The sequence below is a fragment of the Gymnoscopelus braueri genome (assembly GCF_963280865.1).
Source record: "Gymnoscopelus braueri genome assembly, chromosome: 5".
NCBI lineage: Eukaryota > Metazoa > Chordata > Actinopteri > Myctophiformes > Myctophidae > Gymnoscopelus > Gymnoscopelus braueri.
The window spans coordinates 50,984,363-51,056,451 of NC_137606.1; the positions used below are offsets into that span (position 1 = coordinate 50,984,363).

The 72,089-nt window shown below is 41.0% G+C and overlaps 3 protein-coding genes across 3 annotated transcripts in view; 1 reads left to right on the forward strand and 2 right to left on the reverse strand.

Moving 5' to 3' along the window:
- The first annotated feature begins 2,248 nt into the window (after nucleotides 1-2,248).
- LOC308085720 (bifunctional polynucleotide phosphatase/kinase-like) lies at nucleotides 2,249-28,033 on the forward strand. Its single transcript, XM_080428994.1, has 19 exons — nucleotides 2,249-2,496; nucleotides 3,956-4,076; nucleotides 4,725-4,771; nucleotides 5,221-5,643; nucleotides 7,005-7,154; nucleotides 8,769-8,924; nucleotides 12,800-12,879; nucleotides 15,144-15,201; nucleotides 15,986-16,093; nucleotides 16,945-17,016; nucleotides 17,518-17,566; nucleotides 19,217-19,287; nucleotides 19,385-19,477; nucleotides 21,346-21,442; nucleotides 23,253-23,314; nucleotides 24,312-24,421; nucleotides 25,144-25,231; nucleotides 25,325-25,392; nucleotides 26,875-28,033. The coding sequence occupies exons 2-19, from the start codon at nucleotides 3,956-3,958 to the stop codon at nucleotides 26,993-26,995; spliced, it is 1,974 nt and encodes a 657-aa protein (XP_080285120.1). The 5' UTR covers nucleotides 2,249-2,496; the 3' UTR covers nucleotides 26,996-28,033.
- Nucleotides 28,034-29,642: 1,609 nt separating this feature from the next.
- Nucleotides 29,643-51,370, reverse strand: LOC308085124 (complement C2). Its single transcript, XM_080428208.1, has 19 exons — nucleotides 51,300-51,370; nucleotides 50,403-50,503; nucleotides 49,154-49,301; nucleotides 46,937-47,122; nucleotides 46,167-46,346; nucleotides 44,892-44,990; nucleotides 44,284-44,417; nucleotides 41,372-41,510; nucleotides 39,562-39,696; nucleotides 38,599-38,703; nucleotides 37,449-37,586; nucleotides 36,775-36,881; nucleotides 36,064-36,187; nucleotides 34,919-35,063; nucleotides 33,407-33,480; nucleotides 32,609-32,715; nucleotides 32,098-32,230; nucleotides 31,602-31,651; nucleotides 29,643-30,809 (listed from the first exon to the last, which is right to left on the reverse strand). The coding sequence occupies exons 1-19, from the start codon at nucleotides 51,349-51,351 to the stop codon at nucleotides 30,645-30,647; spliced, it is 2,322 nt and encodes a 773-aa protein (XP_080284334.1). The 5' UTR covers nucleotides 51,352-51,370; the 3' UTR covers nucleotides 29,643-30,644.
- Nucleotides 51,371-60,891: 9,521 nt separating this feature from the next.
- LOC308085976 (extracellular calcium-sensing receptor-like) overlaps nucleotides 60,892-72,089 on the reverse strand; it is a gene marked incomplete at both ends in the record, with an annotated part of 27,021 nt that continues 15,823 nt past the window's right edge. The window contains 9 exons of the mRNA XM_080429293.1: nucleotides 60,892-61,805; nucleotides 63,136-63,259; nucleotides 63,355-63,582; nucleotides 65,454-65,729; nucleotides 65,799-66,005; nucleotides 66,438-66,707; nucleotides 67,053-67,139; nucleotides 67,901-68,195; nucleotides 68,333-68,355. Coding sequence (XP_080285419.1) covers nucleotides 60,892-61,805; nucleotides 63,136-63,259; nucleotides 63,355-63,582; nucleotides 65,454-65,729; nucleotides 65,799-66,005; nucleotides 66,438-66,707; nucleotides 67,053-67,139; nucleotides 67,901-68,195; nucleotides 68,333-68,355 — 2,424 coding nt within the window. The remainder of the gene's footprint in view (nucleotides 61,806-63,135; nucleotides 63,260-63,354; nucleotides 63,583-65,453; nucleotides 65,730-65,798; nucleotides 66,006-66,437; nucleotides 66,708-67,052; nucleotides 67,140-67,900; nucleotides 68,196-68,332; nucleotides 68,356-72,089) is intronic.

The following is a 72,089-nucleotide window of genomic DNA, read 5'->3' on the forward strand; positions in this document are numbered from 1 at the left end:
AAGCATGCATGCAATTCACAGCCTGCTTGTAATTGGTTTTGATGTTTTACAGTTTGTTTGTGTGTGTGTGTGTGTGTGTGTGTGTGTGTGTGTGTGTGTGTGTGTGTGTGTGTGTGTGTGTGTGTGTGTGTGTGTGTGTGTGTGTGTGTGTGTGTGTGTGTGTTTAGGGGGGGTTGCAAATTATTCTGTGAGTGTGGCCACACTATATTACGACACATTGAGGTTAGACAACACACTCCATGTTTTGGGCATAGCTGCATTAGGAAATGGGAACTTTTTATATGGTTATTATTATGGCTGAGTCATATGAGCATGATTAGGTGGTCCGCCAGCCAATTTAAATATAGGATAAAGTTCCGTTCAGGTGTATTTTATCGTTTTTAATTATCTATCAACAATTATTTGTGTTTATTTTTTAAGTTTGCTTATAAAGTTAAAGTTTCCCATAGAATTTCTGCAAGCAGAAATTCTATATTCTTTTTTTTATTAGTTTTTTTTTTTAATTTAAAATTACTTATTTTCTATCAATTACACACCCCATGAAGCCTTGAATTCATGATGATTATTTTGCTTTTGTTGCATTCCATAATTTGATGATCGGCAGAGTCTCCGATAGAAAACTCAATGGAGACTCCGTCGGTCATCAAATTATTGGCTTTGAAATCTCCCCGAATTCAAGGCTTCATGGGGTGTGTAATTGATAGAAAATAAGTAATTTCTTTGGGTGAAATACTCCTTTAAGGAAGATGTCACCAAGGTTTTTGCTAGTTTCACCAGTATTGCTCCAAGTTGGTCCTATGTTGAACACCGTAGTACTGTGTTATGAAATTACGTCCTATCCAGGTCCATACAAACTCACGCCTGATTGGAAAGAGCCGTGGTTCTCAAACTATCCCAGTGAGCCATAGTCGTCTATTAGACCTCCGTCTAAAACTGGGTTATAATTGGTCTAAAAGTGAAAGTTTTTTCAACGTCTTTTCTTAGCCTAGACGTTGATTAACTGTTTTTTTAAGCGTCTATATTTAGACCGTTTATATTATAGACGTCATTTCAACGGCTATGATGTAGACGGTCTATATATAGACGCTTAAAAAACAGCTAATAGACAAACAACATGGTGTTCACATTTGGCGGTGGTGCGACTAATCCTGCAGCAGCTCTTTCAGCCCCTGGCTTTGGGGCGCCTGCCACCACAACCGCAGCAGCCACAGGGTTTGGGTTCGGCTCCATCACCACTGGTGCTTCTGGGGGCTTTGGGACCACCAAAGCCCATCCTACCACCGTGCGCGCACGCGTGTGTGTGTTTGTGTGTGCGATCATGTTTTTGGTGCCTGTGCTTTTGATACCTCCTTTGATACCTCCTTTTGATACCTTTATACGTGCATAATACTGTAGTTGTTGTCGAGTGGAAACCTCACATGTCCAAAACGGATTACAATGTTAGCTGTCAGGTTACATTGAGCCTAGGTGCCCGGACTGCTACGCCAGCCGTCCGGGCCAAATGCCACCCTGTTGACATTGCCCTATAGCGCCACCAGGAGGCCACTTTTGGCAACACTATTTTTTTTATATTACTCCTAGAGATTTTGCCCAAACATCACACAAATCGGTAGGCTACACTCTATAGTCATGTGATCAAGATGATTCTGTCCGATTCTTCATATTCCATCAACATTGCTGGCCCACAACAATTACCTACCTGACCTGGCGGAGCCCTGTTTTTCTTTTTCTTTTTGTATTACTTTAATTTGATACATTCTCTGCGATGTTGCTTTGGGTCAGAGCTATTTGGGTAAATTAATGATGCAGAGTGAAAAGCCATCCTACTTGACTTCTCAAAAAAGAATGGAATTTTACTTTACATTGCAGATTAAGCATTTTCACTCAGAATTCTTGATTCAGATGCAGTATTAGTATGAGCAAATCAAGTACGAAGTATTGAAGGTTTAAGTGGTTAAATAATTAACTAAAATAATAAACACTGATGATAGTCAATGAAGCAGCTATCTATGAAGTCTATGAAAAAGTTTAATCTGCAACACAATTGTATGCAATGTCGTGGGGGGGTCCCTGCTTCATCTCTCTCTCATCTAAAAACGATGATGACCCCCCTGGCCTAAAAAAATGTACTTGCCACCAAGACTGAAAAATAACATGCGGAACCACTTGGAGAGGAGCACGTTTTCTACACGGCTGCATTTGACCGACGGACACCCACAGTGTGTCACAACAACAGCGGTCCGTAGAGCAGCAGCAGCGGCAGAGCTTTGTGTCGTGTCAACAGAAACACATTAATAATAATACATTCGTTCAATTAAACAGTTTCTAACAACAAACACAGTTTGTTTACCAGAGTAATAAGCAATCCTCCTAGTACGTTAACTATAAACCACAGCTCTGTATGTATGGTTATGTGTGTTTGTTTACAAAGTTATCTCTCTCACAAACGCTCAACAAACTCACATTGCTGAGGTTTTGAAGTACAGAGTGTTGAAGGTACAGTAAAGTCATACTTTTTTATTACATTTTGTATGGGTCATTAATACATAGGCTTATCCCTAGCCTTAGATCAAGACTCTCGTAGATGTATTTGATCGATTTTTATTTATTTATTTTTTAAATCTCTACCAGTCTTAGCTACACCCCCCCCCCAGATTGCCCTGTATTGTCAGCTCCAAAGCCCGTATTTCTCTAAACATGTACAAATGCAAAATATAAGGTGCTTACCTGCTTGCCCTAAATGTTAACTAGGTGTCCGGTGTGTTTGTGTAATGTATTAGTCCATATTTTTCAATTTTAATCCCGTCTGTGGCCGATTCTGTCGGTTAAGTAACCAATGGGTGGTAGTGACGGAGCGCATCTGGTGAAAGCCGGAATTACACTCAATGTAAACTCTGGAAAAATGGTGTTCGGCCACAGACGGTATTAAAACACTTCTTTATTGACAAATATGGACTAATACATTGCACAAGCACACCGGACACCTAGTTAACATTTGGGGCAAGCGGGTAAAGCACCTGATATTTTGCATTTGTACATGTTTGGAGAAATACGGGCTTTACTGGTGAGATTCCAGGGCAAACTGGGGGGGGGGGGGGCGCGGTCGCTAAGTTTGGTAGAGATTAAAACAAATCGATTAAATACATCTACGATAGTCTTGATCTAAGGCTAGCTTGTCCCCTTTTTTAATTATTATTCATAATTTATTTGTGTAAGTTTGGGTCCTGTGGGGTAGATACAGTTGTGGGAAAAAGTACTCACGTGTTTTTCTTAAGTAAAAGTATCAATATACTGCAATGTAGAAATACTCTGTTACAAGTAAAAGTCAGGGAATTCAAGATTTACTTGAGTAACAGTACAAAAGTATTGGTATCAAAATGTACTTATTGTTGGTACCAAAAGTAGAAAGTAAAAATTTAAAATTTTCAAATGTATAAACTGTATAAAAATCTTGAGAAAATAGCAGATCTACAAGCTCACAATGCGGTCGCATCGTGACACATTGTGATTTGTTGAAGTTGTAGATCGGCTATTTTCAAATGGCTGAAATGTATATAGGCCTGAAGTGGTTGATGTATGTTTTTTAATAATAATCAAAAGTAACAAGTAACTCAATTTTTTAAATAATTGTAATGGAGTAAAAGTACAATATATCACAATATAGAGATATTTAGCACATTATTTTAACCCATTGATACCTGGAACGCATCTGTGTCACTTTTAGATTTCTTTAGGCTATTCAAAAATAGCAGATATACAAGCTCATAGCGCGGCACCGAGTGCCGCGCTACGAGCTTGTAGATCTGCTATTTTTGAAAAATCGTGAAAATTATTTTTTTACATTTTTTTCCGAAAAACTGTTAGGATTTAGAAAATGTTTAGAAGCGGCCTCAGGTCTTAATGGGTTAACACAAACATATCACTTAAAGCACCTTTAACGTTGCTCTCTCCTCAGATGTCGTGCACACTGGTGGCAGTGGGCGGAGTCAGCATCTCCTTACCGGACGGTCGTGCGGTCATTCTGGGCCGAGGACCAGAGACAGGGGTCACTGACAAGAAGTGTTCCAGACACCAAGGTACAACAAGTCCAACAAAAGACCTTCTTGGGAAAACATGTTTATATAGTGGTGCAAATTAAAATATGTGTGTGTTTGATGTTTTACTGTCTTGTGAGGTCCCCTGACACGTATAGTTGAATTTGATTCGCAAGGACATAATTTTCCTGTTCCTCACAAGAGAAATGGTAGTTTTATGGTTAAACCTGAATTTTAGAGTTAGGTTGACACACCAGTGTTGATGAGGTGCTGCTGGTAAATAAGTCTTAAAAGTGAAGAAAAGGCCAAACACACTCATAGCCACGATGCAGGTGGTGTTCATTTAATAAATGATCCTGCACCGTGGCTATGAGCGGCCTTTTCTTCACTTTTCAGGTTCACCATAAGGAATCTAGATCTAGTAGATGGTTCAATCCCTGAGGTATTTTGGAGGTAGCAGTCAATACTTAGTTATACTTAGTTTCACGCTGGTGTTTCGCACTGAAAATAGCCGATCTACAAGTGAGCTTGTTGATCGGCTATTTTGGGGCATTAGAGTTAGGATTTAAAATGGCTACAAATCGTAAAAGTGGCATTGATGATAGTAATAAAAACTTGTGTGTGTGAGTGTATGTATGTATGTGTTGGTACTGTATGTATTGAATAACAGCATTACTCATTGTTTCCTAGTGAAGCTTGTGGCTTGTTACAAAGACCAGGATGTACTGGTTACCCAGGTATGATCACATTTAAACCACCTGTCACTAGTTTATTAACCTATCATGTAATAATAACATTGATTTAACCTCCTATGTGGTTACTGGTTACTAGTTTATTGACCTATCATGTAATAATAACATTGATTTAACTTCCTATGTGGTTACTCAAGTATGATCACATCTTAACCACCTGTTACTAGCTTATTAAAGGATGACTTCACCCATTTATAATTGGTCCTCACTAATGCTCATTGTAAGACAGTCACGGTACCATTTCTGTCTACTTGGTCTGTGCCTACCAGTGACATCATTGATGGGGAAGCCAAGAGGCCTTGACATAAAAAAGTTTTGAGTACCACAGATATAGCAACATATGTTTTCAGAAAAATACATTTGTAGAATCGGTCTTAAAGGGTTAAGTGGTTTAATCCAACATCCACATAAAAAACTTTTCGTTTCCCCCACAGCTGGGCCCCAACCCCAGTTTCCTGAGCAGTGAGAAGCTGGGCCGGGGTCAGTCTGGTAAACTGACCCACTTAGGGAGCCTGTACCTGGTCAACCAGCAGCACCCGTTCACCCTGCACTACGCGCTCAGCTCCAACGGAACGGCCTCTACAGAGAACAAGTCCCTGAAAGCCAGAGACAAGACCAAGGAAGGCAGGAACGGCAAGGACAAAGACCCTCCTCCGTCCAGTGTGGGGTCCAGGGACAAAGACCCTCCTCCGTCCAGTGTGGGGTCCAGGGACAAAGACCCTCCTCCGTCCAGTGTGGGGTCCAGGGACAAAGACCCTCCTCCGTCCACTGTGGGGTCCAGGGACAAAGACCCTCCTCCGTCCAGTGTGTGGTCCAAGCGCAACATCAAGGATTTCTTCTCTGCTTCTCCCAGGAAGGTAAGGAGGAGTGAGTGGTTTAAAGGAGTCGTTCACCCAAAAAATTACACATTTTCGATCAATTACACACACACCCCATGAAGCATTGAATTCATGGAGATTTTTTTGTTTTTGTGACATTCCTAAGTCAATAATTTGACCGGAGGAAAGATGCTAATAACTCCGGTAGGAGACTCAAAGAGTCTGCTTTGAGTCTCTTACCGGAGAGACCGCAGGTCATCAAATTATTGGCTTAGGAATGCGACCAAAAATGTCCATGAATTCAAGTCTCCATGGGGTGAGTAATCGGTAGATTCTTATTTTTTTTACACGTTATGGGTTCGATCCAGGGCACTGCCAACTCTCCGTATGATTACTGATGGTAGGATAGGAGAGGCAGTAAATATTTTTAGATCAGGAAAACAGTTTTCCAGGCCTGGAAAAGGTTTGGAATTGATCAAATGTTTTGGAAAATGTTTGGAAATGTTTTTGGCTATTGATTTTGTTCATAAAAACGTGTAGTATTACGTGAAATATGTAACATGGTAAAATGTAGTGCTGCGCTGCACGATCTTTGTGAGTACGGCCTGATGTATACAGGACGTCGCATGACAAAAATAATATGTTGCACCATGGTACGTTGTTGGCTTGAAGATCTGTTCTTTTTGTCACGTAACACCTTCGCTCGAGTCTGTCTTGGCTGATTGATTGATTGATTGATTTTAATATTTTATTCATGTAAACGGCACAATTACATTTATAATACTTTGTCTAAGAGGTCCGTCCAAAAAAGTCCTTGCGGTCTTGTTTCCATTGAGGTCCTTGGTATTCATTTCATAGACATATATAGTAGCAACCAAACAGTTCAAATATCAACAAAAGAATACAGAAAAAAATAACACTATATGTACAAACAAAACAAAAATGCAGGAATAAAAATAACATATGTACAAAAAAATTAGGGGGGGGGGTACTACCTCCTCCTTTGGCCTCCAGAAAGGTGAGTTTTTAAGGCTGTTTTAAATTAGCCCAGCAAACTGCATTTTTTTGAGGGATGGGGTCGTTAGACTATTCCAAATCTGGGTGGCAGTGCTGTAGAAGGAGAATTTGCCCATGTTTGTTTTATGGGTGGATGGTACCAGGTCGTTGTTAACGCTCCCTCTAGTTTTTTGACCAAAGAGGTATTTAGTCTAATTTAGGCTAATATAGCACACTGATGTAAGAGCACAGTATGATTGCTATAGGCCTGGAAATAGGGTTGAATACTTTGGAAAAGTTTTGAAAATTAATTGGTAAAAATATGTGGGAACCCTGTATAATAGGCAAACATGTTCAAGTATACAGCATATGGTTTAAGTGGCTAACACAGAGTTTGTCTTCAGTCGTCTAAGAGGTCACTGAGCCCAGAGGGGAGAGAGGAGGACGTGAAACGCCAGAGGAGACACCAGAAGGAGTCTGACGAGGAGATGAAGGTGGAGGAGGAGGAGGAAGAGGAGGAGAGACTGGCCGAGGAGAAGCTGAGACACTTGCAGGTAGGGTTGGGTGTCGACATTTGGTTCCAAGTAAGAACCGAACCAAGTTGCCGGGTGCTGGGTGCCCATAAGAACGGAAGAATCGGGTCCATGGCCTAGTGCAGGGGTCTTCAACGTTTATAAGGCCAAGGACCCCTTAGCCGAGAGAGAGATGATGAAGCAGGGACCCCCCCACTACATATTGTATAAACCTGCAGATTAAACTTTTTCATAGATTTCATAGATGGCTTCATACACTTGTTTGACAGCAGTATCATCAATGTTTTTTATAATGTTTCCCAGACATTTAACCACTTAAACCCTCAATACTTAATAATAAACTTGACATTTGGATCTGTACTTGGTCTGCTCTTTTTTTACCTCCACACACCAATCCTTTTTGCCGAAAATAGCCGATCTACAAGAGCTTGTAGATCTAACATAAACACATATCCTGTCACCCCCTGTAGTAACTCTGAGGACCCCCTAGGGGTCTCGGACCCCCTGTTGGAGACCCCTGGCCTAGTGGTTAATGCGCACACCATATATAGGCGTGTGATGCAGCCTGACAGGGAGTCCCGGGTTCAATTCCCGAGCGCCGACGGACCATTGCTGCGTGTCACTCCCCGACTCTTTCCTCCTTCCTGTCAAATCTCCACTGTACAGTAGTAGTACTATTAATAAAGGCAGAAAAGACCCAAACATACATACAAATAAATAAACGAAAGAATCCGAATGGATAAAATCCTAAATCATTCAAGGGACGTTTCTTATTAATAAAGCTTACAACAAGCTTTTAACTGCTACTGCTTTCTATTGTGTTGTCATGGATTAAACACATGAGAGGATGCTGTTCATCACAAGTTTACAATGAACTGATGTAACGTTAGTTTACAGGGACCGTTGTGTTTGGTTCATTTAGACACCTGTATTTTCAGGGCAATTGTACTAGTAATAGTAAATACTATTTACTTCAGTTAACGTTGGACCCTGGCAGGTCTGTAACTCTGAGAGTGTACAATGGAACCAAATGGACCCTTACAGGTCTGTAACTCTGAGAGTGTACAATGGAACCAAATGGACTCTTACAGGTCTATAACTCTGAGAGTGTACACATGGAACCAAATGGACCCTTACAGGTCTATAACTCTTGAGAGTGTACACATGGAACCAAATGGACCCTCACGGGTCCATTTGGTTCCATTCGTACACTCTCAGATATAGTGGTCCTTATAATTAACCCATTTTGGGCGGGAACCCCTATTTGTAACTATACCTTTCAGGACGGGAACCCCTTTTGGGGTTCTTGTTGCTATGTACAGTATATAGCAACATACATTTGCTGTACATTTTTAATACATATGTTTTTCAGTTTTTCAGAAAACTTCAGGATTTAAAAGGTGTTTTTAGAATGGGCCTCAGGTCTAAATGGGTTAAATAAAGTTTGAGAACCACTAGTATAGTAATTGTATATCAGAGGTGAAGTCCACATAGCAGCTCTGACAGTGTAGATAAAACCGGTTCCGGAAACGGTTCCAAATGTGATGATGGAACCGATTCCAGATCCTCAATGTTGGATCGGGTTCCTCCCGGTTCCGGATCCCAACCCTGTATAACCCATCCCTACTTTAACAGGAGATGGCAGAGCAGGCCATGGCGGGCAGCAGCAATGGCGGCGCCCAGCAGTCATCTTCATCATCTTCATCTTCATCAGCCTGCACCAAGAGCAGCTGGCAGCAGATAGGAGCCATGATGCTCTACACTGCTGCTGGAGTCAAGGGCAGTGACAAGGTGTGTGTGTGTGTGTGTGTGTGTGTGTGTGTGTGTGTGTGTGTGTGTGTGTGTGTGTGTGTGTGTGTGTGTGTGTGTGTGTGTGTGTGTGTGTGTGTGTGTGTGTGTGTGTGTGTGTGTGTGTGTGTGTGTGTGTGTGTGTGTGTGTGTGTGTGTGGCTGTATTACTATACCTGTGAGAACCAAATGTCCACACAAGTATAGTAGAATTTATGAAGTAGACACTGAGATGCTGTCCTGAGAGCACAAGATCAAAGACATAGTTTTACTTTAACATCCCTACAGGGCGCACACTGAGTCTGGCAAATCCTCCTTTTCTTTTAACCCATTAAGACCTGAGGCGATTCTTAAAAATGTTTTCTAAATCCTAACCTTTTGAAAAATATATAAGGTATTCAAGATTTTTCAAAAATAGCAGATCTACAAGCTCATAGCGTGGCACTCTGTCCCGCGCTATGAGCTTGTATATCTGCTATTTTTTTAATAGCCAAAGAAATCTAAAGTGACACAGATGCATTCCAGGTCTAGTAAGACCTGAGGCCAATTCTAAAATGTTTATAAATCCTAACAGTTTTTTGAAAAATAAAAAATGATTTATTTTGTTTAAAAAAAAACCTCAAACTATGTTGTTCCAGGACCCCCCCAGAAGCAAAAATTTGAGTAACAAATGTTCGTTTTAAATATATATATTCAAAGATTTGCACACATTTTCACGATTTTTCAAAAATAGCAGATATACAAGCTCATAGCCGCGCTATGAGCTTGTATATCTGCTATTTTTTTGAAAATAAATCTTAAAATGACACAGATGCGTTCCCGGTCTGAATGGTTTAATGCCCCCAACTCCTGGAATTAAAGTTGGTTTCTATGCCATCACTTGCACAGTTCAAATCCACGATGATGCTCCATTGTGTATCTGTTTGTAATTGTTTTAAAACAATAAGCTCAGTGCCTTTCGAGCATAAATAAAGGTTTGAAATGAAAATGAAATGTAAGGACCATGTTCCTGGTTCTCACAAGAGAGGTTCAGTTTAGCGTTTAGGATTAGACACTTAGGGCTCTATTCAGAGCCAGATTTGAACAAACCACTAATTTCGGATTTCGGACTAGGCAAGAGGCGTTTCCCCGCAAAATTCGGTATTCTATGGCACCCCTCTCACCCGCCAAACACCTGAGCTACCCGTTACATTATGCATAGGTGTGGTTTGGGCGTTACAATGATAAAACCAATCACCGTGCCAGAAGCCATTGCCTTTAAGAGAAGACTGCGCTAGCCGTCATCCCGATCCAATATATGCTCTAGCCTATCTACCTGTCTGCACTGTTGCCTGGTCTGATTATTGTAAGCCACATTGGGCTTGTTTTCCTTCTTTTTTTTTATTTTATCCAAATACATTTTTATATTAATTTGTAGCCTATTGTGTTCACAATAAGCTTGTCATATTAGTCAGATCCGGAATAGTATATGAAAGCCATTTAAAATATGTATACTATTGGTACACACCAGCTGCTCCCAAATAATTAATTACATCATGTTGCGACAACGCTCCTTCGTGGTACACAGACAAACAGTAGCACATGGGTATACTAAATTGGACAGTTTTAGGAAAGGTCTATAGCCTATGTACTCACGTTGGCTGTATTGTTCTATTTCCACCGTTCTAATGGATTCCAGGGGTGTGTAAACATCTCTGTAGTAGCTCCATAGTTTCCTCTGAAGTGACGCAGTTAAAGTTAACTTACATCCATATTGTCCCCGTTATCTTTCATCATCCACCTTTGTTCAGTAATCCCGAACAGAGCTAAACTTTAAGTTTACATCAATCAAAGCCTCTCAAACCCAGACACATTGCTGCGATGCATATGTGCGTCGCCTACCTACCCAAAATAACAGACATACAAGCTATCAACGGCGCTGCGTCATGTCTGTCGACAGCTTACAGATCTGTTATTTTGGACAGCATGCAATGAGGCGCGCGCGCCACGGAGAAGCCTAACACTAAACCAAAAATATTACATTACGTGGTCAACAACATACTAGACATGTAACTTGCTTGGAGCTTTTAATGCAGTGGTTCTCAACCTGTGGGTCGAGACCACAATGGAGCACCCAACGCCTGGCGAGCTTGTAGATCTGCTATTTTCACAATATTTATCTGTGGAACCGAGTCAAACAAAATGGGGGGGTCCCCAGTTCAAATATGGTTATTTTGGGGGGTCATGAACGTAGCGTTTACGCGGGGAATATAATAATAATATAGGCTAATATATATAATATAGGCTATAATATAATATTCACTGCATCATGGGTTTAATGAGACAGTAGCCAAAATGAAAATCACACTAGATGATCTTATCATCTTATAAAAAATGTAAGTGCTTAAGATTTTAGCCCAAACCCAACGGGACCCGACCCGGCCCGTCGGCACCGGCGGCACCGGGTCTACGTTTTTTTTACATCCAAATAAATTCACATATAAATTAATTTGTAGCGTACGCTATTGTGTTCACAATAAGCAACTTGTCATATTAGTCAGATCCCCAAGAGTATATGAAAGCCATTTAAAATAGTTATATATTCTTGCACAGCTGATGCCAAATAATTAATCAACAGGGCAGCGCAACGCAATATAGGTCAAATCACTCAGCTGTCTTGTCATGACGCAGCAGATCGAGCTCCCTTTAAAGTTTAAACCATAACATGACATCTTCAGACTATTGAGCTTTCTTCATGTCTTTTTCACCTCAAAGTAAATGTTGGATTATTTCTTCAGATGAGACCACAGGCAGCGGGCCGGGCAGTAGCCTAGAAGGTAACATTGGATTGGACATATACCATAATCATTTTTAAAATGGTTATGGGGCAGTGTATATATTTATATAGCCCTATTTGCTCCAAGCTGTTTTTTAAATAAAATATAGACTGTTGGAAGAGTTAACGAATTACCAAGATTTAATGAGAAATAAGGCTTCTTTAGAAAAATTACTGACGGGCTGGGCTGGGTCTAATTTGTCAATTATTAGTCGAGCCGGGCTGAAATATTTAGGGGATATGAAAGCTCTAGTTAGTAGTTTGAAGTGCTCATGTGGCCTTATAGTTGGTTCTTTTTGTTTTCATAGACCTGCGGACTGCGGTTGCTTATTTCTCGCCAAGGCTGGCAACACGGCTCATGGTCCAACGCACAAAGCCATTGTAGTGTCTGTGTGCACTTGACGGGTGATTTTATGAACCAGCGGGTGCTTTTAGAATCCACTATCCCCCCTCCCCAAGCCGTACCCATGTGTGGGTTGAGAATTTCAATGTGGGGGATATAGCAACAACACGCCCACGGGCACACCTCCATGCGCAAATAACGGCGTCGGCATAATGGTGACGGGTAGAGCAGGTGCTAGAATAACCTATTGGGGCGGCGCAGGTCCATTATCCCGATTTAACGGGGAAAAAACTGCCACAGAATGGGGCCCTTAGTGGTTAGGTGCCGTATAGGGGTTGCGGTTAGACTTATACCTGAGTAATACTACTTTATGTACTTACTGTAGTACACTTAGAAAATAGCTGATCTCCAAGTTCACTACGCGTCACACTGAGAGGCGTCGTGAGCTTGCAGATCGGCTATTTTCCAGCACAACACCATAGGCCACAGCACCACAAGATCAGGGTTGAAAATGGCAAACAAAAAACGGTTTAGAAAACAATAAAATAACCCGCTCACTGTCTACACTTGCACGATAAGGACAACTTTTCAGTCAAAGACCTTCAGGCAAACAAAAAAGGTTTTAAAAAATGTCTAAAATGTCCTCATGAGTTTAGGCCTGTCTGTCTGTCTAAAATGCTTAGTTAATGGTGGTGTCATGCTGGTATTATTTCTCCTCCAGATTGCAGGCTTTGACATTGATGGTTGCATCATCGTCACCAAATCTGGAAAAGTGTTTCCCAATGCACCAGATGATTGGAGGTATGTCATCACTTCTTAATTCACTTAAATGTGTTAATGAATGAATCTAATATGTGTCAGCTACAACCATCATTTGCCAACATCGAACGGCTGCTGGATCCATAACATCCATAGTGACATCAAATCAGAGAAATCCACACACAACGTACAGCTACTGTTAGAAAGGACGTTTAAGTTTCAAAGTCGGTAACATTTCGAGCCAGTGGGCATTCACAGAATAGTCGAATATTCGAATATTCGAATATCAAACCGACTATTCGACTATCAAACCACTATTCGACTATTCGGAAAAAAAAAAAGATTTTTTCTTTTTTTTAGTGGCTTTTCTAGAGCAGACACGCAGCTGTGAGATCTGGTGTGACGTCAACTCGCATTCCTTGAGTCGAGTCATCAATGTAATTGAAAAAATAAATAAAAAAAAAATAAATAAAAATATTTTTATAATCAAACCGAATAATCGACTATTCGAATACTTTTGGGTCGAATAATTCGAATACCATAAATCACTATTCGTTAATGCCCTACGAGCCACACCATCCCACAGCCAGACTTCTGAAGTGTGAGGAAGAACCCGTATGGCTCGAAATGTTACCATCTTTTACAAATTAAAAATCCATTTAAATGTTTACAAATTAAAAATCCATTTAAATGTTTACAAATTAAAAATCCATTTAAATGTTTACAAATTAAAAATCCTGCCCTACCTGAACTGGTAGAGCTAATTGGTGTGGGGATTATTCTGTTTTGTCGGACAGAATCTCCTTATACTTAATAAATAAATGAATAAATTGACCCAAAAGTAATTTCATTGCTTACTGTAATTAAAGTATTCCATAAGCGTTGCGCTAGGCGGAAAACAAGGAGGTGTTGATCAAACAGAACCAATATTCGGTTACTGTATTGTCTAATTCTCGCTTCAAATGTTTTCAAAAACATTCTTTAGAGCAACGTTTAGTTGTTAATGACATGGTGTGTGTTTACATGGCTGTCATGTTGGATACGGCACAAAATCAAGCGCTGCAGGTTGACATGAGCAGGTGCTCTGAGTCTCTGATTAGACAGCGGTCTGTTATAGAGCTCATCGGTCATTATCAAGAATTATACAACAGGTAGTTCCGACCAAGCAATCTGATTGGTTGAAATAGCTTTCTAGCCGTGATTCAAACCAGCATCATATCACGGTCAATCACATTAAATAAATCACTCCGCACTGCAGTCCGCACCTGATTAGACCTATATGACACAGCTGTGCTGTGAAGTCACGCTGTGACTGTCCCACGTAGGAAAACAAACAGACAGTACCCACCGCCGCCACCGGGCGGAGAACAAACAGCTACGCAAGATGGACTATGTTGTTAATTTTGACTTATTTGGTGGACTTACTGTTGATCAATGGTTAGAAGAGAGCACACTAAATCGCCTAAAATCCTATAATAAAAGGAATAACTGGAAAAAAGTGTGCTTTATTTCAATGGTAACATCCATACTGTATAAATATCCTCCTGTGTTAAAGTAAAATTACTCCCATTTCGTTAACAGTCCAGTGTATGTTATACTTTATCGTACGAAGGTATCGCACGGCAAAAATAGCCGATCTACAAGTTCACAAGGCATCGCCATCTTGACGCGTTGTGAGCTTGTAGATCAGTTATTTTGGCCACGTAACACGATCGTACGACGGAGCATATAGCCTACTGGAATCAGCTGTGTTGATGAGACGAGAGTCAGAGAGACAGAGTGCTGCGCTGCCACAGGGACTATTTTGTCTCAGTCAAATAAACTCTTCTCTTTACAGGGAAACGGATAAGCGATTTTTTTTAATTATGAATTGCCCCACAATATGAATACATTTGGATGTGTTTTGTTGGTAACTGTTGTATAATCGCAATATTACACTCGAGGGTGTGCTTTACCTTACATTATTGTCACTTCTGTGATGCGGACGCGGAACTCGGCTGCGCCTCGTTCCTGGACCGCATCACAGGCGTGACAATAATGACGGTAAAGCACACCCTCTCGTGTAATATTGCTTAAATAACACACAGCTGAATTATTACACCAAGCCGTGTAATAAGGTACAGTTTATAACGGCCCTCTGATGTTGTTTGGTTTGTAGGACTGCTCACAGGGCTATATCCTTTTTAAAATGTATTATTGTTGATGTTATTGTTGTCAGCATAGTATTTGTTGACCTTGCCACAGTCGCATTTCACTGCTTGTACGTGTGTGACTGGTGACAAATAAACCTTGTTGATTCTCAACAGGATGCTGTTTCCAGAGATTAAGCCCAGGCTGGCCAGCTTGTTGAAGAAAGGATACAAGGTGAGGAGAGAAGGAACACCTTTTGAAATACTGACACCAAAATGAATTACGGCCACATAACATGCATGGCAAATGTTTTTACATACTCTAATAAGAGTTAGAAATCATTTCCCCAACCAACCAGAGTGCAGTGGGCGTCGCTCCAAATGTTGTGACGTCAGGGCTCTCAATGCTACACGTTGGGGAGGAGGAGGGGCATGGGGCGGGGTGGGGGCTGACGGACAGATCGGTGAACCAATGGGATCTCACGGAATTTTTCTCTGGAGATTTTGAACCCGCCCCTCTATGCCAGATATGAGACACGCTAGGGCAGCCTACATCTCGCCTGATACATGACATGGCAGTGTTACTTAAGAGGATGTATATGTAGACCTTGTAATACTTTTTTTTAAAGAAAATATGTGCTTCCCTAACTCTGTGTGTGTTCTCTCCCATGTCAGTTTGTGTTCTAAGTTCTAACGCTTTGACTCTGACTTCTTTGTTGATAATAAAACAAAATACATACATTGTCACACCATTATCAAAAGGATAAAACACAAAACAAGCCAGCTGCTTATTTCCATTGCATCCTTTCATATGTGTACAGTATGTGCAAATTGTGTCGTCAAAAAGTGTCCTTGTGCATGTCAGTCCAAGCACCCATAGGTGCAGGAAAAAAATTATGATACGCTGTGTGTGTGTGTGTGTGTGTGTGTGTGTGTGTGTGTGTGTATGTGTGTGTGTGTGTGTGTGTGTGTGTGTGTGTGTGTGTGTGTGTGTGTGCATGTGTGCGCGCGTGTGTCAGGTTGTGTTTTTCACCAACCAGATGGGGATCGCCAGAGGTAAACTGAGACCTGAAGTATTCAAGTCCAAAGTAGAGGACATCCTCGACACACTACAACTGCCTGTACAGGTAATAATAATAAGTAAACTACAACTACCTGTAGAGGTAATAAGGATAAGTAAACTACAACTGCCTGTACAGGTAATAATAATAAGTAAACTACAACTACCTGTAGAGGTAATAAGGATAAGTAAACTACAACTGCCTGTACAGGTAATAATAATAAGTAAACTACAACTACCTGTAGAGGTAATAAGGATAAGTAAACTACAACTGCCTGTACAGGTAATAATAATAAGTAAACTACAACTACCTGTAGAGGTAATAAGGATAAGTAAACTACAACTGCCTGTACAGGTAATAATAATAAGTAAACTACAACTACCTGTAGAGGTAATAAGGATAAGTAAACTACAACTGCCTGTACAGGTAATAATAATAAGTAAACTACAACTACCTGTAGAGGTAATAAGGATAAGTAAACTACAACTGCCTGTACAGGTTAGTCCTGTCTGGACTAGATCTCTTCATGGGTCCAAAATAATAGACCTGTGAATTTTGTTTTCCGAAACCCGTCTGGTTCAGATATTCAGAGACCTGTGAGGTTCGTTCCCAGATCACGATTAAAAAAAAAATAGCAGATCTACAAGCTCATAGATCTGCGGCACTAGCCGCGCTATGAGTGCCGGTATACTAACGCTATTTTAACTTGTGATGATATATTGTGACACTATATTAACTTATTTAGCCAGGACGGAGAGCTCATACAGGATAAACGTGTGTGTGTGTGTGTGTGTGTGTGTGTGTGTGTGTGTGTGTGTGTGTGTGTGTGTGTGTGTGTGTGTGTGTGTGTGTGTGTGTGTGTGTGTGTGTGTGTGTGTGTGTGTGTGTGTGTGTGTGTGTGTGTGTGTGTATTGTAGGTGTTTGTAGCAGCTGGTCCAGGTATCTGCAGGAAACCAGTGACGGGGATGTGGGATCACCTGTGTGAGAAGGTATGTGTACACACACACACACACACACACACACACACACACACACACAGAGTGGTGGAAGATAACTAAGTAGATCTACTTTTACTTAAGTACTGTACTGAAGCACAATTTTAAGGTACTTTTTTCCTTTACACACACACACACACACACACATCTGAATGGTCAGTCTTATACTGTATATTCTCTCATTAGATTACCTTCAGCTGCTGAAATTATAGTGAAATTGACCACTTTCAATCTCAATGTGTCTAAGTCCTTCACAAGTATAGTATATAGACTCTTGTTGGTCGGCTGGTTTGTTTGAGTGGGAATGATGATCAGTAACGTTTGGGTCAAAACGAAAAAACGATTCAAAGTCAAACATACATAATGGGCCATATCTCAGGAATAGATAGACGTATAACAAGAGGTGTTTGCATGTTGTTTTATAACTGTGTGTGTGTGTGTGTGTGTGTGTGTGTGCGTGCGCGCGTGCGTGCGTGTGTGCGTGTGTCTTTTCAGGCTAACGGTGGAGTGTCTGTTGATAACGGACAGAGTTTCTATGTGGGAGGTAGGAGCGTGTTTATTATAACTAATGTTGTTGTTACAGGTCACTATGTGAGTAATAAAAGCAAACTCCATTATCATTGTAACCCTCAAGATAGCTGGGGTACATACAAAAATAATAATTGAGTAGCCAATCTTTTTTACCCCTTTTTCTCCCCAATTTAGTCGTTATGCCAATTAATTCCTCCCCACACACATTTCTGTGTTTTGTCACTGCTGTCGTATCCTACTGACTCACCTGCCAGTGAGGAAGCCCCCAGCAGGAGGACGTAGAGCCTCCGTCCTTCTCCTCCCGCCCAACACTCCCCGTTGACAGGTGCCGCCCCCCCCCCAGCCCGTAGGAGTACATGTAATGACCATTATCACCCTCCTGCCCGCCCGGCTTCCCTCCCCCGAACACGGGCCAATTGTGTTCGTGTACAGTGACGCTCGACAGAAGCCGGATGCACCACGGTGGATTTGAACCCACAACCTCCGTGGTGGTGGGCAGTGACTTTACCACTGCTCCACCCGAGCGCTTAGCTGGGGTACAACTTGATAGTATGACATCAATGTATGAGACCCTGGTACTTATATTCAGGGGTGTAATGGGGATTTTTTTTATTGGCGGAACTCCATTTGAATAACGTCACACATGGTGCATTTTATTTCACCTTTATGTAGTATACATAGTAGGACAAGTTACAAGCTCAGAGATCATTTCCCCCCACAAGTACAGTATTTAGGGGTGTGCCGATACACTAATTTCACCAAACGATACGATACGATATTTGGCTCACAACTTCGATACGATTTCGATACGATACGATACGCACTTTTTTATTAAGAAAATATATGGGGGAGAACAAATAATTCTGTTTTTGCATTATTCAGACGCAAACTTGTAGCTTTTCATCTACAATAGCCGTTTTTAATCCAAATAGGGCAATAGTGTGACACCTGACCCGAAAAACAACATGTTGTCACCCTTTTCACCTCGGGGCTGTTTGCATGCCTGATTATTATTAATTAAAAAAAAAATCAAAACGATATTTTTTTTTTCCAAAACGATACATATCGTCACGATATATCGGCACACCCCTATATAGTATAGAACTTTTGAAGAAAATATCTCAGTTCTGTGCATGAGTGATATCTCTCCTTAACCATGACTGGTAGTGGTAGCCTACCATTTCCTCTGCAAGGGATGTGTAGTGTAAATTTGTTGTTGTTGTATTGTGTGATTTCTGTGTCCTGACGGCCGCCTGACGCAAAAGGAATTTCTGTATAAGGACTAATAAAGAATATCTATTTTATCTGTGTATCAATGCAAATTGTCTCTGTCGGCTGGGAACCTTGTATGTCCAGAACTGTTGCCTTTCAGGAAAAAAAATATATCCAATGTAGTTATTATTTAGTCACAAGCTCTTGTTAATACTTTTCATTGGTTGAATATTTATGATTATGACACACTATTTTTTGGCATCTCAGTATAGCCGATTCACAAGCTCACAACGCGTTGCATCGCGCCACGTTGTAAGCTTCTAGATCGGCTATTTTGACCTACTTCTGCATGACACCACTCCATACGACGTAGTCTAAACATAGGGCATTTGTTAATAAAAAGTGAAATCTAGTGATGACAGTGAGGATGTGCTGTATGTTGTGTTATCAGACGCAGCGGGCAGACCCGTCAACTGGGCCCCAGGAAAGAAGAAGAAGGACTTCTCCTGCAGTGACCGACTGGTAAGCAGTTCGGACAAGTAACTAAGTACATTTACTCAAGTACTGCGCTTAAGTACAATTTTAGGCTATATTTCCTCTCTCTCTCTCTCGTTTGTAGTTTGCTCTGAACATTGGACTACAGTTCCACACGCCAGAGGAGTACTTCCTGGGCTGGAAGAGCGCCCCCTACAGCATGCCTGAGTTTGACCCGGTGAGAAATGATGCGTGTCTTAACCCATTAGGACCTGGAACGCATCTGTGTCACTTTTTCATTTGAGCTAAAAAGCTAAAAAATATTTTACACTTTGGCTATTCAAAAATAGCAGCTATACAAGCTCCTAGCGCGGCACCGAGTGCCGCGCTAGGAGCTTGTAGATCTGCTATTTTTGAAAATGTGTGCAAATCTTTGAATATATATTGTTTAAAGCGAACATTTTTAACTCTATTCTTTGCTTCTGGGGGTCCCTGGAACAACACATTTTGAGCACCACTGATATAGTAATCTCTCAAGAACAGATCCATCGCTGCGCTTGAATCTGTCGGTAGCCGTGTTGACAACCCGTGCGCATTGGCTACAAGTGGGCGTGCCATCAGATCAGGAAGCCGGCCGCGCTTTACCCAATCAAATGTAGTGGGCGGGATTTACGTGTGTGCCGTTCTTTCCCCACTGGAAACAAACTGAAACTCATTTAACAATAGCGTCCTCGAAGCCGACAAAACCACGGAAAGTTAGTAACATTTTAAATTGCTCTTTCATCATAGAAACAAGTGGGCTTTTAACCAAAACGATCCATGTTCTCTGGGAGAAGTGGTGTTAGTGTTCCGTGGAGAAATATTGTTAGTGGGAATTAAAACATAGTTGCACCACCGGAAGAGAAAGGCTGAAGGCAGACCAAAACCCTGGTTTCCCTGAGCACGGGTCGTCCGTTCAGCTCCGCCCAGAGCCAAGTGAATAAGTAAAAAACAGCAGAGGGCGCTGTTTTTACTTTTTATTTGGCGATGGGTTCCCAGATTGCTGATATAGAAACATACGTTTTTTCAGAATACTGTTGGGATTTAGAAGACATTTGTAGAATCGGCTTCAGGTCTTAACACATTGACTGCCAGAGTTTATTCATAATGTACTCACCCCTGTGCCAGCAATTTGCGTGTTTTTTAATTTTTTTGTTTTGTAATTTTTCATTCAAATACATTCTCTGATTGTGTTGTCAAGCACCTACGATTGTTCCACCAGTAGAGAGCAGCACATCCAAACATTGATCACCTCGCTCACCCCCTCCCAAACAGGCCCACGTCATATCCGGTCATTCAAAGGATGTGACGTTTTCGACAATTCCCGGCCCGCTGATCGGCCTGAAAACGACGTGATACACTACGACGATGGCTGTTAGTCACCCGGACCAAAGAAAATAGAAGTTGAGCTGTCCGTTTGTCTTTTCTACCGTGTGAAAAACCGTGTTTTTCCTTATTCTGGCCGAAAATCACCGGAGAAAAACAACGTGACCCGGAAATGATTTTTTTTTTTTACATCCGGCTCCGGGTGAGTGTGACGTAAGTGGAAAACGAAAGTGTTGATGAGAAATAAACACAGCCGTGCGATCACAGATTAAACAATGAAAATTCAAAAGAACGTGTAAACAGGCTCTTATGAATCCTGGCACTCAAGCGATGGATTTGAAAGAACGTGTAGACGGGATCTTGGCACTGTATGTGTTAATAGGTTAATTGGATGGACGCTGGACATTGTCACATTGTGTATCAGTCAGGACTACACAATAGATCGAAATACATATCATTTTGGGGGTCCTTCACATGGAAAGGTTGGAGCACCACTGATATAGCAACATACTGTTAGGAAGGATCTAGAAAATATTTATAGATATGTATTTTGCCGACCCCCATCTCAAAATATTTCGTTCCAGGGACCCCCCAGAAGCAAAGATTTCAGTTACAAATGTACGCTTTAAAAATATATATTCAAAGATTTGCTCATAGCGCAGCACTCGCGCTATGAGCTTGTAGATCTGCTATCTTTGAATTTTGTATTTTTTTGTATTTTTGTGTGTTTGTTGTCTTCAGAGGAAGCTGGACTCCACAGGCAGCCTGTATGACCCCCCCTCCTCCCTCCTCACCACCACACACACTGAGGTCATCGTGGCGGTGGGCTTCCCTGCCTGTAAGTGGACCTTCAAACCATACCTTATTATTTACTCTATCTGTGGGCTTCCCTGCCTGTAAGTAGACCTTCAAACCATACCTTATTATTTACTCTATCTGTGGGCTTCCCTGCCTGTAAGTAGACCTTCAAACCATACCTTATTATTTACTCTATCTGTGGGCTTCCCTGCCTGTAAGTAGACCTTCAAACCATACGTTATTTACTCTATCTGTGGGCTTCCCTGCCTGTAAGTGGACCTTCAAACCATACCTTATTATTTACTCTATCTGTGGGCTTCCCTGCCTGTAAGTAGACCTTCAAACCATACGTCAGTGGTGGAAAGTAACTAAGTACATTTACTTAAGTACTGTACTTAAGTACAATTTTGAGGTATTTGTACTTTACTTGAGTATTTCCAATTTCCAATACTTTTACTTCTACTCCACTACATCTCAGAGGCAAATATTGTACTTTTACTCCACTACAATTATTTGAAAACTTTAGTTACTAGTTACTTTTCAGATATAAATTATGATATAATGAAACATACATTAACCACTTTAAACCTATTTTATACATAGGCTATTTGAAAATAGCAGATCTACAAGCTCACAACGCGTCGCATCGCGACACGTTGTGAGCTTGTAGATCGGCTATTTTCAAATATTTAGTACTTTTACTTTTGGTGCTTTAAGTACATTTTGATGCCAATACTTTTGTACTTTTACTCAAGTAAATTTTGAATTCTGGACTTTTACTTGTAACAGAGTATTTTTATATTGCAGTATTGATACTTTTACTTAAGTAAAGAATTTGAGTACTTTTTCCACCACTGTTTCTGTCTACTCGGTCTGTGACTCAGAGGAGGGCTGTGGACAGTTCAGAAACCCGCCTACCAGTGACATCATCGATTTGAAGCTAATAGAAACTGCTGGCTTTCTATTCCTGGAAAGTTGGCATTAGTGTGAATAGAAGCCATTGTTTTCGCATTAATTAAAACTTAGAAAATACAAATATTTTTTTATCTCATTTGAAATGACCAAACCTGCCTACCAATGATGTCACTGGGAGACAGGTTTCTGAGCTGTCCACAGGCCTCCTCTGAGACACAGAGTGAGGAGACAGAAATGGTGCCGTTTTTTTTACATCAATGACAAGGGGGGAAAAAAGTACCCCCCCCATCAATTATTTAATTAAAATTGATTATTGTTTATAATTGATTACATTGATTAGTTTGACTGACTGCTGTTGCACTCCTTATGTGCTGCTGTTTAGATCTTTATTTTGCTGCTCAATTTCCGAGTGCCGCGCTATGAGCTTGTAGATCTGCAAAAAAATATATATATACAGTAGAAAATGTGTGCAAATCTTTGAATATATATGTATTTTTAAAACGAACATTTTTAACTCAAATCATATTCCTTCTGGGGATTCTACAAATGTCTTCTAAATCCTAACAGTTTCTTGAAGAAAACAAAACTTATGTTGCTATATATCAGTGGTTCTCAAACTTTTTGTCAAGGACCTCCCACAATGATATGTATTTGGCCACGGACCGCCATCTGAAAATATTTTGTTCCAGGGACCCCCCAGATGGAAAGATTTGAGTTGCAAATGTCCGCTTTCATTTAAAAAAATATATATTCAAAGAGTTGCACAAATTTCCACGCTAAATTTTTTTTTGCAGATCTACAAGCTCATGAGTGCCGCGCTATGAGCTTGTAGATCTGCTATTTTTGAATATCCCAAATAAATAAAAAGAAAATTACACAGATGCGTTCCTGGCCCTAATGGATTAATCATCACTTCTATTGTTGTTGTTTTGCAGCTGGTAAATCCACGTTCTTCCACAGCCACGTCATTCCAAAGGGCTACGTCTACGTCAACAGGGTGAGTGGAGGCATTCACATTCACACTGAACACATAGCATCTACAGAACCATTACTATGATAACAGTCACTTTCTGACTGATTGATCCAATACTTTATTAGTTGATGACGTGCTCTAAAAGCATTGGTTCTCTAAGTGGGGTCCGGGGACCCCCAGGGGTCCTTGGGGGGGGGTTCCAGGGGGTCCCCAGCAAAATGTGTTAACATAGCATCACAATCATTTTAACCACTTTAACCTTTTATACTTTGGCTATTCAAAAATAGCGGATATACAAGTTCATAGCGTGGCACCGAGTGCCGTGTTATGAACTTATAGATCTGCTATTTTTGTGCGAACCTTTGAATATATATTTTAAAGCAAACATTTGTAGCTCAAATCTTTGCTTCTGGGGGTCCCTGGAAGAAAATATTTTTAGATGAGGGTCCGCGGCCAAATACATATCATTTTGGGGGTCCTTGACTTGAAAAAGTTTGAGAACCACAGCTCTAAAGACCAAGACGTCTCTCTGTGTCACTTTTTGCACTTTTGTATGTAAAGGACACATTTTTTTGCATCTAAAGAGCCTCAGTTTTCATCCTTCACTGTGTGAGCCCCTTCTTTTTGTTTATATATTACGTCATGGAGGTACAGTAAAACACCTGGGCTAAAAGGATGACACAAAAGAAAATCCTGGGGACTTGTTTCCATTGTGGTCCTATATTCAATTCATCAACAGAGCATAGAATATTAACACATTAGGTACATGTCATCAACTAAATCCACGTAGCTATATTTACAGAGGAGAAAAACGGACTCATGTCAATGGGATTTATTATCTATCTCCACTTGTAGCTTTCTGTCAGATTAGAAAGAAGCCATTCTTTAATGGATGATGTCTGTCAGGGCGTTCCACATTATGGTGGCAAAGTATAGTAGAATTAATGTTTTCCCATGTTTGTTTCATTCACATAACCCAGTAATGTCGATGAATAATAATGTGTGTGTGTGCATGTATCAGGACACGCTGGGTTCGTGGCAGAGCTGCGTGTCAGCATGTGAGCGCGCTCTGAAGGAGGGCCGCAGCGTTGCCGTGGACAACACCAACCCGGACGTGGAATCTCGCAAACGGTAAAACGGCCAACTATTAACCCTATGTTTATGAGTGTCACAATGAGTGTCAAAAATGTATACATAAGTTTTTGCAAATACACCCGTGGAGTGCCGAAAACGTATATATATATACGCTTTTTTTTATATATTACGTTTTTTCTCTCTCACACAAGACGGTGCTCTAACGCAATTTAGGAATGATCCTAGGACCCTGTAAAAGGGAATGGATGGATGTGACGTCATCCCAAAAAACATCACGTGCATCCGCCCCAATGATGGGATCTTTAGAAAAAGCTCTATCTTTTTTTTTTTTTTTGTCAAAACCAACCATTTTCGACAGGCACTCTCTCTAAAATGGTGGATTGCGGTAGAAATGTTATTGTTCCAGTCGTTAGACGGGATATCCCATCGCCCGCACACCTTTTGTTTACATCCGGGTCCTCGTTGTGGCTTCTGCAGCTCTCAACAGATCGCCAATAAACGGTAAAAAACGCTGGCACTCGAGGATGATTTTGATAATAATACCTGGCACTCAATGTGTTAATATGTTTATGAAGATGCACAGATGCTGCTGCTGGTGACTAATTATTTCCTCCTGTGTGTATTACTGTATCTGTGCATATCTATGTCTTTGTCTATATTTGCGTGCCTGTGTAACCAGTGATTTTGTGTGTGCGTTCTATCCAGATACGTAGACATGGCTAATAATATAATAATATAATAATTGATCCTATTTCCAGATACGTGGACGTGGCGAAGGCAGCAGGAGTTTCCTGTCGCTGTTTCTACTTCTCTGCCTCTGTGGAGCAGGCCAAACACAACAACAGGGTAGGAACCATCTCTCTATAGCGCCCCCTAGGGGCCAGGCCAAACACAACAAGTGTGTGTTTGTTTAATGTAATTAAACTCTGTCGTTCACAGTTCCGTGAGATGACGCCTTCAGACACCAAACATGTCAAAGTGAACGACATGATTTTCCACAGCTACAAGTAAGACTTAAGTACATTTTACTCAAGTACTGTACTTTCCTTTTTTTTAATACTTTATTCTTCTACTCCTCAGAGGAAAATATTGTATTTTGTTCTCCATTGCAATTATGTGAAGGCTTTAGTTACTAGTTACTTTGTAGATTTAGAGTATGGATGTGCTAATTTCACTACTTTTCCGAGACACAGATGGACAATTTAATTAAATGTAACCAACATACAGCACCAGTGTCTTATCACTTCCATAATATACATTTTCATAGTAAATGTCAACGTGATTTAACCCATTAAAACCGGGAACGCAACTGTGTAACCATTATTTTATACTTTGGCTAATCACTTTGGCTATTCAATATTCAAAATAGCAGATATACAAGCTCATGAGCTTGTAGATCTGATTTTTGTTTAAATCTTGAACATTTTTGAAAAAAATAAAAAATAAAATAAAATAAAAATAAAATATATATATATATATATATATATATATATATATATATATATATATATATATATATATATATTTTTTTTTTTAAGCCAACATTTTAAACTCAAATCTTTGCTTCTTCTGGAACAACATATTTTGAGATGGGGGTCCGCAGTCAAATACATTTTGGGGGTCCTTGACATGGAAAAGTTTGAGCACCACTGATATTATAGCAACATACGTTTTTTTTCTCCAAAAAACTGCTAGGATTTAGAAGACATTTGTAGAATCCCCCAGAAGCAAAGATTTGAGTTACAAATGTTATAAAAATAAATATTCAAAGATTTGCACGATGAAAAAAGAAAAATAGCAGATCTACAAGCTCATAGCGTGGCGAGTGCCGCGCTATGAGCTTGTAGATCTGCTATTTTTTGTATAGCCAATAAGTATAAGATAATGGTTAAAATCTAAAATGACAGATGCTTTCCCGGTCTTAACACATTGAATGCCAAAAACGGTCCGGACCGTTTTTGAGGGTCCAAACGAGAAGTGCCGAAAACGGTCCGGACCGTTTTTGACCCAATTCTATTTTTATACATGTGGGCCACGTGGGGCGCTAAAACGAAACTTTGACATCACCCAAAGAGTTTCTGAGAAGAAGAGGCTGGATCTGGCTCCATGTCAAAAATCCTTCCGGTCGGCGTTTTCAATGTTATCTCCTTGACTAAAAGCTTAATATCTCCATTTCTTTTTAATGTGGTGGAAACGAGCCGTTTTCGATCGGCGATCACGCTGCAATGGAGGGTCGCGTTGGAAATATTATTGTTCCAGGCGTTAGTCGGGACCCTCCGCCGTCTCGCACGCACGCTTTGTTTACATGCACTTCCTCGTCGGGGCTTCTCACAGCATGAAACGTATAACGCAAGTGGATGGAAGAAATGCAGGCACTCAACGTATAATATTTTAATAAACCTCTGGCACCCAATGTGTTAATGGGTTAATAATGGCATGTTTTTCATCGTCCAATCAAACGTGTGATTTCCCCCCCCCCCCCTTTTCAGGAAACACTTCGTAGCTCCTGACCTATCGGAGGGCTTCTCGGAGATCCTCCGCGTCCACTTCGTCCCTCAATTCAAAGACAGCCAATCAGAGGCTCTGTTCCGTCGGTTCTCCGAAGGCTGATTGGACAGCCGGCGCCTTAGTACATACACACACACACTGGTTCTCAACATAGGGTTCCCGGAGACCCCCAGGGGGTTCCGAATGGACCCTTACAGGTCTGTAACTCTGAGAGTGTTACAAATGGAACCAAATGGACACTTACGGTTCCATGTGTTCAATCTCAGAGTTAAATAAATAACACTGAGGATTTTACAGTGTAGATTGGTGGGGTTCCAGTAAAGTCTAGTTCACTGATCCTCAACCTTTTGTTTTTCATTTCAAGGACCCCCAGTTTGATATGCATTAGACCACGGACCCCCACTTGATGTAGTTAATTTTATTTTAATCTCTGAGACCCCCCAATCGACACTCTTCCAGTGGGTAAGGGTCCATTTTGTTCCATTTGTACTCTCTCTGTACTTCTGTACTACATCTGGACCATTACGAGGGTCCATTTTGGACCCCGGGTGGGTCCCAGGGCCAGACGTTGAGAAACGGTGCTCTATAGCACTATAGACTGGCCATGGTTTTCTATTGGTTGACGGCAGAATGATGCAGTATGGCCATGGTTTTCTATTGGTTGATGGCCGAAAATAGCCGATCTACAAGCTCACAGCGCGTCAAACATTGTGAGCTTGTAGATCGGCTATTTTTGCCTATGATGTTTGTCCTCCAGGATAAGAGATGCTAGGGTTCATGTGGTTAAAACAATGTACGCTGTATTGGTACAACAATATGAAAGAAGATATTGTTTATTTTTTAAGTGTATGCCTGGAATATGGTTTCATGTCTAGAGGCCTTTGAATTCAGATCATTAGAAAAACTATGTGGCCTAAATCAGTGGTTCTCAACCTTTTCAGGCCACGACCCCCAAAATAGTCATATTTGAACTGGGGACACCCCCAATTAATCATATTTCAACTGGGGACCCCCTAAAATTATCATATTTGAACTGGGGACCCCCCAAAATACTCACATTTTAACTGGGGACCCCCCGAAATAATCATATTTGAACTGGGGACCCCCAAAAATAGTCATTTTTGAACTTGGGACCCCCCACCCTGATAAGCACTTGGAATCGTAGGAGTTGAGGCATTACATTTAGACTCGGTTCCATGGATAAATATTGTGAAAATGCCTCGCAACATGCTTGTAGATCGGCTATTTTCAAAATGTTTGCCTCTTTCTAATATCATTTGACAATTTGGCCAACGTTTGACCAGTTTTTAGTACTATAGTTTGTTGATTACTTTTGATACAGTAATGGTCTTTTATCATTTTATTTCGGTATTGGGTATTAACAGCCCTTAAACTGTCACTTTACTGTCATCTGGGGACCCCCCCAAAAATCATATCGGGACCCCCACAGGTTGAGAACCACTGGTATAAAGCATCCAGGAAACGGTTTAAGCAAAACAAGATGGTCTAAAATGTGTGTAGATCTGTCTATAATAAAGCCTTTGAAAACATGTATTACACTGATTATTTATGCTGAAGTACACATCATTAGTTGCACTGTAAATGAGTATGAAATCCATAATGATGTATTTTCTTAAAGGAGAAGTTCACCCAAAAAATGACTTATTTTCTATCAATTGCACACCCTATGAAGCCTTGAATCCATGAATTCTTTTTAGTTTTTGTCCCATTCCTAAGCTAATAATTTTTATTCCCGTCTCCTACCGGCTAATGTATCCGGTAGGAGACACAAAGTAGATTATTTCATCAAATTATTGTTTTAGGAATGCCACAAAAACAAAAATAAATCCATGAAAATCAAGGCTTCATGGGGTGTGTAATTGATAGAAAATAAGTACATTTTTGGGTGAACTCCTCCTTTAACAACCTAATCCTCCCCATATACTTATTCATATAATACAGCAGAAAATAGCCAATCTACAAGCTCACAATGCTTCAAGAGCTTGTAGATCTGCTGTTGTTGGCTATTTTTGAACAATACAAAAAAGATATATTTTTAAATTGCCTATATAGACACACCAGGGTTAATGTAACATGTTTTAAATTAACCAATAACCACTTTAACCATTATTGTATACTTTGGCTATTAAAAGATTGTGAAAATGTGTGCAAATCTTTTGATATATATATATATATATTTTTAAGCAAACATTTTTTACTAAAATCCTTGCTTCTGGGGGTCCCTGGAACAACATATTTTGAGATGGGGGTCCGCGGCCAAATGCATATCATTTTGGGGGTCCTTGACATGAAAAAAAATAAGCACCACTGATTATAGCAACCTAACTAAGGATTTAGAAGACATTTTCAGAATCCCACAGAAGCAAAGATTTGAGTTACAAATAAAATAAAACAAAACAATATATATTCAAAGATTTGCACACATTTTTCATGATTTCTTTCAACAACAACAAAAATAGATTTATTCTGCTATTTTTTGAATAGCCAAAGAATAAGATGAGTGGTTAAAGTGGTTAAAATCTAAAATGACAGATGCTTTCCCAGTCTGAATGGGTTAAATTGTGATATTATCAAACAAAATGTCAAACATTATCATTTCCCCAAAAGGAAAAGGGTTTATTTAATTCAGTGTGATAAAACATTTCCCAACCGGACATTAAAACGATGAGCAGAGAGGAGGCTTTTTTCATCTTTTATTTGGCCTTTCTTTTATGCCTTTATCGATGGGACAGGAAATGGGGAGTGTGACAGACAGGAAAAGGCCATCCGGACCGGGACTCGAACCTGCGACGATGCGCTGTCTGTCATGCTACTTCGGAGCCTAGGTGCCGGTCCGGGCCAAGTATACAGCCTTTAAGTGAAAGGCTTTAAAGGGATAGTTTCACCCAAAAAATGACTTATTTTCTATCAATTACACACCCCATGAAGCCTTGAATTCATGGAGATTGTTTTGTTTTTGTCTCATTCCTGAGACAATTTGATGACCAGCGGAAAGATGCTAATGTCTCCGGTAGGAGACACAAAGGAGACTCTTTGTGTCGCCTACCGGTCCGCTGGTCATAAAATTATTGGTTTAGGAATGCGACAAAAACAAAAAATATCCATGAATTCAAGTCTCCATGGGGTCATAAAAAGTCATTTTGGGGTTAAACTATCCCTTTTAAAGGGGCTCTTCACCCATTTTGAGCAGAGAGGGGATATCAAAAGCAAAGTTACATCATCTTTTATTTGGCCGCTACGCCAGCGGTCTGGGCCAAGTTGCATCATCTTTAAGTGAAAAGCTTTTAAAACCCATTTTCAACTTATCTTCATGTACCGTAATTGGTCCTCGCTAACGCTCATTATAACAATGGCACCATTTCTGTTCTTCTCTCTCTCTGTGTCTCAGAGGAGGAGGCTGTGGACAGTTCAGAAACCCGCCTACCAGTGACATCATCGGTGGGCAGGTTTGGTCTTTCAAAATGCTTTTTTTTATTAATGCGAGAACAATGGCTTCTATTATACAATAGCATGCCAAGCATGTTAGGGTCCATTTGTACACTCTCAAGAGTGACTGATCATTTAGCTGGGGAACCCCTGGAAACCCCTTGAAGTATGACACTGAAGTAGACAAAAAATGGTACCATATTATCATGAGCATTGGTGATGACCAAGTATGTGAAGATGAGGTTAAAAATGGCTCCTTTAGATACAAATGTGGAGCACTACTTCTTCCTCCGTTGGTGGTGTGTCAGTTGACAGTTGGCAGGAACTGGAGGTCTTCACCGAGGTGCTGTTTTAACCAGGACACCAGGCTGAACAGGCTGATGTGAAAGTCACGGGCGTCCGGAGGGGGTCTGTCACTGCTGTGTGCACCGCTGCACACGTCCGTAGTGCCCCAGCTCACTAGCCCCACCTGGTGGTGACAGCTTGTTAGAGCAGCGTTTTTTTTGTTTCATACAAATTTTGGGCCCCATCTTGCACCCCTTATCCCTAATTTATTTTGCAATTTCTTTACTATTTTGAAAGAAAAAAATAGTTAGAATAGCTGATCTACAAGCTCACAACGTGTCGATGTAGATCGGCTAGTTGAACTATTTAAAAATGTTTTTCTAAACAGTAAAATATGCCTTGTAAGTTCAGGCATAAAAGGATCCCAGGCTAATAAGCCAAATATGCCTTAATACATTATAATTGTCCTCTATAACTAAAATGTTAAATTAAAAACAACCTTAAATATTTTATTTATTTAAGAAATACTTTTTTACACTCTTTTACTCAATAGGGCAATGCCCGTCACAAGTTGATGATGTCATTTGTCCATGTGTGGTCCAGCCCTATGGAATTTATGGAATGCGTGTGAAAATAAAAAACAACTTAATACTTCCTAAGGTTAATATGAGCATCAAATCTATATTTTAAATATGTTTTTTTGCACATGCATTCCATACATTCCATAGGGCTGGACCACACATGGACAAATGACATCATCAACTTGCGACGGGCATTGTCCCTATTGAGTAAAAGATTAACTATTTCTAAAATAAATAAAATATTGAAGGTGTTTAAAAAAAAAAAAAAAAGTTATAGAGGGAAATTATAATGAATTAAGGCATATTTGGCTTATTAGCCAGAGATCCTTTTAAAGACTCCATTCCAAAATGCAACCGGGTTTGGTTTGGTTCGTGTCATGAAGTTAGTTACTGACCTGAAAGTAGCGCTTTCTTTTTTGAAGGAACAGCGAACCACCAGAATCACCTATGATTTAAAAACAAGGTCACAGAGATTAACATTTACAACTGGATGGATTCTAATAACACATGGTGAGGCATTCAGAACAGTTTGTTTAGAAATATACTTGTATCTGAAAATAATTATATTTTGGAGCCGCAAATACATTTCACTCAAAATAATGTACCGCCCAGAATGTATCTTTCTGTCCATTGTTTTTATATCAAAGATATGCAAAACTCAAAGATATACAAAACCTTCAATTGACATGTTTGCTATATGGGATGAGTTATGATTGTTATGATGGATGGAGTTTTTAGCGTCAGACCTTTACAGCTGATGGAGTTATGGTGGAGGTAGATGTTAGTGTCAGACCTTTACAGGTGATGGAGTTATGGTGGAGGTAGATGTTAGTGTCAGACCTTTACAGCTGATGGTGTTATGGTGGAGGTAGATGTTAGTCAGTGTCAGACCTTTGCAGGTGATGGCATCCTGATGTCCTTGCGTTCCTCCAGAGCAGAGGAACCTGTCAGGAACATACTCTTCTAGAGTCACATCGGTGGGACAGTCCAGGGTCTGCGTGGCCTTCTCCACACAGCCTGGCCTCTGAGACATGCACAGTAACACAGTATGTAGACTACCTGAGCACTGTTACTTGAGTTAAGTATTTGTATTTGTGGATACTTAGGACTTTCACTCCACTACATTTTAGACAGAGACAAATATTTCACTTTTGACTCCACTACATTTCTGGAAAAAGTACATTATGAATTAAGCACTTAAGCCCTATTAAAAATAGTTAAATGACCGATCTACAGGCTCACACTTGTGGACTACATTTGAAACTTTCTATTTGGGGATTTTTTTAATTAAAACATGTATTTATTTTATATGAAATAACACTAATTGATTAACGTAATCGATTGAATAATCTCTAAGAAAATAATGTAAAATAATAGTATTAAGAAAGTAACAGAAACTCACCTGGCTCCCGGTGTGAATGTGTGTTTGTTTGCGTTTGGACTTTCCCTCAGACTTTGATTTATGGATAAAGAAGGCGGCAGTCTCCTTGTGCGACAATAGCTCCTCTTCTACACACACACACACGCACACGCACATGCACGCGCACACGCACACATGCACAGCGATACATTACACTGAGGTTATAGTTGTGACTTAAAGGGATAGTTCAACCCCAAAATGACTTATTGTTCTATGGATTAGTCACCCCATGGAGACTTGAATTCATGGATATTGTTTTAGTTTTTTTCTCATTCCTAAGCCAATAATTTGATGACCAGCGGACCGGTAGGCAGCGGTTCCGGTAGGAGACACAAAGAGTCTCCTTTGTGTCTCCTGTGTGTGGGTTGCTACTAAATTCAGCCAATAATGAGAGAGTAGAGTACCCATTTATCAGCTTAAATGTTATAGTGTTCCAGTTCCAATTGTGTCTCCTCATTTTGTTGTGTCATCACTACCAATTTAAATTGTTTATCCTGTATGAGTTCTCTCTCCTGATTGGATAAAATTGGTGGCCTGACTCCTGACCTGAAAACACATTTTCTGTTTACTAAAAAGCTGGAGAGACGGAGACCCCCGTCACTGAACAAACACTCTGTAGCAATGATTACTATCACAATATAGATCTATTTAACACTGTTACTGAACAAACACTACTATCACAATATAGAGCTATTTAACACTTATTTTAGTAAAACAAATCCCTTACTGCACCTTTAATACTTTATGTGAGTGTTAAAAGGTCAAGAGGTCAGGTCTTACTGTGCTGTTCACACGTCAAGTTGAGTTTCTTCAGGGCTCGGTTGGCTGGAACGGTGCATGGCAAACAGATTGGTCTGAGGCACGCGCGCACACAGACACGCGCACACACACACACACACACACACACACACACACACACACACACACACACACACACACACACACACACACACACACACACACACACACACACACACACACACACAGTAAGTAAAAGTATCAATACAACAGTAATGTCAATAGTCTGTTACAAGTAAAAGTCTGGAATTGCGAATTTACTTGAGTAAAAGGCATCAAAATGTACTTAAAGTACCAAAAGTAAAAGTACTCAATGTGCAGAATGTCCCGTTTCACAAGGTATCATATGTATACAATGTATTAAAATCTTTTGAAAATAGCAGATTTACAAGCTCACAACGCGTCGCATCCCATAGTCTTTCAAATAGTCAAAGTTTAAATAGGGCTGAAGTGGCTAATGTATGTTTTGTAATTCAAATCTACAAAGTAACTAGTAACTAAAGTTTTCAAATAATTGTAGTGGAATGAAAGTATACTATTTTCCTCTGAGATGTAGTGGAGTAGAAGTAAAAGTATAGAAAATTGGAAATTAAAATAAAAATACCTCAAAATTGTACTTAAGTACAGTACTTGAGTAAATGTACTTAGTTACTTTACACCACTGGATTGCATGTTGTTTAGGCCAGAGGTTCTCAAACGTTTTAGTCTCAGGGCACCCCCTGTAAATAACCTTTTCATCCACGGCACCTCTGAATGACATTGTAACTTTACAGCACCTTACATTTACAGTACGTCATATATTACAGTACGTAAATATGTAAGTCTTTCCCCCTAAGATACTGTACACTATGTCACGAGGAAAACTTGAGAGAATATCCGTTTCTAGAAGGACAGATTGAAGAAAACTTCAACAAAACAAAACAATAAAAAAAAACAGCATCCCCTATTCTGGGGGGAGACATTCATCAAAAATAGCCGATCTACAACGCGTCACGTAACGCGCTGTGCCTGTAGATCGGCTATTCTTGGCAAAGACATTTGGTGTAGATTGAAAAAGAACGCACCAAACTCAGGTCCGTCTAAGAGGTTAACCCATTAAGACCGGGAAAGCATCAGTCATTTTAGATTTCAATCACTTTAACCATTATTTTATCCTTTGGCTATTCAAAAATAGCAGATCTACAAGCTCATAGCACGGCACCGAGTGCCAAAAAAGTTTGAGAACCACTGATGTATAGCAACATAAGTAAAAAAAATAAAAATAAAAATGTTAGGATTTAGAAGACATTTGTAGAATCCCCAAAAGAAAAGATTTTAGGCTTTGTTTTGTTGGCTATTTGGTTCGGTGCCGGGCTATGAGCACTATGACCTTGTATATCTATTTTTTTCCTGGATTGAATGCGGGTTAAGTCGCTCTGGATGAGAGCGTCTGCTGAATGTCTACATTGTAACAGTTTTTTTGTAATGGTGTGTTGGAGGGGGTTGTTGTCTCACCTGGCCTTGCTGGACAGAGGGATGCTGCTGTTGAGCTTCACCAGAGCTACATCATAGTCATAGAACTCTGAGACGTTCCTGCTCCTCAGTGCTCTGGTGTTGTACAGGGGGTGAATGATCACATGACCTTTGACTGTCCCATCACCTATAGATAGAAACACAACATTAGGCCCCCCGTTTAGACCAATGGTTACGTCAAGGACCCCTAAATTGACACTTATTAACCCGCAGGCCCCTATTTGAAGATATTGCCTGGGACCCCTCCGTATTTGTCCCATTTTTTTTTTATACGTGGGGCCCACGTGGGGCGCTCTAACGAAACTTTGGGATCATCCAAGGAGTCTCTGAGAAGGAGAGGCCGGATGTGGATCCATGTCAAAAATCCTTCCGCTCGGCCGCTCCAATGTTAACTCCTTGACTAAAAGCTTAATATCTCCATTTCTTTTTAACGTGGTGGAAGTGAGCCGTTTTCGATCGGCGATCACTCTGCAATGGAGGATCACGTTAGAAATATTATTGTTCCAGGCGTTAGTCGGGACCCTCCGCCGTCTCGCACGCACGCTTTGTTTAAATGCACTTCCGCGTCGGGGCTTCTACAGCACGAAACATATCAACGTAAGTGGATGGAAGATATGCTGGCAGTGAACGTACCCTATTTTAATAAACCTCGGGCACACAATGTGATAATTGTTTTCATTTTCCCAAAAAATATTGAAAATCAATTAAAAAAGTTATTGAAAAAACACGGCCCCCTCACGTATTAGGAGGGCAGGGTGAGTCACCAGAACCAAGGACGGTGTTTTTGATGAAAACACTGTTAAAAATTGAGTTTGAAGTTACAATGGGTTTGTATAGGAAGGGGGCGTGTCTGATTAAATGAATATCAAATATCTAAATACTGAATCAAGCAACTTAAAAACTGTCTGGGGGACTGAAAACGCAAAAAAAAAAAGTGAAACCCCTTCCAGAGTGGAAATCTTTGAAAACGCTCCGCCTCGCATTCTCCATGTAAACATGGAAAACAGGGGGAAACCACAAAACGCATGTCATCATGGCTCACATCGGCTACTCATACGCAGAGTTGGCGGCGTATGAATATTTTAATGAATTAATCACAAATAATTAACTGAAAAATGAGCACTGACCATGTTCTACGTCCACTGTCTTGGTCGTGTCGTACTCGGTGGCAGCCTTGGCAAAGCAGTGAGCGGCCGTGAGCACCCAGTTTCTGCTCACGATGGAGCCCACACACGTAGTCGTAGTGCCAACCTGCGGAGGAGAGCTATTTATCAGCTAATTGTGCGTGGGTTTACACCCACGCGCACACACGCGCATCACACCCCACTCAACCAAGCATAAAATATCATGTATTAGTTCTATTGGATCTCTACACCACTAGTCCCCCCATAACATTTTCGTCTAGTTTTTATTTGTTGACGAAATTGTGAGTATATGGTCTGATGGGTCTCATTTTGTACCATTTTCTGATGGATCTAAAGTGTACCATTTTCCATTTGTATGTGTTAATATGGTTAAAAGTGTTTGTGCCTCTCAGGCAACCTGCAACGTTGGTTGTAAGATCTTTTCTCTGGAATAAACCCAAATCCTATTATAATGAGAAGTTTCCTCCGTTTATTGATGTAATTAATTCACATCTGACCGATAGATATGGACCGGTATTTACTAGGGAAAAATAAAGCTATCATGGTCATCGTGTTTTAGTCAGTGAAAAAAGGGTAGTCGACGAAAATCTTTCGTCATAGTTTTAGTCGACAAAATGAATGTGTTAGTGACATGTTATCGTAGCGAATGTTATCCCGGTGAGTCGGGCGGCCAGACGTATACACATTTCTCACCGGTTTGATGGTGACGTGCCAGGGGTTGGTGTGGACCTTCCTCATGTATTCGGAGTTTTTAGAAACGTCCTCCTGAGCCACCCCGCACATTGTCACACTCTCGTCACCTGTCACAATCAGTCATATCAATAACACAGCTGAAAATCATAGATATAGAAACCTAGACACCTCATATTCGGGAAGGCACACTGCCACTCAAAGTGTCTACTGGCCAATCACAGCACGTCTTTTCTGGGACTTCCGGGACTTTCCGGGAAATATATATTTTTATACAACTAGATTCTGCCAAGTCCCGGAAAAGACGCGCTGTGATTGGCCAGTAGTCACTTTGATAGGCAGTTTGCCTGCCCAAAAATGGCGCCCGCAGATACAGACGCCCTGGAGTCGGAGGAGGCGTCTACCTTTATATATCTATGGTGAAAACCAATGACACTAATGAAGGCTCTGTTCCATTCTGGTCAAACAGAGTCAGGGTGCTGATATTGTTGCATGTTGGCTCACTGGAAACACTCTGCTACACCAGTGGGACTCAAAGTGTGATCCAGGGACCCTCATGGTTCCAAATGGCCCCTTACGGGTGTGTAAGTCTGAGAGTGAACAAATGGAGCCAAATGGACCCATGAGGGTCAATTTGGTTCCATTTGTTGGGTTTTAAGTGGTTAATTAGAACTTACTGATCATGCTATTGAACACCTCTCCCAGCACAGGGTAGTCTTTCAGCAGAAACAGGTGCTCCTCGCCGTTCTTCTTTGAGGCGATGTCGTTCAGCGGAGGTCTGTTCACGTCTTTCCCAACGCCAAACACGTACACATCTGAGGATACACACACACACACACACACACACACACACACACACAAGAGATAGATACAATGCTTGTTGACCTCAGCATGCGAGTGATTTTATTTTTTAATTTGGATTGTTTATTTCGGACAATCAGAGACCTAGAAAGAGTTTTCCTCAGAGCACAGGTCTCCACCAGGTTATTGTGGCCTCCTGGTGGCGCTATAATAGACCAATGTTGAAAAGGGTGCCATTTCTTCTTAGACCTTTCAATCGGACACTGCATTCAGGATTTGAGGCATTTTGTTCCAAAAATGTGTTTTGCTAAATTAGACCTGCGAACCAATCCTGCAAACTTTGGAAGTCAATCATAGCCAATCAGGATAGAATGGAAAATTGGATTTGTGTTGATCAGATGACTATAGAGATACTGTGTACCGATTTGTGTGAGGTTTGGACAAAATCTGTAGGAGTGATATCCAAAAATGTGTTTTGCACAAATCGGCCTCCTGTTTCGGGGCAGAGGTTTGGCTTTGGCATCCAGGGAGTGTGTGTGCACAGTTTCACAGCGGCCGGGCTAACAGTGCCGGAGATTAACTGTTCACAAACAGACACACGGACGGACGGACGGATGGACAGACAGGGTGCAAAACATACTCTCGCCATGCCTTTAGGCCTGGCGGAGACAATAATGAAGAACATAATTACATTTTGTGAGTGAATTTTGTGAAGAAGAAAATCCAACGAGCGAGAAAAGAAAATATAAAGTCTGGGGTTGAAAACAACACAAAAGTGGCTGATGGAAATACTTTGATTACCTTTGGGTTTACAGACAGCCTCTCTTTACCTCTTATATGCCTAAACCTTTTGTGCTTTTAGACATAAGAGGCAAGACAGGGCCCAGAATCTCGTGAGGCTAAAACCACTACCTCCCACAATATTACAAACTAGTCAGAACAACGTGATATTGCTGACATCGTCATCATCATCATCATCATCATATTATAACTACACTGGTAAAAACAGTGATATTAATAGTGTACCCAGTAGAGTCTCGTCCGTATGGTCCAGGGATGTGTTGCTGTAGCCCAGTAGGTTTCTGATCCGTGCCAGAGCAACCTGGGGCTTGAGACCTGTGTTGGAGAAACCTGAAGAGAGATTGATTGATTTTGTTAGACAGAAATGTACATTTCTGGGGTGTCCGCTGGCCTAGTGGTCCAGGCGCATACCATATATGCTAGTAATCCAGCATGACAGCGTGTCGCGGGTTCGACTCCCGATTTCGACAACCTTTACTGTATGCAGGGACGTGCAGAAGGATTTGGAGAGGCAGGGGTTGTAATTTCAAAAGGTCACTTTTTGGATTTTGTTTCACGGACAATTATCATACTTTTAGGCCCAAAAACCCGAAAAGGTATCACTGCGTGCTTAATGGCCTCAAAGTCATGCACCCAACAAGCTTTGAACTGAGCAGATTGGACATTCCGTTCCAGAGATAATGGCCAAAACATCTTGAAAACTGCCACTTTCGCCGATTTTCGATCGCCAATTTTTGGCCATTGTCGCCCGTTTTTCTTTAATAACACGGGCTAGGAAGGTTGTACGGCGACAAACTAGATACCTGAGAAAAGTTCACTTTGAGCTGCATCCAACACATCCACTGGCATTTCCGTCAGCCTTACCGTTAGCCCGCTTGGGGCAGTTGAACTTTTCTTCCTTTTTTTTTTTCCAGTCTGGAGAGGGCACTTTTTTAGCGACGGGTAAAAGGGCAGGGGCTCATGCCCCCTTTCATGTCTATGTGTGCACGTGCATGACTGTATGTCTCCCCCCCATCTCTCTCCCCATTTCCTGTCAGCCTACTGTCCTGTCCAAATAAAGGCATAAAAAAAGCCCCCAAAAATATCTTTAAAAAAAAAAACATTTCTGTCTGGTGCCTCCGACCAAGCCGGATTTACCACAGTGGTGGATTCGAACCCACAAACTCCACGGTCGTGTGGGCAGCTTACCGTCCGTTTCTACGATGATGATGTTCTGTGACTCGTGGAATTGTTTTTCCTTGCTGCGTTGCTTCACAAAGGCCAGGGCGTCGTAGACATTCTGCAATGCAGCGTACAGATTGGTGCCCTTCTTACTGCCGTGACCTGTGCACATCAACACATGGAAGTACTTGAGTGACATGGTCTGTGGATGAACAGTGGTGGAAAGTAACTAAGTACATTTACTCAAGTACTGTACTTAAGTACAATTTTGAGGTATTTGTACTTTACTTGAGTATTTCCAATTTCCAATACTTTTACTTCTACTCCACTACATCTCAGAGGCAAACATTGTACTTTTACTCCACTACATTTACTTGAAAACTTTAGTTACTAGTTACTTTTCAGATATAAACTATGATATAATGAAACCTACATTAACCACTTTAAACCTATTTTGTACCTAGGCTATTTGAAAATAGCCGATCTACAAGCTCACAACGCGTCGCATCGCGACGCGTTGTGAGCTTGTAGATCTGCTATTTTCAAATATTTAGTACTTTTACTTTTCGTACTTTAAGTACATTTTGATGCCAATACTTTTGTACTTTCACTCAAGTACATTTTTAATTCTGGACTTTTACTTGTAACGGAGTATTTCTATATTGCAGTATTGGTACTTTTACTTAAGTAAAGAATTTGAGTACTTTTTCCACCACTGCCTGTGCACATCAACACATGGAAGTACTTGAGTGACATGGTCTGTGGATGAATACATACATTTTTACTTTTTTTTTTTAATCCCACGATTTTGTAACCCTTTTTCACCCGGTGCCAATTATCTAAGTCAGAGGTCTTCAACAGGGGGTCCGCGACCCCTAGGGGGTCCGCGGAGGTACTGCAGGGGGTCCGCGAAATTGTTGTTTGATTAAACAATATTTTTGTTTGAATTTTCTTTTTCTTTTTTTTTTCCCAAAATGTCAAATTGTCTTTAAACATAACATGAATCCATAGCAAACAGATAAATGGAGGCAGAATGCACAATAACATGGTATGTTTATACATATTTTGTAGAGCATTTTTATTTTGCACACCTACTGGGGCAGGTGCGTAGGAGCAGGCAATATAAAGCACAATTTTATACATAAATATACAGTATATGTGGTAGCCCCCCCTACCCTACGAGGTAGGGGGTCCCTGCTCCATCTACCCGTCAGTTTGGGGGTCCCTGGCCTGAAAAGGTTGAAGACCCCTGATCTAAGTGATCCTAGGCGCTACACTCCCCCCGCCAGCCTAGGGAGCCCAGAGCCGAGCTCATGCCTCCTTCAGTGCATGAGAGCCAACTGACCTTCTTGTCACCTGACAGGGGGGAGTTTCCCCGGTAGGACGTAGTACGTGCAAGGAACACGTTATTCCAACCAGTTCATTTCCCCTCCACCAGGATTACTACATGTTTTTGTGAGGGTATGAACTACCCTAGGGGACACGGCACACGGGGAGAAAATGCAAACTCCACACAGAGTAGGCCCTTTCACCAACTCCGTCTAGGTCTTGAGTACACTTTTGAAGAATCTTTACTTTAATGGAGTATTTCCCATTTCCTATACTTTTACTCCTACTCCACTACATCTCAGAGGCAAATCTTTTACTTTTACTCCACTACAATTATTTGACAACTTTATTTACTAGTTACTTTTTTTTTTTATCACAAAACACACATTAACTTAAATCAGCCCCATATACATTTCGGCCATTTGAAAATAGCCAAAATGTATCCACAAGCTGTATCTACAAGCTCACAATAGAAAACAAACAAACTAATGAAGGAATGCAGTCTTACTATCGTATTTGAACTTCATCAGCTTCCATTCGACCACCTCTGCATCGCTGGACGATTCGTTGTGGATGCTGACGACAACTTTAGGCTGTGTGGCGAACGATACCACATGGAACCTCATCTGTACCTCATAGCTGTCCAGCTTATACAAACCACAGTGGAAACAGTGTTGATTTTGACAGCAAATTTTGATTTAGTTTTAGTCATAGTCTTTTGAAATATATATAATATTAGTCAACTAAAATGTTTTAGTTTTAGTCTCGTTTAGGTTGACCAAATACCATACGATTTTAGTTGACTAAATCTACAGTTGATTTAGTCGACTAAATGGTGGTGCCTTGATGGCATCATAATGGCTGATTTTATACTTGTTTGCATGCTAATAAAAATCACACCCTGTGTGAAGTGGGCGGTGTCTTGCTAGCTAATCACAATACTGAATGGAGTCAACCAATCATGTACAAAAAACAAATACATTTATTGAAACACTCTTTATGATGGACGAAACCATAAAAAACAAATTTATGTTTTTTTAGTTATGGTTTCTTATATAGGGCTATGCACATGTGTCATGTGACACTGGCCAATCACAGTCCTGAATAGACTGTGATTTCACCGCCCAAAAATAGACGATCTACAAGCTCACAACGTGTTGCAGCGCGACGCGTTGTGAGTCGACGAAATCAACACTGGTGTCAAACTATAGAAAAGAATCAGTGTTAAAGGGATATTTCACTTCCAAACATGTATGGGGTCATTTTATCCTTTTGTGAGCCCCGCACACAGTTTTTAAGTTGCTTGATCCAATATTTAGATATTTGATGTTCATTTTATCAGACACTCCCCCTTCCTTTACAAATCCATCTTAAAACTCCATTTTAATCATGATAGATTCATCGATTCATCTTGCTTCTGGTGACTCACACTGCCCTCCTAATACGTGAGGGGCCATGTTTTTTCGATTACTTTTTTCATTCTGGGGTCTGGGGTGCACACAAAAGCCTGAATAGATGTGAAAATGACCCCAAACATGTTTGAAAGTGAAACATCCCTTTAATTTTGACAGCAAATTTTGATTTTGTTTTTTGAATGAAATGCCATTTAGTTTTAGTCATATTTTAGTAATCTGAAATGTTTTTAGTTTTAGTCTAGTTTTAGTTGACTAGATTGTTGTCTAAAGTTTATTTAGTCGACAAAAAATATATTTTGACATGCCGTGATGGCGTCGTAATGCCTGATTTACACTTAGCTTTGTGACAAAAATAGCCGATCTACAAGCCAGATTAGTGCAATTGCTGAAGAATAATGTAAAGTAAAAATCACATTGATGCTGTATATACCAGTGGTTCTCAACCTTTTCAGCCCGCGACCCCCCAAAATAATCATATTTGAACTGGGGACCCCCCAAAATAATCATATTTGAACTGGGGACCCCCCAAAATAATCATATTTGAACTGGGGAGTGGGGACCCCCCTAAATAATCATATTTGAACTGGGGACCCCCCACCCTGACAAGTACTTGCGGTAGTAATTGTAGGAGTTGAAGAATTACTGTCACGATCCGTGACTAGTTCTGTTCTACTGCTGTGTTTTCTTATGTTCCTTGTTTCTTAGCATGGTTTTGTGTACTCTTATGTTGTAGTTTTTTCTGTGCTTTCCTGTCTGCCCCTGTAGTTCTGTACCTGCCTTGTCTAACCGGTATTGCGATTGCCAGTGTTTTCCACCTGTGTCCTCTTAGCCTGAGATCAATATCTTTTTCGGGTTTGTGATCCGGTCGGGAGCGGAAGTAACCCTACGTCACCAGGCGCGTCATCCGCGTCATCAGGTGGCCGGAACCCTCAAATCCGGAAAGACCTCACCCCAAAATAACTACGGCCGGGATCAAGGGCATTGTAATAGGGCCTACCTAATAAAATCCTTGATGCGGCGTAGTTTAGCTTATTTTTAAAATATAAATGTGAGTGTAGCCTACTTTCCGGAGACTATTTATAGCGCCTGTACCTTTGTTATCCCACGGGAAAATTGTATTCCATTTAAATAGGGATTGGGAAAACAAACAGGGGGAACCAAAACAAAGCGGCTCCGTCAAACCGGCACCCGCAACTTCCGGAAAGAGGAATTGCTTCTTTTTTCCCCCCAGTAGGCGTGGCCTAGGCCGGATCACACGGGCCATTAATAACGAATACCAGGCTTTCCTCCGAGGTGGAAAGACTGGTGATGTGAGGTTAGTGTCCTCTTAGTTTCAGGAGATTGTCCTGTTGAGTTCACCTGTGTCTGGTTAGTCCTAGTTAGTGTATTTATACCCCCCTGTTCCCTGTGTTTGGTTGCTATTACATTGTGAAATGTTGTGTCATGAGTTCTGTTCCTTTAGTTGGCAATCCCAGTGTTTGAGTTAATAAACACTTTGAATCGACCCCTTCAGCCTCTGCCTCATCCTGCACTTGTGTACTACATTCTGCTCTGCCTCGCACCGTGACAATTAGTTTGACTCTGTTCCACAGATAAATATTGTGAAAATAATAATACAAGCTCTCAATGCCTCGCATTGCGAGGTGTTGTGAGGTTGTAGTTCAGCTATTTTCACAATGTTTGCCTCTTTCTCATGTTATTTGACAATTTGTTGATTACTTTTGACTCAGAAATGCTCTTATTTTTATTATATTTTAGAGGTATTAAAAAGTTCCTTAAATTGTCACTTTAGACCAGTGGTGTGTTCTACAGTGTTACGCTGTATACGCCATATACAGTGCAAATTTCATCCATTGGAAACGCGCAAGCGTATACCCACGACCACGCGCATGTCGTGCAGGGAGTAATAATCGTATACCCTCCGAAAAAAACGAGAACACACCTCTGCTGGGGACCAAAAAAAATCATGAGCCCACCCCCCCCCCCGACTAGATTTGACCCAGACCTTCCTGATGAGCTGGACAGTAGCGTCTCTGCTCTTGTTGAAATTCGTCTCGCTGATGCTGCCTGACGTGTCCAATAAGATGAAGATGTTCATACGATTGTTATTGGACACACGGATGCTCCTCTCGAATGACTCTATAGGACGACAAGGATCGTGAAAGATTAGAAAAATTAACACAATTCAGTACCAACCACTATAGCCTACCACTACATCTGTCTGTCTGTCTGTCTGTCTGACCCCCCTGGGTCACTGTGGGTCAGGTTCATTCACACAAACACATTCAATCTGTCCCCCCCTGGGTCACTGTGGGTCAGGTTCATTCACACACATTCTGTCACTGTGGGTCAGGTTCATTCACACACACACATTCTGTCCCCCCCTGGGTCAATGTGGGTCAGGTTCATTCACACACATTCTGTCACTGTGGGTCAGGTTCATTCACACACATTCTGTCACTGTGGGTCAGGTTCATTCACACACATTCTGTCACTGTGGGTCAAGTTCATTCACACACACACATTCTGTCCCCCACTGGGTCACTGTGGGTCAGGTTCATTCACACACATTCTGTTCCCCCCCTGGGTCACTGTGGGTCAGGTTGAACCCACCTTCCTTCTTGAACTGTGGAGACAGAACATCCATCACTCCAGACAGAGAGCCTCCCATCGCCTCTGCTACAGCACGAGGGGAGTCGAACACATAGCGCGCTGCAGACACACATACATACATGAAAACATCATGACCATAAAACGTTTGATTCTGAGAATAATTATTTTTTAAACCGCAAAAAAATAAATTCACAGAATTGAATGTTTTATGGTCACGATTCACCAGGACCCTGGATGGCTTGATTCTACAGGCTTAAAATAATTGACAGTTGACAGTGATTTCCTCCGTGATTAGCAACCATCAGGGGATCGATCATACTGGAGATAAATATTCTGTGGTTCTTGAAAAATGAGTCAGAATGCTTAAATATGCTGGCAGAAGCTACCTGCCAATAGTAGAATACCCCTGGCAGTGAATGTGTTAAACACATCTATGGGAATTCAGAATGGGGGAAAAAAACGCGACCCAGGTAGGATGCGTAAATTATAGGGGTGTGCCGATATATCGTCCCGCGATATAATATCGCGATACGTTTTCGTGACGATATGTATCGTTTTTTTTTTTTTTTTTTTTGCAATAATAATAATCAGGCATGCAAACAGCCCCGACGTGAAAATGGTGACAACATGTTGTTTTTTTGGGGGCAGGTGTCACACTATTGCCCTATTTGGATTCAAAACGGCTATTGTAGCTGAAAAGCTACAAGTTTGCATGTCTGATATAATGCAAAACAGAAATATTTGTTTGCATTTGCTATTTCCCCCCCCCCCCCCCATATATTTTCATAATAAAAAAGTGCCATATATCGTATCGTATCGATATCGTATCGATGTTGTGAGCCCATATATCGTATCGTATCGTTTCATGAAATTAGTGTATCGGCACACCCCTAGTAAATTACGTCAGACTTCGGTGCTCTATAGAAGGGCTTCCCAAAGGTGGGGTCGCGACCCCAAGTGGCGCTGGGGTTGTGAAATTATTTTGGGTAAAAAAAAAACATAATAAAAAAAACTTTTTTTAACAGAATGTATCTCAATCTAAAAATGATTACAAATAGTACATTTTACCCATCTCATTAGGTACTGTAAATGTGATTGATTGAATTCTATATTAACAAGATTATTAACAGTACAAGTAGTAGGCCTACAGTCAAAACGGTTAGGTGGGGTCGCGAGTCAATGGCCGCATTATTTTGGAGTTGCGGGCTGAAAAGTTTGGGAACCTATGCTCTATAGCCCTTGTTTTTGATATGATTTTTCAACATCGGTCCATACCCTGGCACCGTGGGGCGGTACCGCTCCACTCTCTGCTCTCCAGACACTGTCTCTCAGCAGATCCCAGCAGGTCCAGTCCGGCCTCACAGCGGTACCGGACCTTCTCTCCCGTCCGGAACCAGGAGGCCCCCGACGACCTGCGGGCCCCTGGAGGGACCCCGGGGTCTGCACAGTCATCAGCTGCATTTAGGGGATGCAACGGATTAATTTCCCACTAATTGATTTAATCAATTATAAAAAGGTAATAGATTCTAGATCTAATGTCCATAAGTAGTAGGTTATATCATGCACAGTATACATCTGCTGCTGTGCTCACGCACCTTATATCTTATTTCAGGTATGTGTAAATATGTAAATAATTTGTTTTAGTTTTTTTTCTCTTGTTTGATCTTCTCTGCCCCCCCCCCCCCTCCATTCTTCTTCTTCACCTCCTTTTTTGCTCTGGAAATAACGATGGGAACTATGTACGAAAACAAATTTCACCCACTTTGTACTTGTGTAAACCTGTGATGTGACAGTAAAGCCAATTCTGATTCTGAGATCTACAAGGTCACAACGTGCCGTGATGCGACACGTTGTGAGCTTGTAGATCGGCTATTTTTCACTGTTTTTGTGCGACACTTTGTACGACAAAGTATGACATATTATACCGTAGGTGGTTAAATAGACTAAAGGCGATTATAAAAAGAAAATTAAGCAAAATCAAGAGAAGCAGATTGGAATAAGAAACACATTATTGAAAACTAAATGAAAAGGTTATAGTCAGTCACCCTGGTTGTCACAGACGGGCGTGGCTCCGGTCCACAGTCCAGACAGGGTGCAGTTCCTCTGGGCCGACCCAGACAGGGTGAATCCTTCCAGGCAGGAGAAGCTCTGGTTCTGGCCCGGACGGAACCACTGGGCCCTGGGACTCATCTCACCGTTGTCCACCTGCAGATGACCTGGACACACCACCTCTATATGAGAGAGAGAGAGAGAGAGAGAGAGAGAGAGAGAGAGAGAGAGAGAGAGAGAGAGAGAGAGAGAGAGAGAGAGAGAGAGAGAGACACGCACGCACGCACGCACGCACGCACGCACGCACGCACGCACGCACGCACGCACGCACGCACGCACGCACGCACGCACGCACGCACGCACACACACACACACACACACACACACACACACACACACACACACACACACACACACACACACACACACACACACACACACACACACACACACACACACACACACACACACACACACACACACACACACACAAACACACACAGACAGACAGACAGACAGACAGACAGACAGACAGACAGACAGATTATACTACATTACTTAGTTCTTTGCTGTCACGATCATGATATTTTAGTTTATGATTAATCATTAATTACAAATATTGTGATTAATGATTTTATTGTGTTTTTTGACATTGAACGTTTTGAACTAATAAATAAACATTACATCTCTGTTTACCTTCATAGGCTTTGTAAACACAAAATGCATAGGGCCGATATGACCAGGTAAATTACTTAAAGGACCACCCATTTTCAACGTATCTTCATATAATTGGTCCTCACTAATGCTCATGATAATATGGTGCCATTTTGTTCTACTCACTCTGTGTCTCAGAGGAGGGCTGTGGACAGTTCAGAAACCCGTCAGTGACATCATCGTTAGGCAGGTTTCTTTTTATTTTCAAAAAATATTTCAATTTCTTCTTTTTTTATTAAAGTAAGAACAATGGCTTCCATTATAGCATGCTAACTTTCCAGAAATAGAAAACGAGCAGTTTCTATGAGCTTGTATTCCCCATCGATGATGTCACTGGTAGGCGGGGTTCTGAACTGTCCACAGCCCTCCTCTGAGACACAGAGTGAGTAGAACAGAAATGGTGCCATATTACCATGAGCATTAGTGAGGACCAATTATATGAAGATATGTTGAAAATGGGTGAAGTCGTCCTTTTTAAGCTATAGCCTGGTGCAGTGCCGCCGTGGTTTAAAAAGATAGATCACCCCCAAAATGACCCTTTTCCTATGGATTAGTCACCCCATGGAGACTTGAATTCATGGAGACTTTGTTTTTGTCGCATTCCTAAGCCAATAATTTGATGACCGGCCGCGGCTCTTGACACTTTGAGTCTCCTACCGGAGATATTAGCATCTTTCCGCCGGTCTTCAAAATATTGTCATAGGAATGCGACAAAAATTAAATAATCTCCATGAATTCAAGGCTTCATGGAGTACATAATTGATAGAAAATACGATTTTTTGGGGGGGTGAACTACTCCTTTAAGTATTTTGTCTAAGATGACCTGACGAAGATATCATTGACATAGAAACGTCATTCCTGCTCTATTAAAGAAAAGGCTCCAATTGACCGAGTTGCAGCAGCGCTTTCTTCTTATACCTGCTGATTTGTCTGAGTGATGCAAGTCGCTGAAACACACCAAAGGGCAGCAAAGTCACAAAGACAGGAAGGACTCGCAACTCACTTTTAACCCATTAAGACATGAGGCCGATTCTAAAAATGTTTCTAAATCCTGACAGTTTAAAAAAAAAAAGAATTGTAAAAAAATATATATATATCTCAAAATATTTTGTTCCATGGACCCCCCAGAAGAGAGAAAGAAAAAATATTGCCTAGGGCGCCAAATTGCCTAGCACCGGCCCTGCTACAAGCTCATAGAGCGGCACTTGGTGCCACGCTATGAGCAAAACAACTTTACTCAAAACAGCAAACAGCAAACCATTTTTAACCCGAAGAAGCCAGTGAGGTCACAACGTCGTTTTTGTTTGCTGCTTTTTCAATAAAGACTGGAGCGTATTAAAATTGAGTTACGAGCAGTTCCTTACACTTCAATATTTATAAAACCACTTTCAGTTTCAAAACACACAAGAAAGCGAAAATAGCCGATCTTCAAGGTCACAAAGCGTCCCTTTGTGATATTTATCAGAAATCCCGCCCCCTCCCGTCCTCTGAAACATTACCTTTACAGGTGGCCTGGGATACCGGTCTGCCATTGGCTGATCTCATGGTGGACCACTCCCCCTCGGTGCCACACAGCCTATGGCTGACAGGGTAAGGGTAGAACCCTTGGTGACAGCGGTAGGTCAGCACACTGTCCTGCTTACCTGCCTTTGTACAAAAAAAGAAAATCCTTTATTCACAAGCATTTGAATCCCACTACTATGCTTTTTAATATGTTTTATTTGCATGTCATTGATGATTGTTTATTTGTGCGTCTGGTATATGTCTCGTGTTTGTTTTAGTTTTTCCATTTTTTTTTTTTCGTCTTGCAATCCCATTTTTCCCCCCCAGTGCCAATTGTCTAAATAACCTAGGGAGAGCCCAGAGCCGAGCTCCTGCCTCCTTCAATGCATGAGAGCTAACAAGCGCTTCTTATCACAGACAGGGGGGGGTTTCCCCGGTAGGACGTGCGCGTGGAAGGAATACGTTATTCCAACCAGTTCCTTTCGCCTCCATCATCTGGCTGTATAGAGACCAGGATTATATTTGTCTCGTTGTCGATGTCTATGGTTACGATGTGTACGGCACTTTGGTCAACGACAGTAGTTTTTTTATGTGCTTTATAAATAACTTTGATTTGATGTGATTGATTGCAGACATCATCAGAACAGACACATCACGCACACAGCTGCTGCCAAAAATAAAGAAAAGAGAAGTGGTCTTTCTTTAGTTTCATTTTATATAAACCACAGCGACTCCTTTTGAAACGAAACTGATGAACTGGTATGTGTTAACTCAGCAACTGTCAGCAATAATATCCACATAGTAGGAGAAGTTTTGAGCTTGTAGATCAGCTTATTTCATTATTGGAAAAAAAAAGAAAGAAAAAGAAAATCCCCAACATCGATTATGGATATTAGTTTTCCCCCTAATCAATCAAATGGATTAAAGGGATAGTTCACCCCCAAAATGACTTTTTTTCTATCTATTAGTCACCCCATGGAGACTTGAATTTATGGATTTTTTTGTTTTGTTTTTGTCTCATTCCTAAGGCAATAATCTGACGAGCGGCAGCAGTTCCGGTAGGAGACACAAAGAGTCTCCTTTGTGTCTTCTACCAGAACCGCTGCCTACCGGTGAGCTGGTCATCAAATTATTGTCTTAGGAATGAGACAAAAACTAAAAAATATCCATGAATTCAAGACTCCATGGGGTGACTAATCCATAGAATTTTTGTTTTTGTTTTTTGTTCTCTTTACGTGTGATTACCTGTGAGTAGGAGACGGACCCTCCTCTGATGCTCTCTGTGGTGGGACAGCTGATAGGACCTTCATCCTCATACTCATAGTCTTCCTCCTCAGGCTGATCAGCTGACAGGAACATGGTGGGTTATGCCGTGGTGGAAAAAGTACCCAAATGATCTACTTAAGTAAGAGTAACAATACTGCAATATAGAAATACTCTGTTACAAGTATAAACGTCCGGAATTCAAAATGTACTTGAGTAAAAGTACAAAAGTATTGGCATCAAAATGGACTTAAAGTACCAAAAGTAAAAGTATACTACTCATTATGCAGAATGTCCCATTTCAAGTTTTCTAACGTATACAAATCTCTTGAAAATAGCAGATCTACAAGCTCACAATGCGTTGCATCGCGACGCATTGTGAGCTTGTAGATCGGCCCTCCACCAGCTGGTGGAGGGACGCGAGGGCACTGCATGTGGACCCCCCAAATAATTGCCAAAACACTAAGATTTTAATGATAACACAAAATATAATATAAATCAATTGATCAATCGATCGATCATTAATTCATTGTTTGAGGAACACTGAAGCAGAAATGATGTAAAAAAATTATAATATTTCACTTAAAGAGGGACAGAAAGATACAGCAAGGGCAGCAGGTTTTAAAGGAGTAGTTCACCCAAAAAACATTTGTCGCATTCCAATCATTTGATGACCGGTGGAGCCTCCGGTAGGAGACACAAAGGAGACTGTTTGAGCCGGTCATCAAATTATTGTCTCAGGAATGTGACAAAAACAAACAAGATCTCCACGAATTCAAGGCTTCATGCATGGGGTGTGTAATTGATAGAAAATAAGTCATTTTGGGGTGAACTACTCCTTTTAAAAGAGACAGATAGATAGATAGACATCAGGCTCACCATGTAGAACGGAGCTGAACAGAAGGACACACAGTATCGCTGCAACACACATGACCTCACCTCCAGCAGACTCACTGTAAGACAATACAACACACATGACCTCACCTCCAGCAGACTGACTGTAAGACAATACAACACACATGACCTCACCTCCAGCAGACTGACTGTAAGACAATACAACACACATGACCTCACCTCCAGCAGACTGACTGCAAGGCAAGATACGTTTAATTGTAACACATTTCAACAATTCAATTACATTTCTGTTATTTCAATTACAAGCAGTGGTGGAAAAAGTACTCAGATATTTTACTTAAGTTAAAAGCAATACCACAATGTAGAAATACTCTGTTACAAGTAAAAGGCCTGTGTTCAAAATGTTACTTGAGTAAAAGTACAAAAGTATTGGCTTCAAAATATACTTAAAGTACCAAAAGTAAAAGTACTAGAATGTTTGAAAATAGTGAGTTTGTAGATCGGCTATTTTCAAATAGCCTATGTATAAAATATGGCTAAAGTGGTTAATGTATGTTTCATAATATAATAATTTATTTCTGTAAAGTAACTAGTAACTTAAGTTTTCATTTAATTGTAGTGGAGTAAAAGTAAAATATTTGCCTCTGAGATGTAGTGGAGTAGAACTAAAAGTATTGGGAATTGTAAAGTACAAATACCTCAAAATTGTACTTAAGTACATGTACTTAGTTACTTTCCACCACTGATAACAAGGCAAGTCAATGTGCTTGACATACAACACAGTTTTACAACGTCAGGTCTGGGGACCACGGTGGTCCAAATGGACATTTAATGAGTTGGTTAAATAATACAATTATAATAATAATAATAATAATAAATAAACAAAAAGGTTGAGAATCAGTGAACTAAACTATTACTGGAACCACTGTAAAAGCCTCAGTGTTATTTTAACGCTGAGAGTGTAACATATGGAACCATTTAAAATATTTTTAAAAACACAAACAACAAACAAAAAATAAGTTAAACACCCATTTCCCTCATAGGAAACTCCTATTCAGGACACAGAGAGCAGCAAACACAATATAAAGGAACATTTGACTGCAGTGAAAACATTATAAACCAAATTACTGTGCTGAATAATTAATGAAAGAATGTCAATAAAAGTCAGCGACAAACAGAAAGGTTTTTAGTTGTGATTTAAAAGAAGTGAACTTGCCTTAATGCCTGGTAACAGTGTTAACAACTGAGTCTGTGTCGAGTCCTCAATGATTGTGTTTGTATATTGACCAGACTGCTGTTTGATTTGACCAATCATTAGCCTAACACACACACACACACACACACACACACACACACACACACACACACACACACACACACGAGCACACACACACACACGCGCGCGAGCACACACACACGCACGCACGCACACACACACACACACGCGTGCGCGCACACTCACACGCACTCACACACACACACACACACACACACACACACACACACACACACACACACACACACACACACACACACACACACACACACACACACACACACACACACACACACACACACACACACACACACACAAACACACACCAGCAGCAGCACGGGACAACAGGGGTTGAGCAATTTAGGACAGCACCCATGACTTTAATTCTGTCTTTCACTTTCTGCTAAGTTTCTGATAAGTTAGTTTTTTTAATATAAATTGTGGCTGCATTTGTATGTGTTTTGCATTGGTGGACAAAGTACTCAACTCCAGTACCTGAGTCAAAGTAGGCCTATAGATACTTAGTGAACTAAGTGAAAGTTGCAATGTCACATTTTGTTTTTGCTCAGTCAAAAATGTTCTTTAACTTGAGTAAAAATGCTTGCTTTTAAACATACTTAAAGCTGTACTATGTAACTTTCCTCTACTACTCCGGATTTGAACCTGGTTTCCTGCACAGGTCCTACAATTTTTAACCGTTGAGCTAATAGAGCCTGCCTGCTTGCTCAGGGGATAAATAGAATTTTGACCATCAGGTCAAAATTCATGACTTTTCCCATGATCTAAATGTATCAATAGAAGAGCAGGGAGACCAAATACAACCGCCCCATTTGAATAAGTTGTTCAAAAGTACAAATAACAAAGTAAAATGCCTTTTTAATATCAAAGCTTTACTGCTAGAAATGTTCCCCCAAAGATTTTCCAGGAAAACAAAGAGGGAAAAAAAATAATATCAGTGAAAATAGCAGATCTACAATCGCAGATCTACTTGTAAGTAAAGTACAAATACTCAAAACATGTACTTAGTTACTCCCCATCACTGATTGGGGCCCTATATAGGATTCAGTCAGGTTTGAGCCTTCTATCTGTCCCTCTTTAATTATTGATTCCTATCACAATATAGAGCTTTAGCCATCACACAGACACACACAGACACACACACACACACACACACACACACACACACACACACACACACACACACACACACACACACACACACACACACACACACACACACACACACACACACACACACACACACAAATATCACTCAAGTCATAATTTATGGTAGGCCTACATCATTTATACACAAACATGTACAGTATACATTTGTCTGCATTTAAAATACATCTGCTATCTTAATTGTGACTTCCTCTCCACTATACATTTCAAAGACATTTATTGTACTGCTGTGATGTGCAGGCCAGGGGTCATCAATGTGTCCGTAGTGCAGTGGCAAGTCTTGTGCTTGTCCGTGGAACATTTTAGATTTAGTTTTTACACAACATTATAATGTTCCTATTTTGATCATAAGACCCAATTACTGAACGTCAGTCTCCAGGTTTTCTCCAGAACACTCATTTACTATGACACGACGCATTTCTTTGATGGTTAAATGGCATCTCTCTAAAGTACCTGCCTCACAACCGCAAGGTTACCGGTTGAAACCTCACCTTGGGCAGGCTACTTTTCAATTTCATCGCACTGCATCAATTAATGCATATGCAATTGTTAAAGATAACGTGAAATGCTTATTTGAGAGTAAGTTTTTTCAATGTATGACATACTTCATTCTGAAAATAGCCGATCTACAATCTCACAACTTTTCATATAGCAACGTGTTTCTGAGCTTGTAGATCGGCTACTTTCACCAGTTTCGGTTCCGAGGAGACGTACAATTTCTCCATTGGTAAATGGTTTGTGAACGAGTGATCTTAGTGCTAGTGAAACAGGGGCTTGGTTCATGTTCAAAAGTTTAAGATTTTCAACAGACAACTTCAGCCTGGACGAAGCTATAGCACTACAGGTAGTGTTTCTGAGTCTGAAGGTCGAGAGTTCGATTCTTGTCAACGGCAATAGGTTGAGGTGTCCATGAGTGAGGTTCTTAACCCGGGATTGCCCCCCTGCATCCAATGTATGACCACCTCAAAAGTAGTTTCCACTGTTGGAAACATTTACGGTCTTTATTGTGGGCTCGCTGTAGGATCAGTGAGAACACTATTATATCTTCACTATTTATAGACTATATTCTCCTCAAAACATTAGCACCCTACTCCTCTACTTTCACTTAGAAACTCCATTCAAATGGAGACCACCTATGCTTTTTCTTTGAAATAATGTGTAGTTTTTCAAATATCTAACTTTAAGCGCCCAATGCCACGTTATTGGCCATGGCCATTTACAGGGTAGCAACATTAACAAAGACATGAGTCTATACCTGTAACAATGCTCTATACACCAGGGAACCAGATTACTCATATGCTGTGTTCCTTTTGCCAGGATTCGATCCCATGACCTTGCGATTGAGAGTCAAGAGCTCTGTCAACTGAGCTACCCAGACACAAGAAACATTATACATTGACATTTCATGAACGTGCAACTTTTACACTACAGATTTTTTTTTACATCACTCTCCGATTTAATCAAAACAAATCTAAGCTGTGTGATATATACATTTTGAGTTAAGACCATTAATATCAACCCATGTCCCTCTGCACTCTAGCAATCAGTGCACCTGGTGATACCTAGCATGTGAGTCATTGGCTCCTCAATGGTGCTGAAAAGTAACTATGTACATTTACTCAAGTACCAATACGAGCGCTTACAATGCACAGTACAATTTTGAGGTACTTTTACTTTACTTTCCATTTTTGTTACTTTTACTCTACTACAATTACAGCATATGACAGCTTTAGTTACTTGTTACTTTGCAGATTTAATTATTAATACAACACCTACAGTAACCACATACAGCTGATCTACAATGTGACGCGTTATGAGCTTGTATATATATAATAAGCAATCCATGCTGTATGATAACTTACCACACATGAAATCCAATTCTGTCTATCCAATGGCTCAGTCAGTACACTGTCTACCTGCCAGTCTCAAATCCAAATTTAACCAGTCCAAATATAATTTACTGAACAAAAATCATGACTTTGTTAATGAATGCATGTTCACTTTTTAAAGACAAGATGAAATGGCATTTTGACAGTATTTGTTTGTCAATTTTCTGACATACTGTATGTTCTTGTAGAAAAGAGTAATCCTAGTGTGCAACACTCCCCCTGGCCTATTCCCATGGATTGGATCCACCCACCTCACCTGCTGTCACTCCCTCTCAATCCATAATCACACCTGCCCTCACTCACTCCTCATTAGTCTCTCTCTCTCTCTCTCTCTCTCTCTCTCCAAATATCACTGAAACCAATCTTACTCCAATCGGCCAAAGGATGGCACTATAGCAATCGTTTGAAAATCCAAACGTTTGGCCGACAGCCATGACACTTGCTTACACATGTGCCTTGACTTATGAGGAACACATCTGTCTCTTCAACCAGTAAGCTCCGCCCTTAGATCTTCTGCCATTTTGAGCAGTTTGAAAGACACTTAAACCAGTTTTTCTGCCCTGATCAATTTGTGTTGAACGCTCTACACACACTCTATGGACCGTTATCTGAAAATCTCAGTTGAAGAGAAGTTTGTACGAAGCCTTCATTAGCCAAATAATATTGTAAAGGGCATGGCTTCATTAAAGGATCTATGACATTCATTTTCACTTTTTTTTAATTTAGTTTTTCTGGGGGTTTTTATTACCTCAATTACACCCAAAAAAACTAAACTTTGAACATTCAGTGGATTTTCTGTGGTCTGGGGTTTTCTGAATAATTAGGCTGAAAAGTAATCTGAGATTGGCCCTTGGATAGTGAAGTCACAGGCCATTAATCCTGCCCACTCTCCTCCTCGCCCCTCCCCTCTCCTTCCTTTTTTTTTGGGGGGGGGGGGGGCGGATCAGAGGTGATGATTGACAGGCAAAATCCCTCAACAGCGACACCTGCAGGCAATGATTTATTTTTTCATTGCAGTTGAAAAGGCTTTAGAAATGTGAGAGAAAACGTTAAAAAAGGAAGAAAAATCATCTTTGTGTGCTCTTTTCTCACTGCTGTCTGTCTGTGGATCAAATAGCTCAGTCGGTAAAGTTCTGGTAATGTGCCAGCCTATGAGTCCCAAAGGTCAAGGGTTCGATTCCTGTCAATGGCCATGGTTTGAAGTGTCCATGAGTGAGGTTCTCAACCCCAATTGCCCCCCTCCGTACTATCCACAATCCCTCTGCTCAGCTGTTGAGAATGCTCATTTGTTAATTGCATGGGCTGCTTCTCAAGTTGCTGTCTTAAGTTCAATCTATTCTGTTTCTACGTCTTATTGTGCTATTGTTGCATATCGCTTTTTGCCTCTCATGCCTCGAACCCATTTATTGCTGCTTGCAGCTATATTTATATTTATTATTTTACTTTTTTCGTTTTTAATATATAGCACTTTGAAATTTGGTTCAAATATAAAGTGCATTACAAATAAAATGTATTATTATTATATTATTATATTATTATTATTATTACACTTATTATTATTGTTATTATTATTATTATTATTATTATTATTATTATTATTATTATTATTATTACCCTTATTATTATTATTATTATTATTATTATTATTATTATTATTATTACCCCTACTATTACTGGCCGGGTTTCTCAAAGCGATTTAAGGAGTACTTAACGGTAAGTACTTCTTAAGAGCCTTCTTAAGAAGCAAACGGGTTTCCCGAAAGCCTTCTTAGTAAATTTGTACTTTCATAAGAAGCAGTTCCAAGAAGGTTCTTAAGATTATATTTGTCGCAGGTTGCTATGTGACGTTTAGCCCATTATAACTAGATGGCACTGGTACATTGTTTCAATAAATACTGTAACATATTGAAGAGTTCATCACCACCAGAAATCCCCTGTTGTTTGAAAGTTAAAGAGACCTGTTGCACACACAGCAAATTAAGGGGACATAACATTATAGAGCAGCAGGTGAGAACGAGAAGTGTGGATAGTATTATAATTGCATTTGGGCACCTCATGCGCGTTCATTTAATTGTTTCATTAAAGCATCATATAAAGGTAAGAAAAAGGCTAGTCCGAAATTCTCCTTTAACTCCCTGAGAAGTTCCTTATAGAGCACTGAAGTCTAATGTCACTGCCACTAGAGGGCGCTGTTTCACGGGTTCGTGGCTTTATTTTTTGTGTTGAAATCCCCATTTGGGAATCTTAGATCACGTCATATAAGAACTGTGTTCCAAACATAAACACACCACCCCACTACACTACATGCCCTACTTGAGAAGCAGCCTTGGTATAGCATTCCGTCGTGGAGAGACACCAGGCCTCAAGGACTTCTTGTTAAAAATACATCCTGAAAATGACATTGACAACAGCCACGCAAATATCTTGGTAAGTCTTTTATTTAATTTCAATGTTCAAGGTGATCATTATTGTTACATCTTGTGTACAGGTACACAAGAGTTTATGCTGTGTGTGTGTGCGTGTGCGTGCGCGCGTGTGTGTGATTCTCTTATTGCGAACGCGGAAGGAGGCGCGGAACCAAGTGGAGCTTACTATGTAACTGTGCTTGGGTTGTGTGTGTGTGTTGTCTCTGTGTTCACGCTCTCATTGGCTCGCGCCCCCATGTGACTCACGCTCTCATTGCCTCGCGCCCCCATGTGACTCACGTGCGTGCACTGCTTATTTGCAGCCGCCAGAGTGCGCCAGAGTGCAGGAATTTAGACAATGCTCTGCACACACACACACACACACACCCACACCCACACACACACACACACACACACACACACACACACACACACACACACACACACAATGTCAATGTTCTCTCCCCATCACGGTGAAATAACACGGATTACAAGTCCGTAAATACACAATATTTTCAAGCTGCGTTCGCTTCCAGCGTTCGCGCGTCTTACTTGTAGTATAGAGCAGGGGTGTCAAACTGGCAATTCGCGGGCCATTACTAGTATATACTATATATCGTTGCTGTCCGGCAGGAACCAGCTAACTCCATTTTCCCACTTTTGCATTTTTTTCTCAAACTTTCTGCTATACCAGCTAACTCCACCAAAGGGGGGTGGTTTTGCTGACTCCAGGCTCCACCCCCTTTTGACCTCCAACCTCATTGAGAGCTTGGAGGTCCATTCAGCTGTTCTTATAGCCTGATTATCAGCCTGAAGCTGCGTGGAGCTTCAGTCTGAAATTGGCTGCAATGTCCGCGATTACCAGGGGGAGCGGATTCAAATTGCCCTAAACCAGGGTTGTCAAACTGGCGGCCCGCGGGCATTTGGCGGCCCGCGGAAAGGTCCATGGCTTCTTTTTTTTCTTTTTTTTCAGGCTCCAGGTGGCGCTGTGGCAGAAAACGGTGGCGCGGCGCTGTCAGACATAGGATAGGCTCCTGTCTTCTGTATTACTTTCTGTTTAAAGAGACTGAGGTGCTCTTATTATAAAATGGGGGGGCGACATAGAGTCGCAGTTTGCATTGCCTTGCTGTGCGTCCAAGCTGCTGTGAGGACACTCCCCCCTCCCCCACTCGCTGCTACTAGGCTGCAGCCTAGCTGATGGCCCGCTGTAGAGAAGCTCTTCCCAGCTGTGGAATGTTCTGGCTGATTGGCTCGTTAGCAGTCTATTCAACTACTAGTCGAGTAGTAATGGCTATACTCTTTGATCCTCACACAGGAGTCAGCCTAGCACAGACGTGAATTTTGTCTGTCTGTCTGACACACACACACACACACACACACACACACACACACACACACACACACACACACACACACACACACACACACACACACACACACACACACACACACACACGTGAACATAGTGCAGTGTTATGAAAGTAACTGGTCCCTGACATTGACAAGTTGGTTAAAGCAAAGAGATGTCAGGTGTCTGAAGCAGCAAGTGATTTAGATGAAATTTCATGCTGGCTACACCATGTAAATTTGCCATTTTGGATATTTTTGAAAATATAATAATGGTAATAGGTAGTTAGAAGCATTAATCATATATGTGTTAAAGACTTACAAATGTATCAAAGCGGCTTCTTTTATTTCTCAGGAGCTTGCCCAGTGAAATCCTCAGTGTTAATTGAGCGTATTTAAACCATTCAATCCGGGAAAGCATCTGTGTCATTTTAAGATTGATTTGGCTATTCAAAAATAGCAGATATACAAGCTCATAGTGTGGCACTGAGTGCCGCACTATGAGCTTGTAGATCTGCTATTTTTGAAAAATAATGGAAATTATTATATACACACACACACACACACACACACACACACACACACACACACACACACACACACACACACACACACAGTCAATGTTCTCTCCCCATCACAGTCAAATAACACGGATTACAAGTCCGTAAATACACAATATTTTCGAGCTGCGTTCGCTTCCAGCGTTCGCGCGTCTTACTTGTATTTTAGATAGATTGATACCTTTATTATCCCGCAGAGGGAAATCAGTCGCCCAGAAGTGGCACAGCAGCTTACAAAGGTTACAAAGTTCCAGGTACAGAGTAAGGATTGAAAAATTACTGTTTATTCGTGACATTGCAAATCAAATTAAGGGTTGGGGAGTTTTTTCCCGTTGGCATTATATCCACATTAGGAACCTGTTCTTGCCCTCCCTGTGTCCCCGGCCAACACTGTCTCACTTCCCAAAAGGCATATTGTGACTTCTTGACCCAACGTCAAACGGTGACTTCCAGTCAAATGGTGCCTTACCGGGCACTTCCGCACTCCAGGAATGCGGAAGTGTGCAGTTCTCAGACCCAAGACGATGTGCCAAAACTTTAAACGACATGCCGCTTACATACCTGTATTACTTTAACCCATGAAGGAGTGCAATTCTTTCTCATCTATATGTAGATCACCACAATCACCAAACTTTTTACCAATGTTTATTTACAACAGATAATTGGTGTTTGCATCTCTGACCGGATTACTGCTTTTATTTCCCCTCCATCTGTCATGGGGGAGGCGGTATAGCGACCAGGATTACTACAAGTTTTTGTGAGGGTATTAACTACCCTAGGAGACACGGGGAGAACATGCAAACTCCACACAGAGTAGGCCCTTTTGCCAACCCCACCTAGGGTATGGGCACTGATGACGTGGAAGAGAAGACACGCCCCCCAGCGCCCACAGTCTAATATATATTGTATTGTTATAAAATACACAGAAAATGTGTTATCATTGAATTTCTGCTTCTACATCTTGGTGGCACCGCGACCCATGATGGACTTCTTAGTGTTTCTCTCAGGTTTCAAAAGCATTATATAACACTTCGGTCCAAACAGCGCCACCAAAAGGCCAAAACTAGATGCTAAAATAGCAAATACCTCCACTACATCTGCATATTTGCCTGGAGAGCTGATATATGCTGGGATGAATGCTATCCACACTGCACAGAAGATCAACATGCTGAAAGTGATTAACTTGGCTTCGTTGAAGTTGTCTGGGAGATTCCTTGCCATGAATGCTAGGACAAAGCTGAGGAGTGCCAGTAAACCAATGTAACCTAGTAACACTGCAAAACCAACTGTTGATCCCACTTCACACTCATAGACTATCTTATCACTGTTGTATTGTGTGTTTTTATGAGGAGTTGGTGAGGCTGACACAAGCCAGACTGTGCAGATTATTGCCTGGATGGAAGTAAGAGCCAGAACTGTTCCTCTCTGCTGCATAGCACCAAACCACTTCATAATGTCTGCACCCCCAGGCTTGGAGGCCTTGAACACGGCCAACACCACCATAGTCTTTACCAGGATACACGAGACACACAGCACAAAGCTGATCCCAAATACTGCATGCCTCAGCTGACAAGTCCAGAGCCTGGGACGGCCAATGAACAGAAGTGAGCACATGAAACACAGTTTCAGTGACAGCAAAAGTTGGAAGCTGAGTTCTGAGTTGTTGGCGCGTACCATGGGTGTGTCATGATGATAAACGAAGATTCCCAGGACAATGGTACAGATAAGTGTGCCTAGCAATGAGATGGTTGTCAAGGAGATACCCAGGGCCTCATGGTAGGAGAGGAACTCCATGCTCTTAGGGACACAGTGGTCACGCTGGGTACTGGACCAGAAGTCCTCTGGACAACTGGTGCACTCTGTAGAGTCTAACAAAGAGGACAGACAAGTAGTTGAAAAATGCACAATCCACATAGAAATTCTGCTCACTTAAAATATTTTTTTTTTAAAAGGTCGCAAAGTATCTGTCAAATTACTTTTCACTTGTAAATAAAACTCACCAATATTACACTCTAGGCAGCTTGACTGACTTTATTGCTTGCAAATTTAAAAACCTAATGGGTAAAAACTGCTTCTTGTACAGCGCAGAAGTGGAATGGAACAAATTGACAAAATAAATTAAATCGAGTGTTTCCCTCATTGCCTTTAAAAAAAAAACTTAAATAACCAACACAGAAACGTTTTTGGGTCTAACTAGGTTAACTTGATTGATTATTATCAAAACTCTTCTTATTAACACATTGGGTGTCCGAATTTTATAATAACAGATTACGTTCGGTGCCAGAAATTTCACCGTTGCGCTGCGCTGTGCTGTTTAAAGCTGTAGACTCCAGGACAAGCAATCCATGAAAAACAATGCAAGTGTGAAGGGTGCGCGATGGTCCTGGCTAAAGCCTGGAACAACAACATGTCTCATGCGAGTCACCATTGCAGAGCGATCGCGCATCGAGAATGACTCGTTTTGCCCACTGTAAAAGGTTAAGGAGATACAGAGATTTTTAGCAAGGAGATAGAATGGGAGCGGATGGGAGCCAGATTTTTTGGCACGGTGATCCATCTGTCCCTTACTTCTTAGAGTGTTCATGGGTGATTCCAGGGCTAGCCCCCCCCCACCCTTGTGAAAAAAAACGAAAAAAACAAAAAGGTAAAAAAAAAAGTATATTTACGTTTTTTTTGCTTTTTGGCACTCCACGGGTGTATTTGCAAAACCGTATATTTACGGTTTTGGCACACAATGTGTTAATAACTATTGTTTGGATTTTATCCTCAATTTGTTACATTTCATGTTTTGTAGTGTTTTTATGTCACCTAACCTTTGTGGCCGTCTTTTTGCAATGGTTTTCAATAGGAATGGAGTGTTTTGTTGCCATTGTGCAGATTTCCACAACAAAACATTCCGTTCCCATTGAAAACCATTGCAAAAGACGGCCACATATAGGCAGAATCAAAGTTAGGTGTGACCGTACCCTCAGGCTTTGTTGTTTTTTCTTCTTTTTTTATCCTCAGTAATGATACAAATCTGTTTGTATATCGTCAGGTGTTAATGTGCACTTTTCTGTGCTATAACCAAATCAATCACCACCAATCACAACTCAATCAATCAATCAAAAGACTCAATCAATCAATCAATCAATCAATCAATCAATCAATCAATCAATCAATCAATCAATCAATCAATCAATCAATCAATCAATCAACCTGTCTGATTGCTGATCTCTCCCTCAGAACAAGCAATACAGTCAAAGCAGCAGACAGGTTCTCCTTTCCTTCTGGCCACACGGGTTCCAGGGGAACAGCTCTCACTGCACACTGACCGAGGAGGCTACAAAGGAAAGGAACAATTATCAGTTTCAGTCTAAACTAAATTACATTCACATCATGAGCTCAACATTAGTAATTTTAGAAAGCCAAAGTGACCTTTTTGGATTCAAAGTTCCAGAAGATTTTGTCTTCATCAAGGATGAGTTCTTCATATCCGGAGGCTGACTTTTTGACCACACCCACATTGTGAACCTTTATGCTTCCATCAGGGAGCCACACCCAGTTCATGACATCATAGATTGGTAAAGGATCACCATTCTCATCAAATGATACATCATCACCAAATGAAGTGGTGAAGTTGACCTTTTCCAGGTAATAGACAAGCTAGAAATTGTGATGCGTGCGCATGCGTGCGCATGCGTGCGCATGCGTGCATGTCTTTCTAGATTTTCAAGTGAGCCCTGATCCCATGAACCATATAGCTATATAGCATACATGGGCAACTGGCCCACATGAGGCCCTGTCTGTTATCAAAGATGCCCACCCCTGCTCTATAGCAATGATTACTATCACAATAGAGAGCTTTAACTTTTTAACAAAACACATTTTGATTTAACAGGGTATCTAAGTTACTGCTCCAAGCACTGATAAACATCTACTGACAGGCAATTAGTATTACTATATACATCACTATAAGACAAGTAAGACGCGCGAACGCGGTAAGCGAACGCAAAAAAAGAAAAAAAAGAATGAAAAAAAATATTTAAATCTGCGTTAAAAGGAGCATCTTAGAAAAATACAAATTCACAAAAAAAAAACTTGGAATGTTTTTGAACAATTCAACAAAGTGTTTGAAGTGCCTGTTTCACCCACTTCCGGGGGGCGGAGCCAAAATCCGAGCCCGATGTATTTGTTCGTAGACCCCCACTTAGGGGGGGTAGAAAAAGTTTGGGAGCGATTCGGGCACTTTTCATTTAACATGGGGTTTCAATGGGGAGTTTTTAGGAGCCTTCTCCGGGGCGTGGCTTCCGGGGGAAGGGGCGGGCTTAAACGCAACCTTGACAGGTGTGTTCAGTTTTCAAAGACCTTTCATTTGATGTATGGTACGTCTAAATTGGACATTTACTTATCTCAGAGGAGCTGCACACAGGCAGTGCACACAGAGAGACAGACAGACAGACAGAGACACAACCCAAGCAGGGTTACATAGTAAGCTCCACTTGGTCGGAGGCGCGGCGCAAACATTATTTCATTTCCTTGTGTCCGCCAGGCCGAAAGGCATGGCGAGAGAATATGTTTTGCCCCCTGTCTGTCTGACCGTCCATCCGTCCGTCCTTCTGTCTGTGTCCAGCTAATCTCCGCCACCGTTGGCGTGGTCGCTGTGAAAATGCGCACACACACTCCCTGGAAGCATTTTTCACATAATGCCTTTTAGAGCGCCACCAGGAGGCTGACTTTTGTAAAACACATATTTTGCTCTTACTCCTTCAGATTCTGTCCAATCATGCAAATCAGTACAAAGTATTTTTATAGTCATGTGATCAAGATGGATGTGTCCGACACACATATTCCCACTATGCAGAGGAAGAAATGCCACCCTTTTCACATTGGCATATCATAGCGCCACCAGGAGGCCATAAGAACCTACCTGACCTGGCGGAGACTTGTGCCCCGAGGAGCACTTTTTCTAGTTTAATTTAATTTCATTGTCTCCGCCAGGCCGAAAGGCATAGCAAGAGAGTATGTTTTGCCCCCTCTCCGCGTGTCCGTCCATCCGTCCGTGTGTCCATCTGTCTGTGACCAGCTAATCTCCGGCACCGTTGGCCCGGTCACTGCGAAACTGAGCACACACACTCTGTGGATGCCTCAAATCATGAATGCAGTGTCTGATTGCTGTGAAAGGCCTTCAATTCAATTCAATTCAATTCAATTCAATTCAACTCAACTCAACTCAACTCAACTCAACTCAACTCAACTCAACTCAACTCAACTCAACTCAATTCAATTCAATTCAATTCAATTCAATTCAATTCAATTCAATTCAATTTAGATCATTGTCAACAGAATCCATAGTACAATCATTATCCATAATACATTAACATACATTTTTCATACTACTGTGTCCATTTTTCATGTGTTTTACCAATATCATATTTACCTTCACTATTAATCTGAATGTGAGTCCAACTAGAAACATTAACAGGTGAACTCATATACCTTCATATACATTCATATACCTTTTCATTCATTCATACCTGCCATAGTTGTATTGTCTGCAAACTGGCACAGCTGTTCCCAATGAAAGGCCCTCTTCCTGGCACACATTGCAACATGTCATGGAGGGCATGGGCCAGAGCATACACAGCCTTGTACACATTATACTCTGGTCTGAGGTCAGACACATCCAACAGTGAAGTTTCTGCTGTTCCTAGGTCCTCTTGTCCAGTACACACCCCTCCACCATTATCCACCCACTCTGTAGGAAGGGGTGCAAACTTACACTGAAACGTGTGCTCCCAAAACTGCCTCACCTGAAGAAACACAATTAAGACTTAAACATAAATAAACCAGTTTAATATGAAATGAACCAAAATACTCACAATGCTATTTTCATGGCTGTTGTCACGCTCATTGTCAGGATGTATTTTTAACAAGAAGTCCTTGAGACCTGGTATCTCTCCACGACGAATGGAGATACCGAGGGTTCCTCTCAGGACCGGCATGAAGTTAGGAGTCTGGAGTCTAGTATATGTTGACCAGGATTCACTGGCCATCCATTGCAGACCTGTCACATTCTGCTTTACCACCTATTGTGTTGAACAAAATATATTAGTATATCTCATTTCTGTTCGACAGAAACCTTGTATAAAACCGAACCTGTGTTCAAATGGGTCCAATGTGTTATTATTAAGTCACAAGTTAATACTTTTCATAGGTTCGAAACCCACATATAGACTTTTTAAAGAATTGCTTATAGCAGTAAAATGTTTGATTGGTGTTATTATCTGTTTGCTTATTGTATACAGAAGCACTGAGATCAAAAGGTACATAAGAACATGTGTAAAATAAGCACCCAATTGCTGAGCATTTAAGTATGAATCTAGAGAGTGATTAAATTGCATTGCATAAAAAATGCTTTAAAAAAAATATATATATATTCTGAAAGAACGTGTACTCTTCAATATAACTAATTTCATATTCCTTGTAATTATGAATGCATCATGAATAATAAACCAAACCTCCTCCAGGAGTTTAGCCATGCCGCTCTTAAATACAAATGCAATGACCACACGAGCTGTGGATTTCTTCATCACAGAGACAATCCTCTGAAGTTCATCTGGGTCAGAGTTCTTGGGCACAACCTCCACATACGCTGGACAAGCCAAACCAGACTGGGCCAGCTCAGACTGGAAGGATATGGCAGCATTGTGTCCGTAGTCATTATCAATGAACAGCAATCCTACCCAGGTCCACCTGAACCACCTCATAATCTGGAGCATAGCTCGCACCTGATTGGATATAATGGAGGGATACGTGCTTAGGCTAGATTATTCACATAGTGAATCAGTGAATCTCCTACACAGATTCCACAATAGAAAAGGTCAAATGATTCTCTTTTGATGCTGTCAATAAAGACCTTCAATACAAGCTCACAACTATGTGAGCTTGTATTGAAGCTCGTATATCGTAGATCTTTTATTTAAAAAACATCACACCCAGTGTGAAGTGAGCGGTGTGGTCATCACAGTGATGGAAGCTCACTTATAGGAGCGGCTACACCGCTCAAAAAAGAGTCTGTGAACATTTTGAAATACTGTGGAAACCTATGACATAACGTGAAAAAGTAAATGTACCTGGAAGGCGTCACTTGGGATTGTTCTAAAGAAGGATGGGAACTGGTTATGGTCACTCAGACAGGCGCAGGTGGAAAAGTAACTGACCTACAAAAGGTACAACACATCTGTTCTCTAATATATTAAATAATTAACAACTGTCCACTGCAAACAGGGAAGAGCATATGAGCATGTGAGAATAATGACAATAATACCTGTGTTATAATCAGCCCTCACCCATCAATCTCGCGCTCGTGCTCGCGCTCACTCTCTCTCTCTCTCTCTCTGTCTCTCTCTCTCTCTCTCTCTCTCTCTCTCTCTCTCTCTCTCTCTCTCTCTCTCTCTCTGTCTCTCTGCTCCAACCTTCTGAAAAGCTGCTTCACACTCCATTCAAAATATGCCAGCTCTGTTCACGTGCTCTAGCTGAAAGTCACATTGTCATCGTCGGGTGGAAAACTCTTCTGTCCGAAACGGTTACTTTTCAGGAAATGGGGGATCCAATGTAGTTATTATTTAGTCACAAGCTGTTAAAACTTTTCATTGGTTCAATATTCATACAACCCAGAGAAACTATAATCTACTATAAATACCAAAAATAGCAGATCTACAAGATCACAACGTGTCATATCGTGTCAGGTTGTAAGCTTGTAGATCGGCAATTTTTGGTACTTTTGTGTGACACTGTAGTATGACAAAGTAGGGCATTTATGTATGAAAAAGTTTTCTGCTCGACAGCAATGATTATGTTCTATCTCTTTCAATTTGTAAAAAAGACAAAATGCATTATTTATCATATTTTAGATCAGTAAGTAACCAAAATTAGGCATAAAATATGTCATGGTAAAAGGGGGTTCAAATAGGAAACTTACCTGGGCCACTCTGTATAAACCTAATATTCTAGCAATAGCAATAGAATTGGTTGAGGTAACAGCGCCCACAATTCCTAGCACTGGAGGGGAGCCAACACATCTCTCATCCAATTGAAACTGATCCTCTCTCCCAGTGACCAATGACAATGTTGCACGGAATGTAACTCCAAGCGTCTGGCATGTATCATAGAGACTATATCCCAGAGTCACATTGGGTAGTAGGCTGCTGTTTCTGTTGATCTCATTAATGGCAAAAGCCATGGTCTGTGCACACCTGAAGCCTTGAAGGTGAAACCTAACACAAAAATCCACGGTAACCATGTTTGTTTATCTTAGTAGAAATATACAAAATCAACTAATCCTATGGTACTATACTATCAATCAAAACAAGTTGCCTATTGTCTTGCTTGCTATTGTATTTGTGATACTCACCCGTAGCAAGTGGGATCCTGTTGCTTGGAGGTGAAAGACAACTCAGAAAAGACAGAGTAGAGGTGGATATGAAACAAGCCACCCAGAATAAAGTCTCCAGCCTTATTAACTCTGTTCAGATTAAATTGTTCTTGTAACTCACAAGAAGAGGAAGATGAGGAAGACAAAGCAGAGAATGAAGAGAACATTATCAAGGTCAAGTACATGTATGAAAGCAGGTGTGTGTCTACAGAAGACCTCATGACTGTCCTCCTCTGTCTAACTCTCTCCCCCCCATTCTAAATCCATTGTCCAGTTGCTACATTTTATACACAGTGCTATGTCGTCACCTGTGCCATCTGATGCCACTACGTAATCTTTTACACCACCTATCTGGCAGAGGCAGTAGAGGCAGGGCTTAACATACATTAGCAAGCCTTTCGTATCTAAAAAATGTTGTGTGTGTTCTTTTATTTATCAATTGTGTGTGTGTGTGCGTGCGTGCGTGCGTGCGTGCGTGCGTGCGTGCGTGCGTGCGTGCGTGCGTGCGTGCGTGCGTGCGTGCGTGCATGTGTCAGTGTGGATGTGTGGCAAAACTAGTTTTTTCTTTTTTTTCTGACAGATTGGGTTGATGCTTGTGGAGGGGCCTGTACTGGACAAGAGGACCTAGGAACAGCTAGACTGTTGGATTTATTTTCATGATTTGTTTAGGACACAGTGGCAGGCTGCAATGTTTTAATCGGTTTGTTTATACCGTACTAACACACTTTAGCTCTGGAATTCACTCTTTTGCCCACCAGCTGATGGTATTGTACTGGACCATTTAATGAGGTGTACAAGACCTGATAGGCCCCTGTCATGTGGTGATGAGTGACATCACAGTCAGGCCCAAATTGGGCTCCTGATCCACAACCTCTCCAACACCGCCCAGCCACCTCAGTCCAACATCAACACAGGCAATTGCAAATAAGCTCTTGGCCATTGGCCTTGCAGTCTTTCAATACAGCGACATGTTCCTGAGAAACTAGACATTACAACTTACCCAGGGGCGTCAGACAACGCAGTTGCGTTGGGGCCCAGAGCCATTTGGGGCCCACCCGTGCCGTCAGTAAATTAAAATAATAAATACATACAATACAGAGATGTAATGACAGTTGAGCTGACCGAAGTGTGACAGAGCCCGGTGGCTGCTGCTAGCACCTGCCCCCCCCCCCCCCCCCCCCCCCACAGCTCTAGTGGAGAGGGTAGGGTAGGCTAATAACGTGGAGGAAGTATGTTGCCATGTATGCTTATTATAAGCGACTTTGGGCTTGTTTTTCTGTAAAGTCGCTTGTAAATATTGGTACATGCGGTTTGTTGTATTTTTTTATTGACTGCCAATCACGTAGATCTACGCGAACCGCTTTAAAGCCGCCACGTGCCAATCGCGTAGATCTACGTGAAGTGAATTTTTATTTTATTTTTTTAATGTTTTTTTTTTCCAATTTCACCCAAAGACCAAGGAGATATGATTAGTTGAAGATCTAGACTCCTATCCACTTCCTTGTTAACTTAAAACTTAAAAATGCTGTATTTCGGCTCCTGAGTACTTTTTTTTTTTCCAATGAAAAACTCTGGCACTGGCTAAAAAATTATGAAATAATTCTGGCAGTCAATGTGTTTGACCTCTTTTTACCCAATTATTTTGTTCTATTCTTTTTTAATTGAAGATCTACAAGCTCACAACGCGCCGCATCGCGACACATTGTGAGCTTGTAGATTGGCTATTTTCAATTGGCTATTTTTCAACAGTGGGGCCCACTGTTGCCTCGTTACGCTGCTGGACTTACCTGTCTATAAGTGGGCAGGAGAACCACTTTTTATGCATTTTTTTTTACATCACCAAATTCACACAGGTCTGCTTTCCGATTTAATCCAAATATCTAAGCTGTGTGATGTATACATTTTCGGCTTGTTTTCATAGACCTGGTTGCTTGCTTCTCTCGCAAAATCTGGCAACACTGGAAGTCTGATGAGGCAAGGTACACGTTCATCTAGACCTCGTAACTACTGTACAGTACGCCGCCGCTGTCATCTTGGTTTATAGACCGAAATGCACAGTTTGGGCAGTTTTCAGTGTTCTGAGTTGAGGGCCCACGTTGACCAACCCGCGTCGGGTCTATAAGTCTATAAGTGGGCAGGAGAACCACTTTTTATGCATTTTCCGATTTAATCCAAATATCTAAGCTGTGTGATGTATACATTTTGAGTTAAGACCATTAATATCAACCCATGTCCCTCTGCACTGTAGCACCTGGGACTGTTTAATGCTTAGCCTGTCAAAGTGGTGCCAATGGCGTAGCCAGAACGCTAGCATTGGCTAGGCCTAGGCAGGAGCGGGTGGGCACGCATGCATGCACGACCGGACCTTGCGCACGCACGAACCTATATATACACGCTGTTATCAAAATGGCTGACTATTATATAACATTTTAAAAATATATATATATTTTTTTTTTTGTAGAGACAAAGCATAAATTAGGCTTGTTAAAGATAGATAAATTAGACTTCATAAAAATAGGGGTTTGATGCAAAATCTGCCCTTTAAGATGAAAGTTCTATGATTGACAGGGAATCTTCATAAAGTTTTTAGTAGAAATAAAAACAAAATCACACATATAAGCTACATAATACCATTGACATTGAAGACTTTCAAAAGAAACGATAGTGTCTGTGTACGTGTGTGTACGTGTGTGTGTGTGTGTGTGTGTGTGTGTGTGTGTGTGTGTGTGTGTGTGTGTGTGTGTGTGTGTGTGTGTGTGTGTGTGTGTTGTCTGCACACAAATACCCAGACAACTCGGTGTATCCAAGCAGTGGAATCCTTCACCATTATGAAAAAAACAACTCAAATTGAAAGGTTATCCATGGAATACTCCCTTCCATTTCGGGCGCTTTAGTTGTAATATTAGCAGTAATACATCCTTTAGAGATTAACATGAAAATGTAAGTTTCAAGATTGACAGGGATTCTTCATACAGTGTCTGTAGTGAAACCCAAGCAAAAACACCCAGGAAGTGTAGGTCCAATCCTATAACTCTATGGTTATGATATCCAACATTACAAACAGTGGAGGCAGCAGAGCAATGTGGATTTGAACTCCAGAACAATCTGATGAGGATGAGGGACACCGAAAAGGGGGATTCAAATGATGGGGCGAAGTTCCTCCCCAACATACTGTATAAGAGTGAAATAAGGTCTGTTCATGTCTAAATAAGTGTTTACATAAAATGTCCAAAGAAGATAAACCAGCAAGCAGTGAAATCCTTCATTACTATGAATAACTAAAAATGAAAACATTATCCATGGAATATTCCTTACCATTTTGGGGGAAATTTCCAACGCTTTAGTTATAATATTAGCAGTAATGCATCATTTAGAAGTTCACATAAAGAAAGATGAAAGTTACAAGATTGACAGAGAATCTCCATGAAGTTTTCTGTAAGAAACTCCAAGCAAAAACACCCCAGAAATAGTAGGTCCAATCCCATAAATATCCAGTCTGCAGCACGGGCACAGTTGCTTGGTAAACCTCCTCAAACTTTTGAGAAACTTTCTTTCACCCACACAACACTCACTATTGGATCATGCACAAGTAGTTCCATATCAAAACCTGTTTAGTTAGAAAACAAAATACACTTACAGTAACAGAGCAGGAGAAAACATGCTTTCTTCTGCAGTGCAGATACAAACCAACAGGTACACATAGGTGGTTCTGAAAGACTTTATTGGAAATTAGTAA

Excerpts from the sequence above, each read along its gene's own strand:
- LOC308085720 (XM_080428994.1), top strand. The coding sequence starts at position 3,956 with ATGTCGTGCACACTGGTGGCAGTGGGCGGAGTCAGCATCTCCTTACCG. Across the intron at positions 12,880-15,143 it reads AATGCACCAGATGATTGGAG|GATGCTGTTTCCAGAGATTA; the intron begins GTATGTCATCAC and ends GATTCTCAACAG. Across the intron at positions 15,202-15,985 it reads TGTTGAAGAAAGGATACAAG|GTTGTGTTTTTCACCAACCA; the intron begins GTGAGGAGAGAA and ends CGCGTGTGTCAG.
- LOC308085124 (XM_080428208.1), bottom strand. The coding sequence starts at position 51,351 with ATGTGTGTTGCAGCGATACTGTGTGTCCTTCTGTTCAGCTCCGTTCTA. Across the intron at positions 47,123-49,153 it reads ATCCCAGGCCACCTGTAAAG|AGGTGGTGTGTCCAGGTCAT; the intron begins GTAATGTTTCAG and ends TCTCTCATATAG. Across the intron at positions 37,587-38,598 it reads TACGGACGAGACTCTACTGG|ATGTGTACGTGTTTGGCGTT; the intron begins GTACACTATTAA and ends GTGTATCCTCAG.